Genomic DNA, 72,089 nt, shown 5'->3' on the forward strand with positions numbered 1-72,089 from the left:
CCTGGGGCTTTCTCCAGCCCACCGTAGGTCGGGAGGTCCCTCGGCATCCTTCTGGCTCTTCTCCCAGGCCCTGCTACGAAATGGCTCCCGGAGACACCGGGACGGAGTGTCGGGTTCCTTCTTCCGGGAAGATGACGTCAGTCGTCACCACGGCGGCCGCCTCGCGTCAACACGGCAGCAGTGTGACAGTACTGCGCATGCGCGGTTTAATCGCGCATGTGTAGTACTGTCACGCCAGCCACTGTGATGACGCGAGGCGGCCGGCGTGGTGACGACTGACGTCATCTTCCTGGAAGAAGGAGCCCGACACTCGGTCCCATTGTCGCCGGGAGCCATTTCGGAGCAGGGCCTGGGAGAAGAGCCGGAAGGATGCAGAGGGACCTCCCGACCTACAGTGGGCAGGGGAAAGCCTCAGGTAAGTTCAGAGATTTTTATTTTATTTACTAGTCAGAGTCCCTTTAAGACGGATGGAGTAAACGAGAGGAGAAATATATTTTCAAAAACATTTCTTAATTTTTGAGAAAATCGATTTTAAATTTACAGGAAACAAAAAAAAATATATTTAAATGGAGTAAATTGACAGATAATGTATTAACGTGTATATAAATGTATTTAATGTTTTATATGTTTAGAGTGTTTAGAAATAAATGTGGGGTTCCCCGCTCCTAAGCTCCTAAGAATGCGGAGCACCAGCCTCATGGGGCCTTGCACCATGAACTATACCAGCCCCCATGGTCTATGGTATGGACATGGCCTCTGGAGGAGAGGGGTGGGCAATACTAACCCACCAACAAGGGGCTCTTCCCTACCTCCAGTGCCCCAGAAGGGGGTGGGGGTCCAATGCCCGGGGGAGGGGGGGTTCCTGGTGGAGTCTGTGAGTCCCCTTTAGGAAGAAGACTATCGGATACCAGCCCCCTCCCAGGAGAAATGAGCATAGCAGTGCATAGTATGCATTGCCAATTTCCACAAAGAGTTAAAAAAAGATAACCAACAATGAGAGAAGTAAATTTAATGTTCTAAATTAAAGGGAACCTAAACTGAGAAGGGTATGGATTTTTTCTTTTAAAATAATACCAGTTGCCTGACTCTCCTGCTGATCCCGTGTCTCTAATACTTTTAGCCACAGCCCCTGATCAAGCATGCAGATCAGGTGCTCTGACTGAAATCAGACTGGATTAGCTGCATGCTTGTTTCAGGTGTGTGATTCAGCCACTACAGCTGCCAACGAGATCAGCAGGACTGACAAGCAACTGGTATTGTTTAAAAGGAAACATCCATACCCCTCTCAGTTTAGGTTCCCTTTAACCATGTATACTTACCTTTTAAAGTGTACCAGAGCTGACAAATAATGAAGATTTGATACTCACCCGCGGCTTCCTCCAGCAGCATAAGCTCATCTGAGTCCTCCGCCATCCTCCCGTGGTCTGCCGTTCAGCCCTGGTAACAGGTTCAGTTGTGGTCTTCTGCGCAGAAGACCACAACTGATGCAACTGAGCCTGTTAACAGGGCTGAATGGCAGACTGCGGGAGGACGGCGGGGGACTCAGACGAGCTTATGCTGCTGGAGGAAGCCGCGGGTGACTATCAAATCTTCATTATTCGTCAGCACTGGTTTCTTTAGAAGAAAAAATTCACATGCCAATATGATCAAGAAACTTTGATTGAAGATCTCCGCGCACATGCCACCACACACGACTGATCTCCGCTGCAGCTCTAGCTATACAAAGTATAGGGAGAGTGCAAAGCGTGTTTAACCAATAAGAAATGATTCAAAGAGAACCTGAAGGATAACAAAATTTCCCCTGTGGGGTACTTAAATCGGAAGGAAGACTCAGGATCCTAATGAGGCTCCCTCATCATTCTAGCACCTATCAGCGAAAACCACCAACAAGCTTGTTGGCTGTGCACACAGGCGCCTTACTGCCACAGTAAGCAGACCCAATTGGGCACTGCTATTTCCGATGGAGCACGAGCTGGGAGTGGCTACTGGGCCTGCACCGGATCACCATGAATAAATAATTACTATTAACTACCCTATAAATAACTACTTTTATAGGGCTGGATTGGAGGGTGAAGAGGACATAGGAAGCCTCATTAAGATCCACAGACTACCTTCTCTCTAAGTATAGGCACATTTACATTACATGCGGTGCGGTGCGGCTACATATTGCATCGCACCGCTGGTGTCCTGACACCAATACACGGCAATTGAACAGTTTCCATTGCGTGCATTGCATGCGGAGTGGTGCAGAGCGATTTGAGAATCTGCAGCATGCTGTAGATTCTCGCACAGTCGCAGTCCCCTCCATACACTTCCGCATTACGCGAATGGGAGCGGAAGTGATGTGATGCGGCGAGGTAGCCGCATTCGCATCACTTCAGCAATGGAAAAGGGCCCTTAGGATTACGTTAGCATTATGAGTAAGTACCACACTGAGGCACTTTTTTAAAATGTCAAATATTAGACAGTTAGATAGGGAGAAGGTGACACCGACATGTAGGTAATTTTGACGGAAATATTTCGATGGTATAGTTCATCTAGCTAACCTACATTATCAATTATCCCTACTCTTCAAGTAATTGGCTGTAATGTAAAATAAAAAAGCCTAATTAAGATTGGGGGACTATCATCTCTCAAAATAAAAACCTCATGGAAGCACTTTTTTAAATGTCTGATTTTTAATTATTACATTGTAGGGGAAACCGACGTGTAGGTTTTTCAACAGAAATAATCATCTAAATCTGCTACATTGTCATGTTAAATTCCATTATTAGATTATAAGCATTTACAGAATGTGAAAATCATAAAAATACACATTAATTCCATTGTAGGTTATATCGATTTGTAGGTTATCTCGATGGTCTACACCAGGGGTCTCAAACTCGCGGCCAGCCATTTGCGGCCCTCGATACAATATTTTGTGGCCCATGCCGGCAAAAGCTTCCTTATAGTTCGCTTCAGTGCTCCCAAGTAATCCGCCGCATCCCCGCCGCTAAACGAGGGCTGTAGAGCCCCCAAATCGCCCGGGGGGCAATCCGCTGGCATTTCCTGGAAGAGGCAGAGCTTTCAGCTTCAGCTCTGCCCCTCCTGACGTCAATCGCAGCGCATCGCCGCCTTTGCCCGTCCCTCTTACTCTTCCTTCACAGAGAGGGGCGGGCAGAGGTGGCGATGCACCGCGATGGGAGCACTGAAGCGAACTACAAGGTAAAATATGCAAAATAGTTCGCTTCAGTGTTAATTTGATTTTGAAATAAAAATCAATGCAAGATACGGGGGGGGGGGATGGGTGTGGGGGTGGGGTCGGGTGGTAGTGAGCTGCTGATTGACTTTTTTTGTGAAATCCCTTATGCGGCCCAGCCTCATACTGACTTTGCCTCCTGCGGCCCCCAGGTAAATTGAGTTTGAGACCCCAGGTTTACATTCTATCATATGTGTGGGTTAATTCATAATTGTACGTTACATTGTTGGTACACCGGACAGCACACAAAGTAATGTATCACATGACATAATATATGCAGTACTTTTTGCTGCGGTCCCTGACCATCCATTCAACTTTTATTGCCCCCTCATTACTTCCTGACTTCTCAACCCCCCCTACCCTGGCTGATCCTTTCATCACCTCAGCAGGATGCAGCCCGTCACCTCTCTGCCACTCTCCCCTCACCCCCAGCAGTTTGCTGTAATTTCTGTCACCTCTCTGCCATCCTCCCCTCCTGTGACTTCTCTGCCAACCTCACATCCCTTGCTGATCCACTCTACCACACTCCCTCTTTTCACCTTTATACCACCCTCCCATCCAATCCAATCCAAAAAAGCTTTATTGGCAGGACCAAATACATTTAGCATTGCCAAAGCAAAACAAAGCATTAACATGGGGGGGGGGGGGAATAAGAGAAGGGTATAGGGGGTTGTGGTATTTAGTCCTTATGGTGTGGGGGATGTAAGGGACAATATGGGGGGCTGGGATATACAGTCCATGGGGGGTGTTGGGGGTATACAGTCCATGTGGTATCATGTTCCTCTCAGTTGGTGGCAGGCTGTGAAATATCGGGCAGCTATTTGCATGGTTGTTTCCTCCTCCACCAGTAGGATGTGGAGTTTCCTCTCCTCATCTGTGGAGGTAAAATCCTGGATGTGGGCGGAGAGTCTCTGGAAGTGGGTGGTCCTCACAGGTGCGTATTTGCTGCAGTGTAGCAGGAATTGGGCCTCATCCTCCAAGACCTCCTGGTCACATTGTCTGCACAGTCTCTGCTCCTGGGGCTTCCATGTCTGTCTGTGCCACCCTGTCTCTACCTCCAGGCTGTGGGCACTCTGACGGTACAGACTCAGGGTCTGTCTGTCTTTGTGATGATGTAGCCTCTCCAGATATGGAGTCATTGTGTACTCCCTCTGTAGTGATTGGTAGACAGTGAGGTTCTGAGAGTTCTTTATGTCACTTCTCCATTCCTCTATGTATCATTCCTTGCAGCTTTCTATGGTCCCTTTTATTTGGGCTTTTGTCGGCCTGTGTTGGTGGTCTTGGCTGGACTGGCTGCTAATGCTTTGCTTGAGAATGCGTGGTATGGCCTCGCTCCCCTGGCTCAGTGAGGCTTTATGGTGGTAAGTGCTGGGGTTGCTGATCTGTATATGCGCCCAATATGAGAGTGCCCTCTGCTGGATAGTAAGCCATAGTGGGAACCTACCTAGCTCTGCCCGGCAAGCTGAGTTTGAAGTGCTGTGGTGGACTTGGAGGAGATACTTGCAGAACTCTAGATGGAAGATTTCTGTTGGGCTGGAGTCTCATTTTGATTGGTCTGGGTAGGTGACTGGGCCCCATACCTCACTGCTATAGAGCAGGATTGGGGTGATGATGCTGTTCAATATCTTTACCCACACTCTCACTGGTGGTTTTAGGTGGTAAAGCTTCCTTCTGATGGCATAAAATGTTCTGCAGGCTTTTTCTTTTAGGGCCTTTACTGCTGGTTTAAAGCTTCCTGATTGGTTGATCTCCAGCCCCAGGTAGGTGTAGCTGTTGGTGGACACCAGTGGGGAGCCATTTAATATAAATGAGGAGGTGGGGGTTTTATTTCCATTCTTCCTCTGGAACACCATCACTTTTGTCTTCTTTGGGTTGATGGGCAGTGCCCATGTGGTACAGAAACTCTCCAATACTGCCAGACTATCCTGTAGCCCTTTCTCTGTTGGGGAGAGCAGCACAAGGTAATCTGCATACAGCAAAAACTTCACTTCACGGTCATGCAGGAGGAGGCCTGGAGCTGGGGAGCATTCCAGGGCTACAGCCAGTTGGTTATTGCAGTGGTTCCCAACCTTTTCCGGCCCGGGGCGGGGGGGAGGGGGGGATGCGGCCCCCGGTTGTTTGCGCGACCTAGTGGACAGTGCCGTGTGCAGCAGGCTATGGGGGGGGGGGGGTCCTGGGGTGCGGCTGCATAGCTAGCATAGTTGCCCCTGTGTAGGGAGTTTAGTTGCCCCTGTGTAGCTAGTATAGTGCCCCAGTATAGTGCCCCAGTATAGCCAGTATAGTGCCCCAGTATAGCTAGTATAGTGCCCCAGTATAGCTAGTATAGTGCCCCAGTATAGCCAGTATAGTGCCCCAGTATAGCCAGAATAGTGCCCCAGTATAGCTAGTATAGTGCCCCAGAATAGTGCCCCAGTATAGCCAGTATAGTGCCCCAGTATAGTGCCCCAGTATAGCCAGTATAGTGCCCCAGTATAGCCAAAATAGTGCCCCAGTATAGTGCCCCAGTATAGCTAGTATAGTGCCCCAGAATAGTGCCCCAGTATAGCCAGTATAGTGCCCCAGTATAGTGCCCAGTATAGTCAGTATAGCCAGTATAGTGCCTCAGTATAGTGCCCCAGTATAGCCCCCCAGTATAGCTAGTATAGTGCCCCAGTATAGCCAGAATAGTGCCCCAGTATAGCCAGAATAGTGCCCCAGTATAGTCAGTATAGCCAGTATAGTGCCCCAGTATAGCCCCCCAGTATAGCTAGTATAGTGCCCCAGTATAGCCAGAATAGTGCCCCAGTATAGTGCCCCAGTATAGCCAGAATAGTGCCCCAGTATAGTGCCCCAGTATAGTCAGTATAGCCAGTATAGTGCCCCAGTATAGCCCCCCAGTATAGCTAGTATAGTGCCCCAGTATGGCCAGAATAGTGCCCCAGTATAGCTAGTATAGTGCCCCAGAATAGTGCCCCAGTATAGTGCCCCAGTATAGCCAGTATAGTGCCCCAGGATAGTCAGTATAGTGCCCCAGGATAGTTCCCCCCGCCCGTCCCCGCCGCTGTTATTACCTTAACAGCTGCCGCCCCTCTCCGGCGCGTGTATATTTCAAGCAGCGTATCTCCGGCTGCTCTGTGTGATGCGGAAGGAGGCAGGGCAGCGGCTTCCTGTAAAGGCGATATGTATCGCCGTTACTATGGAAACCGAGCCCTGCCTCCTGCGCATCACACACATAGCAGCCGGGAGATACGCTGCTAGAATAAAAACATGCGCTGGAGAGGAGAGAGCGGCCGCCGCTAAGGTAATAGCAGCGGCGGCCGCGGGGACGTGCGGGAGGGGTGATAAGAGCACGGCACATCAGGCAACGTTCCGCGGCACACTAGTGTGCCGCGGAACACTGGTTGAAAAACAGTGGGTTAATGTATATGTTAAAGAGTGTTGGGCTCAGATTGCAGCCCTGCCTGACTCCTAGACCCTGCTTGAAGAACGCACTTCTCTTCCCATCCACTTTCACACTGCATTGGTTCCCAGTATATGAACTGTTGATGACACCATAGGTTTTTCCTCCTATTCCACCCTCTAGGAGCTTTAGGAAAAGGCCTGGGTGCCACACCGAGTCAAACGCCTTCTTAAAAGCAAGCGTGTATTTTGCCACGTGAGCTGTGGACATGGGTCTTGATGAGGCTGTGCAGTGTGTAGATGTGGTCGGTTGTGCAGTGGTTGGGCATGAACCCGGCTTGGCTTTTGCTGAGTACGTCCTGCTGTATGAGGAAGGAGAGGATCCTTTTATTGATGATGCTGTTAAACAGTTTCCCCAGTGTGCTGCTGACACAGATTCCTCTGTAGTTTGCTGGATCATATCTGTCCACATTCTTGTAGATGGGTGTTATGAGGCCTTCGCTCTAGGCCTGAGGAAAGGAGCCTGCACTCAGGATGAGGTTGAATAGTCTTGCGAGTGCCTCATGTATGTATTGGGGGCTGTATTTGATCATCTCCGGCAGGATGCCATCTGTACCGCTGGCTTTCTTACATTTTATCAGTGTTCTTTCTCTTATTTCCTGCGCCGTAATTGGTGTATCCAGAGGGTTTTGAAAGTCCTTGATTGTCTCCTCCATGTCCTTCAGTTTTGCGGCTATTTGTTTCTGTTCTAGGGTTTGGGCATTTTCTGGGATGTCTTTGTAGAGGTCCCTGAAGTAGTGGAGCCAGATGTGGCCATTTTGGATATGAAGAGGGCTTTTTTTAGGCTTTGCGCTGATATGGTTCCAGGTCTCCCAGAATGAGTTGTCCTGAAGGGAGTCCTCCAGCTGTTGGAGTTTGTGGGAAATGTGGCTCTGTTTTTTCCGCCTGAGGGTGTCTTTGTATTGTCTCTGTAGGTGGTCATGGGCTTCCCTTAGGTCCCGGTTGTTGGGGTCTCTGTGCTTTTGGTTAGAGGCTGCCCTTAGCGAATTACGTAGAGCCTTGCATTCACTGTCAAACCATTTCTGGGACTGTTTATTTGTGGATCTCTTGAAGTTGGTCTGCTTGAGGCCTGCTAGTACTGCCATGGTATTTAGGATGTTACTGAAGTCCTTCACTGCATGGCTGACTCCTTGTTGGTTTGGTTCATATGGGTTGTTGTAAAAATTTGTCAGCAGTTCTTGGATTTTGGCAGTTTTGGTCATGTTGGTGTATTCTGTGGCAGACTGTTTGGGCCATTTGAAGGGTGGTGGCAGCTTGTAGAGTCCGGTCTGGTGAGGCTGCTGTGTGGTTGGTTTATCAGTGGATTTCAGGTACAGCAAGATTTGGCTGTGGTCTGACAGGTGTGTTTCAGGGGTGACTATGAGGGCATTGATGTTTATGGGGTCTGTGTCTGTGACGGCATAATCTACCACCCTGCTGCCTACGTGTGAGTTCATAGTAAATCTCCCAAGAGAGTCACCCCTGGTTCGCCCATTCATTATGTATAGGCCGAGGCTCTGGCACAAGTTCAACAGGGCTTTCACACTTTTTTTTACTGTCTTGTCATAGCTATTTCTTGCTGTCTGCATTGGTACCTGGTAGTACCTCTCTCCTCCAAGTATGTATGTGTTTCCCTCGGAGGTCAGACAGTCCTTCTCTGTGCCTGTTCTGGCATTAAGGTCTCCAAAGATGAGTACTCTGCCCTGAGACTGAAAGTGGCTGGCTTCTCTTTGTAGGATCTCATAGATATCAGGTTTGTAGTAAGGGGACTCTGTTGGGGGGATATATGCTGCACACAGGTACATGTCAGACTGAGAGGTGAGGATGGAGCTGTTTATTTTGATCCAGATGTGTCTGTCTCCTCGTTTGATTGCTTTAATGTGCTCTGTAAGCTCCTCCTTGTACCAGATTAGTATGCCTCCTGAACGACGACCCTGTTTAACGTTCTTGTTTTTCTGTAAAGATACAGAAAATTCCCTGTATCCCATCCCCTACTGACCCCTCTCTACCTACCTCCCCGCCTGTAACCTCTATACCACCCCCCCCCCTACTCTCCTGTCACCTCTATGCCATCCTCCCCTGCTGTCACCTTTATACCATCCTCCCCTCCCCTGCTGTTGACCCCTCTCTGCCACATTCCCCTCCTGTCACCTCTCTGCCACCCTCACCTCCTTTCACCTCTATTCCACCCTCTCATCCCCTGCTGACCCCTCTCTACCTACCTACCCTCCTGTCACCTCTATACCACCATCCCATTCTCTGCTGTCACATCTATACTATCCTCCCCTCCCCTGCTGTCACCTCTATACCACTGTCCTCTCCCCAGCTGTCACCTCCCTGTCACCCCCCCCCCCCCCCGGGCATGTTGTGCTACTAGACTTGCTCACAATCGATTCCTACCATAGTCTAATATCTTACCAAATTATTATTACACATATATACAGTGCTGCCATTTTTCGCAGCACTTTACGTAGTACGTAGTTATATCCTTCAGAAATAGGAGCACACAATCGAATCCCTAGTATTGTAGTCATATACAGTGGTAGCTGTCACACTCACTCCTTTCCCTTTTTTTGGGGGGGGGTGGGGGGTGTATCTAAATAATCAGCACTGGGTGTCCAACACCCTAGGTACCCCACTGTACTCCTGCTCTGTGGTGGTGCATTACAAAGCAGTAAGCTGTGCTACAAAGCGGCCCTTACACCATCACGCAACGCAGCACTATAAAAGGGACCTTAAAGGGAAAAAAATCCTACTTGACTTGCCAAAAAATCCCTAGATTAACACCGCCGAGAATTACCTAGTAATTACAGCCATGAATGCCCTTCAATACAAGTATCCAAGTCTCATTTGAACGCAGATATAGAATTTGCCATAGTACACAAAATTACCTCAGCGCAAAGAGCAATCACTTATCTCCCAGGCAGAGCCTGTCCGTGGTGATAGGTCCAGCAATACAGTACCTTATCCTGCAGCTCTATTTGGATGGTCAGTGCTCAAACCGCAGTTCTGTTGTGTCGCAAACTTTTTTTAAACTTCCTGTAATTCGGAGATCCCAGGGTAAAAACAACGGCAGATCTCCGCTTAGCGGTGAGACAGCCTGGCTCAGCTCTCCAAGTGCTTTGATCATGTGACTTCCCTTTTGGGAAGTGTAGGCTACGTTCTTTGATGTGCAATAAACAAAGAAGCTTCCGTGTAAAAGTGAACCCCCGTGTGGCCACTTCTTTCTAGCAGTCTGCGCTATTGTACTACTTTTTTTTTATCAGGAGGCTGCAGCCGCTCATTCCTAGCCTTGAGCACACAACCACGCTGGAACGCATAGCAGGCGAGACCGGAAGTTGGGAAGTCACCTGATCGGAGCACTTGGGGAGCAGAGCCGGGCTGTCTCACCACTAAGCAGAGGTCTGCTCAAATGCATCCATCTAATCTATGTGACCTTAACATTTTCTCCAGAAACAATAAGTATTGGATAATGTTATAACCGCTTATGTAGGCATTTTTTTTGCCAGCTGGAGATATTTTAAGGTTCATTTTTTTTCAATTGGGGTGTGAGAATCTGCTCAGCTGCCTGTGCAGACAGGCAGCGTTTTGACCACTGTTCACGTCTGCATTCTGCAGGTCTCTTTAAGAGAGACTTTCTGTCAGTTCTGCAGCTTGTGTTGCTGAGGAATTTGCATACATTAGTCATGCAAATCCGTTACCTGCCTTCTTTTGATGACTAGCACTATAAAAGCATTCTGCTCCCAGAATGCTTTGCTGGACATTTCCCTTCCATGGTCTGTTCCTGATGGACACTGCTGGAGTGTCAGCCATTGCTATCTAGTATAGTTAATTCCTGGGGGTTGCTTTAGGCTCCCCTTCTAGTCCAGTCAGGTTGTATTATCTGTTTTGCCTGTTCCGTCTGCCTTGTGTTTGGATCGTACAAGCCCTAGCGTTAGCGGCTGTGGATCCTTCTGATTGAGTCTGAAGTGTAGGTTGAAACAGCGGTTGTTTCTGCCTACCTCATCTGTTCTGTCTGCCGTGTGTTTGGATCGCACTCGCCCTAGCGCTAGTGCTGGGGATCCTTCTGTTCTGCTACTCTGTCTCCTGGGATCGCGCTAGCTACTTTTCGCTAGCGCTGGGGATCCTTCTGTTCTGTCTTCTGGGATCGCGCTAGCCACTTTTCGCTAGCGCTGGGGATCCTTCTGTTCTGCTACTCTGTACTTGGATCGCGCTAGCCACTTTTCGCTAGTGCTGTGGATCCTATCTCTCGCTTGTCCCTGTTTTCGTGTGTCTGTCTTGTCTGATTCGAAACGCTTGCTGTAGGCTCGGTGAGGTAACCGTTAAGCAAGCGCTCGCGTTCTCTGTTTCATGTTTGTCTGTCTTTGGTTAGTTAGGCGTGCTTGTCTCTGTTGTGCGTAACACGCGGAGACCGCGCACGAACGCGTGCACTGTTGCGAATGAGTGCGGTGTTCGCGTTCAGCTAGCATTTGTTATTTTCTTTATCTTTCTCTTTGTATGATTTGCTGTGCCTTTGCTACCCTTGTGCTCTGTCCTGCTCAGTCTTGTGTCGCTATTGCGTTTCCTACTTCGTTTCCGCCGTTGTGTGTTCGCTGTCGCTGGGTGGCGACTAATTTGGTGGGCACACATTGGTTCTGTCCTTTTGCTCTGTTCCCTGTGGGCTATCCAGCCCTGCCTGATTGTACCTTGTCCCGGATCTGTACAATTCCCATTTGGCATCTGTGGCTGTGCAGCGGCTGTGTTCACCTGCACTCCACAGCGCCATCTGCCGGTGGGAATTGCCCTCTGCGGGTGCATAGCACCTAGCCTGGGTGTCCGCAATAATACGCTTGTGGAGGAAATCCGCCGCGTCAGCGCACGTCTGGTGCGCTGACCACGGAGACGATTCCGCAATCGTTACATGGGGTTGCTGTAACGTTATCATTGAATCTAGCAATCAGGTGAGGCGTGGTATGGCTATTGAGGGGAAACGGAGGAGACCACGCATGTGAAAGGATAATTTTTGCCCTTAACGAAGTAGAAATAAAGCCGCAAGAGTTGGGTTTAAAAAAGCTGATGGCTTCTTAACCAGTTTTCAAAAGGCTTATTTGTTGGAATTTAAACATTCCATTAATTTATACTTTTTCACCAAACTTTCTCCTTCACATAAACAATAAGTAAAACCGGCAAAAGAAACATTCCTTTAGATTGTAAGCTCACAAGAGCATTGGTTACCTCTCTTTGGTGTCTTTAGTTAATGTTCATTTTCGTTAATCACTATGGATTTGTCACTTCGACTTGTATTGTCTATTATTTATGTATTACCCTTGTCCACAGTATCACGGTTGCCCTGAATTCTTATTCATAGAATACTCTGTTGTTGGATATGTGGGTATGTGGAACATGTTATACATGGCATGCTATTTATGACATATCCACTGTCCGGAATCATCATGCTGGCACAGTGATGGCTGCAAAATGATGGCTACTGTGGGTGCTCTTAAATGCTCTCAGCTGCTGCTGGCAAAGTGAAGGCTGTTATATGCTGTCTAGATTTTTATGTAGCCATCTTTTTGACTATCCACAGCACCACAGAAGTTGTTGGTGCTATTATAAATGAATAATTTTGTTATTGGTGCATAAAAAAAGTTGAGATAACTGTATATTTTGAGACCGGCTTCACACTGCAGTTTGGAGGCAGTGGTGCTGTGCGGCCCGCACACCGCCAAAAGCAGGCCTTCAGGGATTACCACGTACCGCGTTAGATAGCCAACTTCAGGCACAGCGCACTGCAACTTGGGGAGTGTGAACCCCCCTACACTCTTGTTTTCCTGGGACAGTAAATTTACTGCACCGCAAAACCCCAGTGTGAAAGGGCCTTTAACCACTTCCCAACTGAGGGGTTTTACCCCTTGACCACCAGAGCAATTTTCACCTTTCAGCGCTCCTTCCATTCATTCGTCTAGAACTTTATCATTACTTATCGCAATGAAATGAATTATATCTTGGTTTTTTCGCCACTAATTAGGCTTTCCCAAGAATTATTTTATTCTAAATGTGTTTTAATGAGAAAATAGGAAAAAATGTGGGAAAAAAATATTATTTTTCAGTTTTCGGCCTTTATAGTTTTTAAATAATGCATGCAACTGTAATTAAAACCCATTAAATGTATTTGCCTATTTGTCCCGGTTATAAAACCGTTTAATTTATGTCCCTATCACAATGTTTGGTGCCAATATTTTAATTGGAAATAAAAGTGCATTTTTTTCAGTTTTGCATCCATCCCTAATTACAAGCCCATAGTTTATAAAGTAACAGTGTTATACCCTCTTGACATAAATATTTAAAAAGTTCAGTCCCTAAGGTAACTATTTATGTATTTTTTTAATTGTAAATTTTTTTTATTTTTTTTTTAATTACAAAAAAAAAATTGGGGAGTGTGGGAGGTAAGGAGTTAATTTTTTGTGTAACACGAATTTATTTCTATGTAAAAAATGCTTTAGGGTGTAATTTACTATTTGGCCACAAGATGGCAACAGTAACTTTTTGTTTAATACAACCTGCAAGCATCCTTCCAGATCCTTGCAGGAAGTACTAGAAGGCTGAGAGTTTGTTTTTTTTTCACAATGATCGCGCTGCTCAGCGGAGCAGCAGTGGATCATTGCGGGGCTTAGATCAACGAACGGGAATGGATTTTCCCATTCATTGATCTTCGGGTGAGCGGCGGGCGGCGTGTTTACCGGCGGGAGTGCGCGCTAGAGCGAGCGGTTGCGCGGGCAGCGGCGGGAGCGCGGAAAGTACGGATTTCTCCGTCCCTGGGGGTTACAGGATGGAATAAGGGATGGAGAAATTCGTACGGGTGGGGGTAAAGTGGTTAAGGTCATTACTTATATATTTCTTGGTATGTTAGTTCTGTATATAGTTTTCATAGAAGAGTGAACAATGACAAGAAGAAAATTTAAGAGAAAAGGTTTTTCCCTCTAAAGCAAATTAGTGTATGCTTTTAAGGGTGATTCACCTTCTTCTGGTATGTAGGAAGTGCAGTCCTTGGTGGTTATACTTCCTTGCGGCTTTGACTTTTTCCTACATCTCCATATCTCTAGCCTGTCATTGGTGTTATTTATTTATTTAATTTTTACTTTTTTTTACACTAGCTCAGTGTTTCTCAAACCTGTCCTCGTGACCACCTAACAGTACATTATTTGCAGGCAACCTCACCTATGCACAGGTGGGATAATTAGTGTTTTAGCTACATGGAATTCACCTAGCTGAGACACTAATTACCCCAGCTGTGCATAGGTGAGGTTGCCTGCAAAACATGCACCGTTAGGGAGTCACGAAGACAGGTTTGAGAAACACTGCAATAGCTATTTATTGAGGTATTATAAACATACATATGTTATTCAAACAGATGCAGAAAAAAGTATCTTTGAATCCAGTTTAGTATGTCGGTATGAGAGAACTAAGGTAACAAAGAGAGGTATAACCAATGCATAGTATAAAATATACAGCAACCAAGTTTCATATATGTAAGTGCAGGAATAAATTTGCATTTTTTTTGACTAATCCATGTAATCTTAACATTTTCTCCAGATACAATAAGTATTGGATAATGTTATAACCGCTTATGTAGGCATTTTTTTGCCATCTGCTGATATTTTAAGGTTCATTTTTTTTTCAATTGGGGGTTGCTGTAAAGTAGTCATTGAATTTAGCAATCAGGTGAGGTGTGGCATGGCTATTGAGGGGAAATGGAGGAGGCCATTCACGTGAAAGGAGAATATTGCCCTTAAAGAAGTAGAAATAAAGCCAAAGAGTTTGGTTTAAAAAAGCTGATGGCTTTTTAGCCAGTTTTTAAAAGGCTTATTTGTTGGAATTAAAACATTCCATTAATTTATACTTTTTCACCAAACTTTCTCCTTCGCATAAACAATTAGTAAAACCTGCAAAAGAAACAGATTCCTTTATATCGTAAGCTCACAAGGGCATTGCTTAACTCTCTTTGGTGTCTTTAGTTAATGTTCATTTTCGTAAATCACTATGGATTTGTCACTTTGACTTGTATTGTCTATTATTTGTGTATTACCCTTGTCCACAGTATCACGGTTACCGTGAACTCTTATTCATAGAATACTTTGTTGTTGAGTACGTGGAACATGTTATAGATGGCATGCTATTTATGACACATCCACTGTCTGGAATCCTCATGCTGGCACAGTGGTGGCTGCAAAATGATGGCTACTGTCGGTGCTCTTAAATGCACTCAGCTGCTGCTGGCAAAGTGGTGGCTGTTATATGCGGTCTAGATTTTTATGTAGCTATCTTTTTGACTATGTACAGCACCACAGAAGTTGTTGGTACTATTATAAATGAATAATTTTGTTGTTGGTGCATAAAAAAAGTTGAGACAACTGTGTAATTTGAGGCTGGCTTTACACTGCAGTTGGGAGGCAGTGGTGCTGTGCGGCCCGCACACCTCCAAAAGCAGGCCTTCAGGGATTACTGCGTTAGATAGGCAACTTTGGGCACAGTGCACTGCAACGTGGGGAGTGTGAACTCCCCCATACACTCTTGTTGCCCTGGTACAGTAAATTTACTGCACCACAACACCCCAATGTGAAAGGGCCTTTAAGGTCATTATTTAAATATTTCTTGGTATGTTAGTTTTGTATATAGTTTTCATAGAACAGTGAACAATGACAAGAAGAAAATGTATAAGAAAAGGTTTTTCCCTCTAAAGCAAATTAGTGTATGCTTTTAAGGGTGATTCACCTTCTTCTGGTATGTAGGAAGTGCAGTCCTTGGTGGTTATACTTCCTTGCGGCTTTCACTTTTTCCTACATCGCCATATCTCTAGCCTGTCATTGGTGTTATTTATTTATTTCATTTTTTACTTTTTACTTACTTTTTTTCCACACTAGCTCAGTGTTTCTCAAACCTGTCCTCGTGACCACCTAACAGTACATGATTTGCAGGCAACCTCACCTATGCACAGGTGGGATAATTAGTGTCTCAGCTACATGGAATTCACCTAGCTGAGACACTAATTACCCCAGCTGTGCATAGGTGAGGTTGCCTGCAAAACATGCACCATTAGGGAGTCAGGAGGACAGGTTTGATAAAACACTGAAATAGCTATTTATTGAGGTATTATAAACATACATATGTTATTCAAACAGATGCAGAAAAAAGTATCTTTGAATCCAGTTTGGTATGTCGGTATGAGAGAGCTAAGGTAACAAAGAGAGGTATAACCAGTGCATAGTGTAAAATATACAGCAACCAAGTTTCATATATGTAAGTGCAGGAATACCTTTGCAATTTTTTGATCTAATCCATGTGATCTTAACATTTTCTCCAGATACATCATTGAATCTAGCAATCCGGTGAGGTGTGGCATGGCTATTGAGGGGAAATGGAGGAGGCCATGCATGTGAAAGGAGAATTTTGCCCTTAAAGAAGTAGAAATAAAGCCCCAAGAGTTAGGTTTAAAAAAGCTGATGGCTTTTTAGCCAGTTTTCAAAAGGCTTATTTGTTGGAATTTAAACATTCCATTAATTTATACTTTTTCACCAAACTTTCGCCTTCACATAAACAATTAGTAAAACCTGCAAAAGAAACATTTTCCTTTAGATCGTAAGCTCACAAGGGCATTGCTTAACTGTATTTGGTGTCTTTAGTTAATGTTCTTTTTGGTTAATCACTATGTATTTGTCACTTTGACTTGTATTGTCTATTATTTGTGTATTACTTTTGTCCACAGTATCACGGTTGCTGGGAACTTTTATTTATAGAATATTTTGTTGTTGGGTAAAGAGGATCTGTAACGTCAAAATGTCCCCTGGGGGGTACTCACCTCAAGTGGGGGAAGCCTCCGGATCCTAATGAGGCTTCCCACGCCATCCTCTGTCCCACGGGGGTCTCGCTGCAGCCCTCCGTGAAAGATGACGTCAATATTTACCTACCCGGCTCCTGCGCAGGCGCTCTGACGGCTGTCGGCTCCGAAGTAGGCGGAAATACCCGATCGCCGTCAGGTCTGCTCTACTGCGCAGGCGCAAGTTTCCGGCGCCTGCGCAGTAGAGCGCACCCGACTGAGATCGGGTATTTCCGTGTAGTTCTGAGCCGAAAGCAGCCACAGCGCCCCCGCTGGAGCCAGCAGAGGTAAATATTGAATTTACAGTCGGGTCTGCCGCCGGCTGTTCGGAGGGCTGCAGCGAGACCCCCGTGGGATAGAGGACGGTGTGGGAAGCCTCATTAGGATCCGGAGGCTTCCCCCACCCGAGGTGAGTACCCCCCAGGGGATGTTTTTGAGGTCACAGAGTCTCTTTAAGTCTCTTTGGTGTCTTTAGTTAATGTTCATTTTCGTTAATTAATATGGATTAGTCACTTTGACTTGTATTGTCTATTATTTGTGTATTACCCTTGTCCACAGTATCACGGTTGCCAAGAACTCTTATTCATAGAATACTCTGTTGTTGGGTACATGGAACATGTTATAGATGGCATGTTATTTATGACATATCCACTGTCCGGAATCCTCATGCTGGCACAGCGGTGGCTGCAAAATGATGGTTACTGTCGCTGCTCTTAAATGCTCTCAGCTGCTTTGGAGAGTAAAATGGAAATTTGTGATCTGGGGGTGGGCATATCTCTAGGTGTCTACTAGGACACATGATTCCATAATAGGTTGTAAGAACTTATCTCTATTTCACAATGATTGCTTAGGATGGCTCCTGTCTTCTAAAAAATCTGGCACGGTATTCAGTAAAGAAGTTGATTCTTCTGCTAAGATCTGGGACTGAATTAGATCAAAGAATTCCTGCTGGTTAGTGTGTGGACCATAAATATTGTAAATAATTATTTTTTCGCCTTGCAATTGGAGCTGCAGTGCAGACCATCTTCCATCTGAATCATGTTTGTGGCTTGTCACCTTGTGCTGTAATTTTTTGCTAACTTCAGTTATGACCCCTGCTTTTTTATCCACTGCTGGAGAACTGATCCCACCCAGAATTTGTTTAGGAATTTGAATTGGCCAGCTCTCAAGTGAGTTTCTTGGAGTAGACAGATATCAGGTTTGAATTTCCCCAAGTGATGGATTATTTGTGACCTCTTTTCTGGGGTTTGAAGGCCTTTGTTCCATGTCTATAGTTTCATACCTCTAATTGGCTAGGTTTCAGACTGGAATGAACTGCAACTCCTGTACAATGGCAAAATCATTTTCATGTGGTGAAGTGAGAGAGAGTAATCCCTAAAGCTAACAACTCACCCCTGCCTCCCCCTATTTCCCCTAGAAAATCCCCAAACATATTCAAAATCAAAGACTTTTTTCCTGCACGGGAACCATAACTAACTCAGAAGATCCCATTGTGGGACAACTGCTCCCCATTAACCATTTCACAACTTAATTAGTGCAGAGAAAAAAAATGTAACATCAGTGCATGCACATTTAAGCTTTGAAATTAGCGCGTAGAAAGATATACAAATTTTCCATTGAAGTTTATCCGTAAAGGTACTAGTATTCAGGCTGGAACTATTTGGAGCGTTCCTGAGGCTTTAATAACTTCCATAGCAGTGGCAGAACGTTCCAATTATGTACGTTTTTGCTGCTGGGAGAGTCAGCCTGTGTCTTGTGGTGCAGGGGATCCCTCTCTAGAATATGGGACATAATTTTGCAGGAAGGTTTTGGCTGCATCAGGGGGCCAGAACGTGTGGGCTTTGTTCTTGTGATCAGTTATCTTTAAAGTTGCAGGGTACACCAAGGCACATTTCATCTTTTTGCTGTATAAAGTATTGCACACAGAAGAGAAGGCTTTCCTCCTTTGAGAGACATCTGCTGAGAAATCATTAAACAGGTGCACAGTTTCGCCGCGTATTTCTAGGTCTTGCCCAGTGGCGGCTCCAGCTTCAGATTTTTGGGGGGGGTCAAAGGGGGCACAAGGGCTGGCAAGCCGGGCTTGGCAGGGGGAGGGAGGGGGGGGGTGTAACTTGTGCCAAAATTGGGCGTGGTCATGACGTCATGTGGGTGGGGCTAACTGTAATGTAGTTGTACCAGCTAACGTAGTTACCTAAAAAAAATGAAGTAAACGCACATAATGACAGATAGCCTTTCACCAGTAAATGCACATAAGAGTCAGCTTTTCACCAGTAAATGCACATAATGACAGACAGCGTTTCCCCAGTAAATGCACATAAGAGACAACTTTTCACCAGTTAATGCACGTAATGACAGACTGCATTTCCGCAGTAAATGCACATAAGAAACAACTTTTCACCAGTAAATGCACATAATGACAGACAGCATTTCCCCAGTAAATGCACATAAGAGACAGACAGCATTTCCCCAGTAAATGCACATAAGAGACAACTTTTAACCAGTAAATGCACATAATGACAGACAGCGTTTCCCCAGTAAATGCACATAAGAGACAACTTTTCACCAGTTAATGCACGTAATGACAGACTGCATTTCCCCAGTAAATGCACATAAGAGACAACTTTTCACCAGTTCATGCACATAATGACAGACAGCATTTCCCCAGTAAATGCACATAAGAGACAACTTTTCACCAGTAAATGCACATAATGACAGACAGCCAGTGTTCCCAGCATAGGTAGCCAGGTGTATAGCTGTCCCCAGTATATGTAGCCAGGCGTATAGCTCTCCCCAGTATATGTAGTCAGGCTGGTGGTGGTGGGCTGGGGGCTCCAGGGCACCTCAATCCTGACTGGTGGTGGGCTGGAGGCCTCAGGCCTGCGTGGCTGGTGGTGGTGGTCTAGGGGCACCGTTAGGGAGTCACGAAGACAGGTTTGAGAAACACTGCAATAGCTATTTATTGAGGTATTATAAACATACATATGTTATTCAAACAGATGCAGAAAAAAGTATCTTTGAATCCAGTTTGGTATGTCGGTATGAGAGAACTAAGGTAACAAAGAGAGGTATAACCAATGCATAGTATAAAATATACAGCAACCAAGTTTCATATATGTAAGTGCAGGAATAAATTTGCATTTTTTTTGACTAATCCATGTAATCTTAACATTTTCTCCAGATACAATAAGTATTGGATAATGTTATAACCACTTATGTAGGCATTTTTTTGCCATCTGCTGATATTTTAAGGTTCATTTTTTTCAATTGGGGGTTGCTGTAAAGTAGTCATTGAATTTAGCAATCATGTGAGGTGTGGCATGGCTATTGAGGGGAAATGGAGGAGGCCATTCACGTGAAAGGAGAATTATGCCCTTTAAGAAGTAGAAATAAAGCCGCAAGAGTTGGTTTTAAAAAAGCAGATGGCTTTTTAGGCAGTTTACAAAATGCTTGTTTGTTGGAATTTAAACATTCCATTAATTTATACTTTTTCACCAAACTATCTCCTTCACATAAACAATTAGTAAAACCTGCAAAAGAAACATTTTCAATTAGATCGTAAGCTCACAAGGGCATTGCTTAACTCTCTTTGGTGTCTTTAGTTAATGTTCATTTTTGATAATCACTATGGATTTGTCACTTTGACTTGTATTGCCTATTATTTGTGTATTACCCTTGTCCACAGTATCACGGTTGCCGTGAATTCTTATTCATAGAATACTCTGTTGTTGGGCACATGGAACATGTTATACATGGCATGCTATTTATGACATATCCACTGTCCAGAATCCTCATGCTGGCACAGTGATGGCTGCAAAATGATGGCTACTGTTGGTGCTCTTAAATGCTCTCAGCTGCTGCTGGCAAAGTGGTGGTTGTTATATGCGGTCTAGATTTTTATGTAGCTATCTTTTTGACTATGTACAGCACCACAGAAGTTGTTGGTGCTATTATAAATGAATAATTTTGTTGTTGGTGCATAAAAAAAGTTGAGATAACTGTGTAATTTGAGGGCAGCTTTACACTGCAGTTGGGAGGCAGTGGTGCTGTGCGGCCCGCACACCGCCAAAAGCAGGCCTTCAGGGATTACTGCATTAGATAGGCAACTTCGGGCACAGTGCACTGCAACGTGGGGAGTGTGAACTCCCCCATACACTCTTGTTGCCCTGGTACGGTAAATTTACTGCACCACAACACCCCAATGTGAAAGGGCCTTTAAGGTCATTATTTAAATATTTCTTGGTATGTTAGTTTTGTATATAGTTTTCATAGAAGAGTGAACAATGACAAGAAGAAAATTTATAAGAAAAGGTTTTTCCCTCTAAAGCAAATTAGTGTTTGCTTTTAAGGGTGATTCACCTTCTTCTGGTATGTAGGAAGTGCAGTCCTTGGTGGTTATACTTCCTTGCGGCTTTAACTTTTTCCTACATCTCCATATCTCTAGCCTGTCATTGGTGTTATTTATTTATTTCATTTTCACTTTTTTTGACACTAGCTCAGTGTTTCTCAAACCTGTCCTCTTGACCACCTAACAGTACATGATTTGCAGGCAACCTCACCTATGCACAGGTGGGATAATTAGTGTCTCAGCTACATGGAATTCACCTAGCTGAGACACTAATTACCCCAGCTGTTCATAGGTGAGGTTGCCTGCAAAACATGCACCATTAGGGAGTCAGGAGGACAGGTTTGAGAAACACTGCAATAGCTATTTATTGAGGTTTTATAAACATACATATGTTATTCAAACAGATGCAGAAAAAAGTATCTTTGAATCCAGTTTGGTCCAGTGTAATCTTAACATTTTCTCCAGAAACAATAAGTATTGGATGATGTTATAACGGGTTATGTAGGCATTTTTTTTACCAGCTGGAGATATTTTAAGGTTCATTTTTTTCAATTGGGGGTTGCTGTAAAGTAATCATTGAATTTAGCAATCAGGTGAGGTAAGGCATGGCTATTGAGGGGAAACGGAGGAGGCCATGCATGTGAAAGGATAATTTTGCCCTTAACGAAGTAGAAATAAAGCCCCATTCATTTATACTTTTTCACCAAACTTTCGCCTTCACATAAACAATTAGTAAAACCTGCAAAAGAAACATTTTCCTTTAGATTGTACGCTCACAAGGGCATTGCTTAACTGTATTTGGTGTCTTTAGTTAACCCTCTGGGGGATAATCCCGAGCTGAGCTCGGGGTAAGCCGCCACAGAGGTTTTCTCAGGCCCTGGTGGGCCGATTTGCATAATTTTTTTTTGGTTGCACGCAGCTAGCACTTTGCTAGCTGCGTGTATATACCGATCGCCGCCGCTCCACGCTGATTCGCCGCTACTCGCCGTGCCGTGCCGTTCCCCCCCCCAAGACCCCCTGCGCAGCCTGGCCAATCAGTGCCAGGCAGCGCTGAGGGGTGGATCAATACTCCCTCTGACGTCACGACGTCGTTGACGTCGATGACGTCATCCCGATCGTCGCCATGGCGACGGGGGAAGCCAAACAGGAAATCCCGTTCTGAATGGGATTTCCTGTTTGCTTTGTATGCCGGAGGCGATCGGAGGGGGTGGGGGGATGCCGCTGCACAGCGGCTATCATGTAGCGAGCCCTGGGCTCGCTACATGATTTAAAAAATAAAAAAAAATTTTAAATAGTGCTGCGCCACCTCCTGGGCGATATAATTGTATCCCCCAGGAGGTTAATGTTCTTTTTGGTTAATCACTATGGATTTGTCACTTTGACGTGTATTGTCTATTATTTGTGTATTACTTTGTCCACAGTATTACGGTTGCCGGGAACTCTTATTCATAGAATATTTTGTTGTTGGGTACATGGAACATCTTATAGGTGGCATGCTATTTATGACATATCCGCTGTCCGGAATCCTCATGCTGGCACAGTGGTGGCTGCAAAATGATGGCTACTGTTGGTGCTCTTAAATGCTCTCAGCTGCTGCTGGCAAAGTGGTGGCTGTTATATGTGGTCTAGATTTTTATGTAGCCATCTTTTTGACTATGCACAGCACAACAGAAGTTGTTGGTGCTATTATAAATGAATAATTTTGTTATTGGTGCATACAAAAGTTGAGATAACTGTGTAATTTGAGGCCGGCTTCACACTGCAGTTTGGCGGCAGCGGCACTGCACGGCCCGCACACCGCCAAAAGCAGGCCTTCAGGGATTACCATGTTAGATAGGCAATTTAGGGCACTGCACACTGCAACGTGGGGAGTGTGAACTCCACCATACACTCTCGTTAGCCTGGGACTGTAAATTTACTGCACCGCAACACCCCAGTGTGAAAGGGCCTTTAACCACTTCCCAACTGAGGGGTTTTACCCCTTCAGCATCCGAGCAATTTTCTCCTTTCAGCGCTCCTTACATTCATTCGCCTATAACTTTATCATTACTTATCGCAATGAAATGAACTATATCTTGTTTTTTTCGCCACCAATTAGGCTTTCTTTAGGTGGGACATTATGCCAAGAATAATTTTATTCTAAATGTGTTTTAATGGGAAAATAGGAAAACATATGGGAAAAAAAACATTATTTTTCAGTTTTCGGCCATTATAGTTTTTAAATAATGCATGATACTGTAATTAAAACCCATGAAATGTATTTGCCCTTTTGTCCCGGTTATAAAACCATTTAAATTATGTCCCTATCACAATGTTTGGCGCCAATATTTTATTTGGAAATAAAGGTGCATTTTTTTCAGTTTTGCGTCCATCCCTAATTACAAGCCCATAGTTTATAAAGTAACAGTGTTGTACCCTCCTGATATAAATATTTAAAAAGTTCAGTCCCTAAGGTAACTATTTATGTATTTTTTTTTAATTGTAAATTTTTTATTTTTTTTTTAATTACAAAAAAAAAAAAAATGGGGAGTGTGGGAGGTAATGAGTTAATTTTTTGTGTATAAGTAATGTATGTGTGTGTGAAAAATAGTTTAGGGTGTAGTTTACTATTTGGCCACAAGATGGCAACAGTTTAATGCGACCTCCAAGCTTCCTTCCGGAAGCTTGGAGGAAGTACAAAGAGGCTGGTATTTTTTTTTTTTTTTTTACAATGATCGAGCTGCTTAGCGAAAGCAGCAGATCATTGCGGGGGCAGAGATCAACGAACGGGAATGTATTTTCCCGTTCATTGATCTCCGGGCGAGCGGGCAGAGGCGTGCACGATCGCGGGAGTGCGAGCGGGAGAGCGGACATCGGCGGTAGCGGCGGTAGCGGCGGGGGGTGCGTATATCTACGCTCCGGGCGGGGAAGTGAAGTCCAAAGGAGCGTAGATATACTGTACGGCGGCGGGGAACCAGTTAAGGTCATTATTTATATATTTCTTGGTATGTTAGTTTTGTATATACCATATATTCCGGCGTATAAGATGACTGGGCGTATAAGATGACCCGCCATCTTTTCCAGTTAAAATATAGAGTTTGGGAGATACTGGCCGTATAAGAATGCGGACACACACACCAACGCACACCACATAATTTTTTTTTTTTAAATCATATACTGGTGCGATGAATGAACATATACTAGTGCTGTACTGTATGTGGTACCCAGTATATAACAGTATATAGGTGATTGACTGGTTGTATTGGTCATCTCTCCCTCTCCCTAAATGGATTGGTCAGCTCTCCTTGTCTACCTGCTTATTAGAGCGGTATAGAAGAATAGATTGCGCTGTGCCCATAAAACATACCTCTTTCACCCTTCTGGGCCACCCTTGTATCCTTTTTACCCCCTTCTCTGCCTCTCAGACCTCATGCCTGCACCGCTTCACTACAGTACTCAGCAGCTAGAGCTAAGAGGCAGCAACAGGATAGGGCGTATCACCCGACATCAATGACATCTGGCGTATAAGATGACCCCTGACTTTTCAGATGATTTTCAAGGGTCTTATACAACAGAATATACAGTAGTTTTTATAGAAGAGTGAACAATGACAAGAAGCAAATTTATGAGAAAAGGTTTTTCCCTCTAAAACAAATTAGTGTATGCTTGTAAGGGTGATTCACCTTCTTCTTGTATGTAGGAAGTACAGTCCTTGGTGGTTATACTTCCTTGCGGCTTTCCCTTTTTCCTACATCGCCATATCTGTAGCCTGTCATTGATGTTATTTATTTATTTAACTTTTACTTTTTTTACACTAGCACAGGTGGGATAATTAGTGTCTCAGCTACATGGAATTCACCCAGCTGTGCATAGGTGAGGTTGCCTGCAGATCATGCACTGTTGGGGAGTCACAAGGACAGGTTTGAGAAACACTGCACTAGCTATTTATTGAGGTATTATAAACATACATATGTTATTCAAACAGATGCAGAAAAAAGTATCTTTGAATCCAGTTTGGTATGTCGGTATGAGAGAACTAAGGTAACAAAGAGAGGTATAACCAGTGCATAGTGTAAAATATACAGCAACCAAGTTTCATATATGTAAGTGCAGGAATACCTTTGCAATTTTTTGATCTAATCCATGTGATCTTAACATTTTCTCCAGATACATCATTGAATCTAGCAATCCGGTGAGGTGTGGCATGGCTATTGAGGGGAAATGGAGGAGGCCATGCATGTGAAAGGAGAATTTTGCCCTTAAAGAAGTAGAAATAAAGCCCCAAGAGTTAGGTTTAAAAAAGCTGATGGCTTTTTAGCCAGTTTTCAAAAGGCTTATTTGTTGGAATTTAAACATTCCATTAATTTATACTTTTTCACCAAACTTTCGCCTTCACATAAACAATTAGTAAAACCTGCAAAAGAAACATTTTCCTTTAGATCGTAAGCTCACAAGGGCATTGCTTAACTGTATTTGGTGTCTTTAGTTAATGTTCTTTTTGGTTAATCACTATGTATTTGTCACTTTGACTTGTATTGTCTATTATTTGTGTATTACTTTTGTCCACAGTATCACGGTTGCTGGGAACTCTTATTTATAGAATATTTTGTTGTTGGGTAAAGAGGATCTGTAACGTCAAAATGTCCCCTGGGGGGTACTCACCTCAAGTGGGGGAAGCCTCCGGATCCTAATGAGGCTTCCCACGCCATCCTCTGTCCCACGGGGGTCTCGCTGCAGCCCTCCGTGAAAGATGACGTCAATATTTACCTACCCGGCTCCTGCGCAGGCGCTCTGACGGCTGTCGGCTCCGAAGTAGGCGGAAATACCCGATCGCCGTCAGGTCTGCTCTACTGCGCAGGCGCAAGTTTCCGGCGCCTGCGCAGTAGAGCGGACCCGACTGAGATCGGGTATTTCCGTGTAGTTCTGAGCCGAAAGCAGCCACAGCGCCCCCGCTGGAGCCAGCAGAGGTAAATATTGAATTTACAGTCGGGTCTGCCGCCGGCTGTTCGGAGGGCTGCAGCGAGACCCCCGTGGGATAGAGGACGGTGTGGGAAGCCTCATTAGGATCCGGAGGCTTCCTCCACCCGAGGTTAGTACCCCCCAGGGGATGTTTTTGAGGTCACAGAGTCTCTTTAAGTCTCTTTGGTGTCTTTAGTTAATGTTCATTTTCGTTAATTAATATGGATTAGTCACTTTGACTTGTATTGTCTATTATTTGTGTATTACCCTTGTCCACAGTATCACGGTTGCCAAGAACTCTTATTCATAGAATACTCTGTTGTTGGGTACATGGAACATGTTATAGATGGCATATTATTTATGACATATCCACTGTCCGGAATCCTCATGCTGGCACAGCGGTGGCTGCAAAATGATGGTTACTGTCGCTGCTCTTAAATGCTCTCAGCTGCTTTGGAGAGTAAAATGGAAATTTGTGATCTGGGGGTGGGCATATCTCTAGGTGTCTACTAGGACACATGATTCCATAATAGGTTGTAAGAACTTATCTCTATTTCACAATGATTGCTTAGGATGGCTCCTGTCTTCTAAAAAATCTGGCACGGTATTCAGTAAAGAAGTTGATTCTTCTGCTAAGATCTGGGACTGAATTAGATCAAAGAATTCCTGCTGGTTAGTGTGTGGACCATAAATATTGTAAATAATTATTTTTTCGCCTTGCAATTGGAGCTGCAGTGCAGACCATCTTCCATCTGAATCATGTTTGTGGCTTGTCACCTTGTGCTGTAATTTTTTGCTAACTTCAGTTATGACCCCTGCTTTTTTATCCACTGCTGGAGAACTGATCCCACCCAGAATTTGTTTAGGAATTTGAATTGGCCAGCTCTCAAGTGAGTTTCTTGGAGTAGACAGATATCAGGTTTGAATTTCCCCAAGTGATGGATTATTTGTGACCTCTTTTCTGGGGTTTGAAGGCCTTTGTTCCATGTCTATAGTTTCATACCTCTAATTGGCTAGGTTTCAGACTGGAATGAACTGCAACTCCTGTACAATGGCAAAATCATTTTCATGTGGTGAAGTGAGAGAGAGTAATCCCTAAAGCTAACAACTCACCCCTGCCTCCCCCTATTTCCCCTAGAAAATCCCCAAACATATTCAAAATCAAAGACTTTTTTCCTGCACGGGAACCATAACTAACTCAGAAGATCCCATTGTGGGACAACTGCTCCCCATTAACCATTTCACAACTTAATTAGTGCAGAGAAAAAAAATGTAACATCAGTGCATGCACATTTAAGCTTTGAAATTAGCGCGTAGAAAGATATACAAATTTTCCATTGAAGTTTATCCGTGCCCGGATAAAGGTACTAGTATTCAGGCTGGAACTATTTGGAGCGTTCCTGAGGCTTTAATAACTTCCATAGCAGTGGCAGAACGTTCCAATTATGTACGTTTTTGCTGCTGGGAGAGTCAGCCTGTGTCTTGTGGTGCAGGGGATCCCTCTCTAGAATATGGGACATAATTTTGCAGGAAGGTTTTGGCTGCATCAGGGGGCCAGAACGTGTGGGCTTTGTTCTTGTGATCAGTTATCTTTAAAGTTGCAGGGTACACCAAGGCACATTTCATCTTTTTGCTGTATAAAGTATTGCACACAGAAGAGAAGGCTTTCCTCCTTTGAGAGACATCTGCTGAGAAATCATTAAACAGGTGCACAGTTTCGCCGCGTATTTCTAGGTCTTGCCCAGTGGCGGCTCCAGCTTCAGATTTTTGGGGGGGCTCAAAGGGGGCACAAGGGCTGGCAAGCCGGGCTTGGCAGGGGGAGGGAGGGGGGGGTGTAACTTGTGCCAAAATTGGGCGTGGTCATGACGTCATGTGGGTGGGGCTAACTGTAATGTAGTTGTACCAGCTAACGTAGTTACCTAAACAAAATGAAGTAAACGCACATAATGACAGATAGCCTTTCACCAGTAAATGCACATAAGAGTCAGCTTTTCACCAGTAAATGCACATAATGACAGACAGCGTTTCCCCAGTAAATGCACATAAGAGACAACTTTTCACCAGTTAATGCACGTAATGACAGACTGCATTTCCGCAGTAAATGCACATAAGAGACAACTTTTCACCAGTAAATGCACATAATGACAGACAGCATTTCCCCAGTAAATGCACATAAGAGACAGACAGCATTTCCCCAGTAAATGCACATAAGAGACAACTTTTCACCAGTAAATGCACATAATGACAGACAGCGTTTCCCCAGTAAATGCACATAAGAGACAACTTTTCACCAGTTAATGCACGTAATGACAGACTGCATTTCCCCAGTAAATGCACATAAGAGACAACTTTTCACCAGTTCATGCACATAATGACAGACAGCATTTCCCCAGTAAATGCACATAAGAGACAACTTTTCACCAGTAAATGCACATAATGACAGACAGCCAGTGTTCCCAGCATAGGTAGCCAGGTGTATAGCTGTCCCCAGTATATGTAGCCAGGCGTATAGCTCTCCCCAGTATATGTAGTCAGGCTGGTGGTGGTGGGCTGGGGGCTCCAGGGCACCTCAATCCTGACTGGTGGTGGGCTGGAGGCCTCAGGCCTGCGTGGCTGGTGGTGGTGGTCTAGGGGCCCCAAAGCAGCTCAGGCCTGGCTGGTGGTGGTGGGCTGGGGGCCCCAGGGCAGCTCAGGCCTGGCTGGTGGTGGTCGGCTGGGGGCCCCAGGGCAGCTCAGGCCTGGCTAGTGGCGGTGGGCTGGGGGCCCCAGGGCAGCTCGGGCCTGGCTGGTGGTGGTGGGCTGGGGGCCCCAGGGCAGCTCAGGCCTGGCTGGTGGTGGTGGGCTGGGGGCCCTAGGGCAGCTAAGGCCTGGCTGGTGGTGGTACGTAGGCTGGGGGCCCCAGGGCAGCTAAGGCCTGGCTAGTGGCAGGCTGGGGACCCCAGGGCAGCTAAGGTCTGGCTGGTGGTGGTAGGTAGGCTTGGGGCCCCAGGGCAGCTAAGGCCTGGCTGGTGCGGTGGTAGGCTGGGGGCCCCAGGGCAGCTAAGGCCTGGCTGGTGGTGGCAGGTAGGCTGGGGGCCCCAGGGCAGATCAGGCCTGGCTGGTGGTGGGAGGCTGGGGGCCCCAGGGCAGCTAAGGCCTGGCTCCTGGCTGGTGGTGGGTGGGGGGGCCCCAGGCCTGGTGTGGGTGGTGGTGGTGCCGCCTGGCCGATGGCCGTGCTGGTGCTAGGCTCAGGAGGGCAGCTCAGGCCTGGGTGGCTGCCTGCAGTGCCTGGTCAAACTGGTGTAAAAAAAAATTGGCTGGCCTGGCTGCCGGAGTAGTGAACAGTCAGCAGGACAGGATACCCACCTTGAGCTGCAGACTGTAGCCTCTAGTCGCCGTCGGACGGACCTGGCTGTGTGCGCTGCTGCTGACCACCGTCACCAAGGGTGGGGCGTCACCGTGCCTGCCTGGGCTGGCTGGGAGGGTCACACACTGCCAGACTGGCTGCCTGGGTCGGGTCGCGCTGACCGGGCGCGATGACGAGTCACGTGCTGGGCTGGCTATGCGGGGCAGGTGCAGCGGCGAAATTACTAGCTGCGCAAGCGGGTGAGGAGGAGCGCACACTGCACGTCACGTGACATACGCGTAGCGCGTACTAGCAGCAGCACCCGGGACTGGGCGGGGCGACGATGACTGATCGCTGGTGGTGGGTGGTGTGGTGAGGTGAGTGACAGTCAGTCAGCGCCAGCCCAAGCCCTCCTTGGCTCCTCCCATTCAGACTCCCAGCCAGGCTCGTCATCACTGTCGGGTCGGACTCGGCGGGGGGGCTTTTAGGCGGGCTAATGAGTCGCCAGCTGGGGCTGAAGCCTGGGTAAGCCCCAGCGTGGCGCCACCACTGGCCCTTTTGCTCTATACGCAGTTAGTAAGGCCAGTTTGTCTGCATAGTCAAGAAAGCACGCCATAATCATGCAAGGTGGTGGATTTTTATCTTTGGATTTGGGGGGACACACCCGGTGAGCGCACTCCACTTTTATTGGTTCAGGCAGTCCCAAGAGAGCCAGGATCTCTTTGGCACACAGTTCTTGTAGATGCTCGGGCAGTACCTCTTCTGGTATTCCCACCAGTCTGTTTCTGTGCGGCCGATTTTCTAGGTCTTCAATCCGAGCATACGCAGCAGAATTTTCATGCTGCAAGTTATTGATGAGCTGGTTTGCTTTTTGCAAATCGTCCTCACAGTTACTTAGTCTCTGCTCAGCATCTGTCAGTCTCGTTTTCTTCTCAGAGAGATCTTTTTTTTTTACTGCTTTGAGGGTACTAGTTATGGCCTTCTCAATTGTGGCTTGGATGTCTGGCACCAGGGCTCTCCCCACTTCTGCCGCTAGCTTTTTATAATTGATTTTAAGCTCCGTGTCCTTACCCCTTAATGAGGAGATGTCATACAAATGTTCCATTGAAGTTTATCCGTGCTCGGATAAAGGTACTAGTATTCAGGCTGGAACTATTTGGAGCGTTCCTGAGGCTTTAATAACTTCCATAGCACTGGCGGAACGTTCCAATTATGTACATTTTTGCTGCTGGGAGAGTCAGCCTGTGTCTTGTGGTGCAGGGGATCCCTCTCTAGAACATGGAACATAATTTTGCAGGAAGGTTTTGGCTGCATCAGGGGACAAGAACGTGTGGGCTTTGTTCTCGTGATCAGTTATCTTTAAAGTTGCAGGGTACACCAAGGCAAATTACATCATTTTGCTGTATAAAGTATTGCACACAGAAGAGAAGGCTTTCCTCCTTTGAGAGACATGTGCTGAGAAATCATTAAACAGGTGCACAGTTTCGCCGCGTATTTCTAGGTCTTGCCCTTTTGCTCCATACGCAGTTAGTAAGGCCACTTTGTCTGCATAGTCAAGAAAACACGCCATAATCATGCGAGGTGGTGGATTTTTATCTTTGGATTTGGGGGGACACACCCGGTGAGCGCACTCCACTTTTATTGGTTCAGGCAGTCCCAAGAGAGCCAGGATCTCTTTGGCACACAGTTCTTGTAGATGCTCGGGCAGTACCTCTACTGGTATACCCACCAGTCTGTTTCTGTGCGACCGATTTTCTTGGTCTTCAATCCGAGCATACGCAGCAGAATTTTCATGCTGCAAGTTATTGATGAGCTGGTTTGCGTTTTGCAAATCGTCCTCACAGTTACTTAGTCTCTGCTCAGCATCTGTCAGTCTCTTTTTCTGCTCAGAGAGATCTTTTTTTTTTTTTTAACTGCTTTGAGGGTACTAGATATATATATATATATATATATATATATATATATATATATATACATTAGTAAGTGGCTACGTTGATACGTTAGGAACCATTACTTGCCACGTGCCATTGGCATATTTCTTGCTTACAGCCTGTGTCAATGTCATAAGTCATTTAGCTGACCTCAGTGTTATTGTATTTGCTCAGTATGTGTTGCAGGGCATTTTGCAGAAACTCCTATTGGGTTAACCTCTTTGGTGCTCAGTGAGTCATAGAAAATGTAAGTTCAATTTGGTGACAAAGAGTGAGGGGCCTTTTATAAATCACAAAGCCTTGATTTCTTTCAGCATATGCGTTGTTTAACCTGGTGTCAAGTGCACCAGATGTCAGATTTCTCCCAGTCAGCTCTCCAATGCAATTATTCAGCATCTCCTCTTTTCATTAGGAGTAGAAGTTCAAACTAAGACATGAATAAAAGGACATTAATAAAAGGGAAATTGCAATCGCACTATCTTTGTTCTTCAGTTATACAGTAGTTCCCGAAATGTAAGGCAAATCTTACTAACTGTAGAACTAATGGCATAGAAAGTCATCTCAAATGCATTTATTTTATATACGTATATTATTTTTTAGTTAATATTTGTATATCATCTTGACTTCATTAAACATCAGGGAAAATTAGATTCATCAGGTTTCAAACATCATGCTTGTTTCATGCAAAATATATACATTTGATGGAGGCAGAAGCTTTACGGCGGATGTGACCAACTGAAAGAACATTTAAAGTGTACCCCAGGCAGCACGGGGGAGAGGGGGGGCAGATGGAACACAGAGGCGTGTTCCCAGCTCCATGACATGCCTCTGTGTCCCTCTCGCTCTGCTCTCTGCCCCTCCTTGCGTAGCACAGTCATCCCTAGAAAATGCCAACAAGCACCTTGTCAGCAGCTAACAGGGGGAAGGGGTGTCCCCAGCAGGAGAGGCACTCGTGTAAAACTCCCCCTCTGGCATTAGGAATGCCCCTTCCCCAGCTGTCATTGGCCCTACACTGCTTCTCCTCTGCCCATTCCCTGCCTCCCTGCACTCTGCTCTGTGATGAGAGTCGCAGAGCAGAGCTTGCAGTGTCTTGACCTGGGGTCATGGCCATTTTTTATCTCAGTGATAGCAGGGAGAAGGAGCATCAAGGAGCAGTGGCATGCTGCTCCTTGATTATTATTAAAAACATTATTTTACCACCTAGGGTTATCTTCAAATCATACATCAATTTGTAATTTATTTGTCAGTCTGGATAGACGGAGGCACAGGGGCCAGAAGGAGGCACAAAGCGGGACAAAAGAAGGCACAGGAGGACAGGGGAAGGCACAGAGGGATGCATGGGAGGGGCAGGGGGGGCAGAGGTTGCACGGGAGGACTGAAGGTGGCTCAAGGAGACAGGAGGCACAAAGGGAAGACAAAAGGAGGCACAGGGGAAAAAGGGGCACACAGGTGGCATGGTGGACTGAAGGAGGCACAAGGGGATAGAAGGAGGCACAAAGGGTGAAAGACGGAAGGACAAACACCCGAGGGGCATGGCTTCACTCAGGAGGTGGGCAGTTTTCAAGGGTCCATCTGAAAATGGCGCAGGGAGAAAAATGACGCACCGTTCTGCCGATAAATGTATCATAAAACGATATTTACCATTTTAATGTAAATACATTAAAACGGTAAATAGCGTTTTATGATACATTTATTGCAGAGCGGTGCGCCATGAAAAAATATAGGGGGATGCTAGTATAGGCAGCGGGGTCGGGGCAGAGAGAGGCAGCTGGGGCCGGGGCAGAGAGAGGCAGCTGGGGTCGGGGCAGAGAGAGGCAGCGGGGGTCAAGGCAGAGAGAGGCAGCGGGGGTAGGGGCAGAGAGAGGCAGCTGCGGTCGGGGCAGAGAGAGGCAGCGGGGGTCGGGGCAGAGAGAGGCAGCGGGGGTCGGGGCAGAGAGAGGCAGCTGGGGTCGGGGCAGAGAGAGGCAGCGGGGGTCGTGGTAGAGAGAGGCAGCTGCGGTCGGGGCAGAGAGAGGCAGCTGCGGTCGGGGCAGAGAGAGGCAGCGGGGGTCGGGGCAGAGAGAGGCAGCTGCGGTCGGGGCAGAGAGAGGCAGCGGGGGTCGGGGAAGAGAGAGGCAGCGGGGGTCGGGGCAGAAAGAGGCAGCTGGGGTCGGGGCAGAGAGAGGCAGCGGGGGTCGGGGTAGAGAGAGGCAGCTGCGGTCGGGGCAGAGAGAGGCAGCGGGGGTCGAGGCAGAGAGAGGCAGCGGGGGTAGGGGCAGAGAGAGGCAGCTGCGGTCGGGGCAGAGAGAGGCAGCAGGGGTCGGGGCAGTGAGAGGCAGCGGGGGTCGGGGCAGAGAGAGGCAGTGGGGGTCGGGATAGAGAGAGGCAGCTGGGGTCTGCTGGGGTCGGGGCAGTGAGAGGCAGCGGGGGTCGGGGCAGAGAGAGGCAGCTGGGGTCGGGGCAGAGAGAGGCAGCGGGCAGTGGTGCTCAAATACCCCTTTTAAAAATTCGAATTTGGTCGAATTCGAATAGTAAATTATTCGAGGTCAGTCGAATATTCGAGTCGAATATTTTTTACTATTCGATTCGACCTCGGACTTCGAGCTCACTATTCGAGTCGGTATTCGAGCTCACTATTCGAGCTGACTATTCGAATTGGCCCAAAATAGCTTCCAACACTTGTTTTGAGGGTGAATGATGCAAGAAACATCTTTTTTTCCAAGTAACAACAGCAAGTGATTATGTGGGGATGTTCCTTTAAAAAAAAATGTGGAAAGAGAAGTTGTGTCCTTAATTTGGTTCAGTAGTGTAGTGTTACTGTATATACTTGTTCTTCTTCTTCTTTATCTTTCTTAATCTTCTTCTAGATCTTCTTCTTCTTCTTCTTCTTCTTCTTCATCATCTTCTTCTTCTTCTTCATCTTCATCTTCTTCATCTTCTTCTTCATCTTCTTCTTCTTCTTCTTCATCTTCTTCTTCTTCTTCATCTTCTTCATCTTCTTCATCTTCATCTTCTTCATCTTCATCTTCTTCATCTTCATCTTCTTCTTCATCTTCTTCATCTTCTTCATCTTCTTCATCTTCTTCTTCTTCTTCTTCATCTTCTTCTTCTTCTTCTTCATCTTCTTCATCTTCTTCTTCTTCTTCTTCATCTTCTTCATCATCTTCTTCTTCTTCTTCATCTTCATCTTCTTCATCTTCTTCTTCATCTTCTTCATCTTCTTCTTCATCTTCTTCTTCTTCATCTTCTTCTTCTTCATCTTCTTCTTCTTCTTCTTCATCTTCTTCATCATCTTCTTCTTCTTCTTCATCTTCATCTTCTTCATCTTCTTCTTCATCTTCTTCTTCTTCATCTTCTTCTTCTTCATCTTCATCTTCTTCATCTTCATCTTCTTCTTCTTCATCTTCTTCTTCATCTTCTTCTTCATCTTCTCCTTCTCCTTCTTTTTCAATATCGTCTTCTTCTTCTTCTTCACGTATTTCTCTTTTCAAATTTTTTTTTAAAGAAATGCAGCTATTTTTGAGCGTAACAAATAGCTGGTGGGCGCACGCATGTTGGAAGCGCCATTGTATGTGCTCCCTGGCAGTGGAAACACAAAGACAGCAGGAGGTAAATTCAGCAGCAGGAGGAGGAGGATGAGTGTGTGGCAGCAGGCAGTCAATGAGGCAGGCAGCTCGCCGTGACATAATAGCCCTGGTACCTAGCGGTGATACCAGGGCTGTAAATAAACACAACAGGAGGTCCCAGACAGCGGTCGTGCAGCCCACATTGTGTCCAATACACAACTGGGACAACACAGTTTTCAACCCGGGCACCTCAGAAAAATTAAACCTTTTTTTTTTTTTATTGGTTTTTTTTGGTTTTGGTTTTACAACCAATATAGCTATTGTTTTGACGTAATAGCTGGTGGCAGAGTGGCAGCAGAAGGTAATTCTGTGTACCCTGGCAGTGGGAAACACAGACAGACAGCAGCAGCAGGAGGAATGGAGGAGCAGTGTGAGCAGCTATTGTTGTGACGTAATAGCTGGTGGCAGAGTGGCAGCAGACGGTAATTCTGTGTACCCTGGCAGTGGGAAACACAGACAGACAGCAGCAGCAGGAGGAATGGAGGAGCAGTGTGAGTGTGGCAGCAGGTAGGCAGCGTGACATAATAGCCCTGGTACCTAGCGGTGATACCAGGGCTGTAAATAAACACAACAGGAGGTCCCAGACAGCGGTCGTGCAGCCCACATTGTGTCCAATACACAACTGGGACAACACAGTTTTCAACCCGGGCACCTCAGAAAAATTAAACCTTTTTTTTTTTTTATTGGTTTTTTTTGGTTTTGGTTTTACAACCAATATAGCTATTGTTTTGACGTAATAGCTGGTGGCAGAGTGGCAGCAGAAGGTAATTCTGTGTACCCTGGCAGTGGGAAACACAGACAGACAGCAGCAGCAGGAGGAATGGAGGAGCAGTGTGAGCAGCTATTGTTGTGACGTAATAGCTGGTGGCAGAGTGGCAGCAGACGGTAATTCTGTGTACCCTGGCAGTGGGAAACACAGACAGACAGCAGCAGCAGGAGGAATGGAGGAGCAGTGTGAGTGTGGCAGCAGGTAGGCAGCGTGACATAATAGCCCTGGTACCTAGCGGTGATACCAGGGCTGTAAATAAACACAACAGGAGGTCCCAGACAGCGGTCGTGCAGCCCACATTGTGTCCAATACACAACTGGGACAACACAGTTTTCAACCCGGGCACCTCAGAAAAATTAAACCTTTTTTTTTTTTTATTGGTTTTTTTTGGTTTTGGTTTTACAACCAATATAGCTATTGTTTTGACGTAATAGCTGGTGGCAGAGTGGCAGCAGAAGGTAATTCTGTGTACCCTGGCAGTGGGAAACACAGACAGACAGCAGCAGCAGGAGGAATGGAGGAGCAGTGTGAGCAGCTATTGTTGTGACGTAATAGCTGGTGGCAGAGTGGCAGCAGACGGTAATTCTGTGTACCCTGGCAGTGGGAAACACAGACAGACAGCAGAAGGGCAGTACACAGCAGCAGCCCACTGTAGGTGTGAAATGTGTGGCTGCAGGCGACGTAATAGTCAAAGTGAACCAGGCTGGCTTAGTGAGCAGGAGCCAGGAGGTGGTAAAGGGTGGTAAGGCACATTAACGATGGTACTAAGTTCCGGCAGCCAGTTCATGTCCCCCTCTCGCCGACAACAGGGGCCAGGAACTCGCCTTCCACCCACGCCTGGTTCATCTTGAGAAACGTCAGTCTGTCCACAGACTTGTGAGACAGACGTGAGCGTTTCTCGGTGACCACGCCACCAGCTGCACTGAAGCAGCGCTCGGACAGCACGCTGGAAGGGGGGCAGGACAGCACTTCCAGGGCGTACTGCGCCAGCTCGCTCCAGATCTCCATGCGCTTGACCCAATACTCCATGGGATCAACAGGGGCATCGCTGTCAAGCCCGCTGTAGGACCCCATGTAGTCAGCCACCATGCGGGTCAGGCGCTGGCTGTGACCGGAGGAGGATGCTGCTGCATGCATCTCCTCTCTAGTCACTGCTGCCGGAGCCTCTACAGTCCTGTAGAGCTCGTGGCTGAGAGACAGCAGGTCTGTGGGGCGCTTGCTGCTGCTGGATGCAGGCACCTGCTGCTGCCTCTGTGCTGGCTGCTGGACAGTGGGGGTGGAAGGCTGGGGGAAGGCTTCCTCCAAGCGCTCAACAAGGGCCTGCTGCAAGCTCCTTATTTGTTGCGCTGGGTCTCCTCCTGCAGGCGGCAGGAACTGGCTCAACTTCCCCTTGAGGCGTGGGTCCAACATCATGCTGATCCAGATGTCCTCCCTCTGCTTCATCTGGATCACCCTGGGGTCCCTGCGCAGGCACGTCAGCATGTGCGCTGCCATTGGGAAGAGGCGGGCCACGTCTGCTGGCACATCGACGTCAGTGCTGTCCTCCTCATCCTCCTCCTCTGCTGCCTCATCCTCTCTCCACCCCCGCACCAACTCAGCTGCACTGCGCTGATCCCCCTCATCAGCAGCCAGGTCAGGGACCTCCACCAAGTCCTCCTCCTCCTCCCCCTCAGAGGTGGACTGTGCAGCTGCTTGCCGCTCCTGCTGGTCCAAGGCTGCCGCTCCCTGTGCCAGCAAAGCATCGAGTGCCCTGTTCAGCAGAGAAACCAGGGGCACCCACTCGCAGACCATAGCATGGTCCCTGCTCACCATGTTTGTGGCCTGCAGGAAGGGAGCCAGCACTAAGCACACCTGCTGCATGTGCCTCCAGTCATCATCGGGGACGATGGACGGGATGTTGCTGGTCTTGTCCCTTCTCTGAGCTGCGGAAACAGTGGCCAGGGCAAGGTAGTGGTTGACAGCGTGCTTCTGTTCAACCAGACGCTCCAACATCGCCAGGGTGGAGTTCCAGCGAGTCGGAACGTCAATGATCAGCCGATGGCGTGGCAGATCCAGCTCCTTTTGCACGTCTTCCAGGCTCGCACAGGCTGCAGCCGAGCGCCGGAAGTGACGCACAACGTTCCTTGCCGTTTCCAGCAGCTCGTCCATCCCCTGGTAGGTGCGCAGGAACTTCTGCACCACCAGGTTCAGCACGTGGGCAAGACAGGGGATGTGGGTCAGGTTTCCCCTGTCTATGGCAGCAACCAGATTGGCCCCATTGTCGGACACCACCTCTCCGACTCTGAGGCCTCTGGGGGTCAGCCAAATCCGCTCCTGCTCCTGGAGTTTGGCCAACACGTGGGCTGCCGTCAGCTTGGTCTTGCCAAGGCTGACCAAGTGCAGCAGCGCTTGGCAGTGGCGGGCCTTCACACTGCTGCTGAGGCGGGGGGTTTGGCCAGGTGTGGCGGAGGATGGCAGAGGATCGGAGGAACCCGCTGCAGTTCCCCTGACCCTGCGGGGTGGCACCACCCACTGTGTTGCTGCTGCTGCTGTGCCCGCTGCTGCTCTCCCATCCTCACCCCCTTCCACCAAGCTGACCCAGTGGACAGTGAAGGACAGGTAGCGGCCTGTCCCGAAGCGGCTGCTCCAGGAGTCCATGGTGACGTGGACCCTTTCACCAACCGCGTGCTCCAGCCCTCGCTCCACATTGGCCATCACAAAGCGGTGCAGTGCAGGAATGGCCTTGCGGGCGAAGAAGTGTCTGCTGGGGAGCTGCCAGTCTGGGGCTGCACAAGCAAGCAGCGCCCGCATGTCGCTCCCCTCCTGCACGAGCGTGTACGGCAGGAGTTGGGAGCACATGGCCCGTGCCAGCAAGCCGTTCAGCTGCCGCACGCGACGGCTGCTGGGAGGCAGAGCCCTAACCACCCCCTGGAAGGACTCGCTCAAAAGGCTCTGGCGTGCCTTTTTGCTGGCACGGGAATCAGCAGACGGAGCAGAGGAGGCCACTGAGGACTGGCTGCCAGAACAGGCCTCAGTGTCGGCGGCAGGAGTTGCAGAGGGGGGAGGAGCAGGGCGTTTCCGCACTCCTGCTGGTGCTGCTGGAGGAGCAGGAGGGCGGGTGGCTGCTGTTGCTGCTGCTGCTGCTGAAGGCTGTGCAGTGATGGGATTGGTGCCACTGCCAGCACCAGATGCCTTCAGCCTCTGGAACTCCTCATGCTGGTGGAAGTGTTTCGCAGAAAGGTGGTTGATCAGCGAGCTGGTGCTGAACTTCAAGGGGTCTGCACCTCTGCTCAACTTCCGCTGACAGTGGTTGCAAGTGGCGTACTTGCTGTACACTGTGGGCATGGTGAAAAACCGCCAGATTGGTGACAAAAACATCCCCCTACGGCATGGAAGCGCTGCTGCCTGTTTCCCTGTGGTGGTTGGGGGGGGGGGGGGGGTCTTGGGTGCGGCTGGTGGTGGTACTGGCTGATGCTGCTGCTGCTGCTGCTGAGCCTGAGACACCAGCAGGCTGTGGGACGCTGCCAATGCTTGCAATGATGCGCCTCCTTGCAAGGCCCACAACCGCATCCTCCTCCTCCTCCTCAGAGCTGCTGAGGACGACATCCTCTGGATGTGTTGGCACCCAGTCTCTGTCTGTCACCGGGTCATCATCATCATGCCCCTCCTGAAACATGTCCTGCTCTGATGATGACCCCCCAAACTCCTCTGCTGATGCATGGATGGGACGCTTGACTGTCGCCACAGTCTTGCTGTCCAATCCCTCCTCCCCCAAAGTGCCCATCAGCATCTCCTCCTCCAAATCGCCAACAACAGCATTCAATTGACTCATCATGCCTGGGGTCAAAAGAGTGCTGAATGAGAGGTCGGCGACTGACGGTGAACTGGCCTCCTCCCCAGACCCTGCTGGGCGGCTGCTGCGAACAGGGGTGGTGGTGGTGGTGGTGGTGAGGGTGGAGGCCTCGGATGCAGAGCTGATGGCGGGCTGCTCATCCTCCGTCATGAGTTGCACCACAGTGTCTGCATCCTTTTCCTCAATGGGACGTTTCCGACCCGGCTGGAGGAAAATGGGAGCAGGTGCTACACGCTGCTGCTGCTGTGTCTCTGCAGCGTGAGTTGCAGATGCTCCTCCTGGGCGGCGCCCAAGGCGTCCACGGCCAGTGGCTATGGGAGGAATGTTAGCCACTGACGCTGCTGCTGCTGCTGCGGAACTGTGCATGGTGGCGCGCCCGCGGCCGCGGCTTGCCACAATGCTGCTCCCTCTCTTCCTGATTCCCTTGCTGCCCTTCCCCTTGCCCAAACCGCGCTGGCTGCCACTTCCAGACATCTTCAATGTTTTGGGCGTATAGACAAAAGTTTTGTAAAAGGGCGGGTGAAAAGTGGGGTACTTTAATGGAGTGGGTTGGTTGGTGAGGTGACTGAGTGAGTGTCCCCTAGTACAGTAAGTAAGTATTAACAGTCAGGAAGTACAACTAGCAGTTACAATAATCAGTAGTAGTAATCACAAGTAAATTTAGTGTGTGTACACTCAGACAGTGAGTGCACGCACGCAGGAGCTAGTAGCCTATGGACACAGTGACTGAGTGTCCTAGACTCCTAGTACGGTAAGAGTAAGTAAGTAGTAACAGTAAGTAGAACTAACTAATAACAATAATCAATCAGCGATCAGAAGGAAATGGAGTGTGGGTGGTGTGTGTGTACACTCAGACAGTGAGTGCACGCACGCAGGAGCTAGTAGCCTATGGACACAGTGACTGAGTGTCCTAGACTCCTAGTACAGTAAGAGTAAGTAAGTAGTAACAGTAAGTAGAACTAACTAATAACAATAATCAATCAGCGATCAGAAGGAAATGGAGTGTGGGTGGTGTGTGTACACTCAGACAGTGAGTGCACGCACGCAGGAGCTAGTAGCCTATGGACACAGTGACTGGGTGTCCTAGACTCCTAGTACAGTAAGAGTAAGTAAGTAGTAACAGTAAGTAGTAGAACTAACTAATAACAATAATCAATCAGCGATCAGAAGGAAATGGAGTGTGGGTGGTGTGTGTACACTCAGACAGTGAGTGCACGCACGCAGGAGCTAGTAGCCTATGGACACAGTGACTGAGTGTCCTAGACTCCTAGTACAGTAAGTAGTAACAGTAAGTAGTAGAACTAACTAATAACAATAATCAATCAGCGATCAGAAGGAAATGGAGTGTGGGTGGTGTGTGTACACTCAGACAGTGAGTGCACGCACGCAGGAGCTAGTAGCCTATGGACACAGTGACTGAGTGTCCTAGACTCCTAGTACGGTAAGAGTAAGTAAGTAGTAACAGTAAGTAGAACTAACTAATAACAATAATCAATCAGCGATCAGAAGGAAATGGAGTGTGGGTGGTGTGTGTACACTCAGACAGTGAGTGCACGCACGCAGGAGCTAGTAGCCTATGGACACAGTGACTGGGTGTCCTAGACTCCTAGTACAGTAAGAGTAAGTAAGTAGTAACAGTAAGTAGTAGAACTAACTAATAACAATAATCAATCAGCGATCAGAAGGAAATGGAGTGTGGGTGGTGTGTGTACACTCAGACAGTGAGTGCACGCACGCAGGAGCTAGTAGCCTATGGACACAGTGACTGAGTGTCCTAGACTCCTAGTACAGTAAGTAGTAACAGTAAGTAGTAGAACTAACTAATAACAATAATCAATCAGCGATCAGAAGGAAATGGAGTGTGGGTGGTGTGTGTACACTCAGACAGTGAGTGCACGCACGCAGGAGCTAGTAGCCTATGGACACAGTGACTGAGTGTCCTAGACTCCTAGTACAGTAAGAGTAAGTAAGTAGTAACAGTAAGTAGAACTAACTAATAACAATAATCAATCAGCGATCAGAAGGAAATGGAGTGTGGGTGGTGTGTGTACACTCAGACAGTGAGTGCACGCACGCAGGAGCTAGTAGCCTATGGACACAGTGACTGGGTGTCCTAGACTCCTAGTACAGTAAGAGTAAGTAAGTAGTAACAGTAAGTAGTAGAACTAACTAATAACAATAATCAATCAGCGATCAGAAGGAAATGGAGTGTGGGTGGTGTGTGTACACTCAGACAGTGAGTGCACGCACGCAGGAGCTAGTAGCCTATGGACACAGTGACTGAGTGTCCTAGACTCCTAGTACAGTAAGTAGTAACAGTAAGTAGTAGAACTAACTAATAACAATAATCAATCAGCGATCAGAAGGAAATGGAGTGTGGGTGGTGTGTGTACACTCAGACAGTGAGTGCACGCACGCAGGAGCTAGTAGCCTATGGACACAGTGACTGAGTGTCCTAGACTCCTAGTACAGTAAGAGTAAGTAAGTAGTAACAGTAAGTAGAACTAACTAATAACAATAATCAATCAGCGATCAGAAGGAAATGGAGTGTGGGTGTGTGTACACTCAGACAGTGAGTGCACGCACGCAGGAGCTAGTAGCCTATGAACACAGTGACTGAGTGTCCTAGACTCCTAGTACAGTAAGAGTAAGTAGTAACAGTAAGTAGAACTAACTAATTACAATAATCAATCAGCGATCAGAAGGAAATAGAGTGTGTGTTGTGTGTGTACACTCAGACAGTGAGTGCGCACACGCAGGAGCTAGTAGCCTATATGAACAGTGACAGTGAGTGTCCCTACGGGTACAGTAAGAGTAAGTAGTAAGTAAGTACAACTAACAATAATCAATCAGTAATCAGAAGGAAATAGAGTGTGTGTACACACAGACAGTGAGTGAGTGCACACACGCAGGAGCTAGCTAGTAGCCTATAAACAGTGACAGTCAGTGAGTGTCCTACTCCTAGTACAGTATAACTACAATACTATTAGTAAAGGACAGCAGAAATACTGGTATAGATGATGAGAGAAATAAACAGAGGACAGCTGCCCACAGAGGCAAGGCCCCCCTGAGGCCTAAACCTGTAAGCTTGCAGCAGCTGCCTGTCTCTAATGTAACACACAAGCTACTAACTAAAATACAATGTCTATCTAAATAACAACAATACAGGTGTATATGGCAGGTGTAGGTGAGCAAAAACGCTAGGTAAATGAACACAATAGAGCACTTGCTAAGCCAAAGCACAAAGGAGCAGATCTCTCTCTGTACAAGTCTCAGGCAAGCATGGAAAACCCGAACATGGCGGCCGCTATTTATAGGGTAGGGGCTGGCCAGGGTCCCCCTCTGTGATTGGCTGCCGTCAGAGGGCCTGGGAGCCCTCTGATTGGCTCTAAGCACATCAATCTGGGCTATGACGCTATTCGAGCTCGGTACCGAGCTCGAATAGCGCCGGTTTGCTCGAATAGCTCGAATAGTGAATGGGCTATTCGAGTGTTCTCGAATAGCCCATTCGAATAGCTACAGCTATTCGGAGCTCGAATACCGAGCTCGAATAGCTGAAAAAGAGCTCGAATATTCGAGCTACTCGAATATTCGAGCTCTGCTGAGCACCACTAGCAGCGGGACACTGGAGGGCAAAGGCATCATGGGAGGATGTGTGCAGAGACATACATTACCTTGTCCTGGGCAGCCGATCGCTCCTTCCCTCCTTCCATTTGTTTGCTTTAGTGCTGCAGCCGGCCAATCACCATATGGCTTCAGTCTCCGCATGGTGATTGGCCGGCTGCAGGACTACAGCAAACAAATGGAAGAAGTGCAGAAGCAGAGGGAAGGAGCGATTGGCTGCCCAGGACAAGGTAATGTATGTCTCTGCACACATCCTTCCCTGATGCCTTTTCCCTCCAGTGTCCCGCCGCCTCTCTCTGCCCCAACCCCAGCTGCCTCTCTCTGCCCCGACCCCAGCTGCCTCTCTCTGCCCCGACCGCAGCTGCCTCTCTCTGCCCCGACCCCCGCTGCATCTCTCTGCCCTGACCCCCCTGCCTCTCTCTGCCCCGACCCCAGCTGCCTCTCTCTGCCCCGACCCCAGCTGCCTCTCTCTGCCCCGACTCCCGCTGCCTCTCTCTGCCCCGACCCCCGCTGCCTCTCTCTGCCCCGACACCCGCTGCCTCTCTCTGCCCCGACCCCAGCTGCCTCTCTCTGCCCCGACTGCAGCTGCCTCTCTCTGCCCCGACCCCTGCTGCCTCTCTCTGCCCCGACCCCAGCTGCCTCTCTCTGCCCCGACCCCAGCTGCCTCTCTCTGCCCCGACCCCAGCTGCCTCTCTCTGCCCCGATCGCAGCTGCCTCTCTCTGCCCCGACCGCAGCTGCCTCTCTCTGCCCCGACCCCCGCTGCGTCTCTCTGCCCTGACCCCCCTGCCTCTCTCTGCCCCGACCCCAGCTGCCTCTCTCTGCCCCGACCGCAGCTGCCTCTCTCTGCCCCGACTCCCGCTGCCTCTCTCTGCCCCGACCCCCGCTGCCTCTCTCTGCCCCGACACCCGCTGCCTCTCTCTGCCCCGACCCCAGCTGCCTCTCTCTGCCCCGACTGCAGCTGCCTCTCTCTGCCCCGACCCCTGCTGCCTCTCTCTGCCCCGACCCCAGCTGCCTCTCTCTGCCCCGACCCCAGCTGCCTCTCTCTGCCCCGACCCCAGCTGCCTCTCTCTGCCCCGACCGCAGCTGCCTCTCTCTGCCCCGACCGCAGCTGCCTCTCTGCCCCGACCCCCGCTGCCTCTCTCTGCCCCGACCCCCCTGCCTCTCTCTGCCCCGACCCCAGCTGCCTCTCTCTGCCCCGACCGCAGCTGCCTCTCTCTGCCCCGACCCCAGCTGCCTCTCTCTGCCCCGACCCCCGCTGCCTCTCTCTGCCCCGACCCCCGCTGCCTCTCTCTGCCCCGACCCCAGCTGCCTCTCTCTGCCCCGACCGCAGCTGCCTCTCTCTACCCCGACCCCAGCTGCCTCTCTCTGCCCCGACCCCAGCTGCCTCTCTCTGCCCCGACCCCAGCTGCCTCTCTCTGCCCCGACCGCAGCTGCCTCTCTCTGCCCCGACCCCCGCTGTTTCTCTCTGCCCCGACCCCCTATGCCTCTCTCTGCCCCGACCCCCGCTGCCTCTCTCTGCCCCAACCGCAGCTGTCTTTCTCTGCCCCGACCCCCGCTGCCTCTCTCTGCCCCGACCCCCGCTGCCTCTCTCTGCCCCGACCCCCGCTACCTCTCTCTGCCCCGACCCCAGCTGCCTCTCTCTGCCCTGACCCCCGCTGCCTCTCTCTGCCCCGACCCCCGCTGCCTCTCTCTGCCCCGACCCCCGCTGCCTCTCTCTGCCCCGACACCCGCTACCTCTCTCCTCCCTCTGCATTTGTGAACACTTATAACGCTATTTAGCGTTATAAGTGTAAGGCACACTGCCTGCGCCATTTTTTAACACTTATAACGCTAAATAGCGTTATATAATGTAAGTGTATGCGCCGCCCTTTTCACTCCCCTGGCGCTGTGCGCCATTTTAAATTGTCACGGTTTTCAAAGCTATGGGCCCCGGTGTGTTCCCCCAAGCACTCTATACATAACAATTGATACGACGCATCAAAACCTGCCAAGGATTTTCAAAGTGTCAGAGGTGCAAGAAAGGGATGGGGAACAGCTTGTTAATGATCACTACTATTTAAAGCATCTATATAAGTGATTATTACCAGCACAGGACCAATAAAGAGCTGATCATAAAGCATAACAATGAAGGAAAAAAACTGAAAAATATAATTTTAATTTATTTGCAAAGTTTGAAGGCAGGCTTTGCCGCCCCTTTTGTAGAATGCCCCACCACAATAATGCATTGTGTCCCTGTGTTTTACCAGCCTTCATGGGGAAAAGGAGTTCATGGGAATTTGTAAGGGTGGCATGGTTAATAATTTTCCCCAAGTTCTGCATTTAACTCACTGTGCATGCTCAAGGATATACGCATGTACAGGGCTGTCAAAAGTGACCTCATCAGCCATTGCACTGCTCAGTTTTCACACGTTTATTTAAATACATAGGCATGCTGTTGTCTGATCTCTGCAATAGGCAGCGATGTAGAGAGTAAAGTGCATACACTTACAATGTTACTTATTCAGATCATTGGAGCTGGATGTGGCTGTAGTAGTAGCCAATCACAGCTCTAAATGTGCAATAACTTGCATGTTTGACTGCATACTGCCGCGTGTGTCATATTTAGGCAATCATGGCAGTAGAAAGGTGTGGGATTTTAAGGTGCAAGCCCTCTTTTTTACACAAACAATTCCTTTTTGGTTACATTTTTAAGGATCTTTCTGACTTCAATTTATCTCAGCATTTGCGCTACCAATAAAAAAGCAAAGTTTTAGTTAGGCAGCCAGTGAATATTAAAGCATCCTTATTAAATTCTTATCGGGTGGCCAATGTCTATAATCGTGCACTACTCACTAAGAGGAGAGACTTTGGTACCTTTAACATCAGTACAATCAATACAAAAAACCTCTGTCTCTGCTTGTGCTTAAAAAAAAAAAAAAAATATTTTATTTATGCCGTACAAAAATCATCAGCAAATGTAATACATCAACCTTCCCCTTTAAAAACATAAAATCACACTGGTCATGAACAAGGAGCACATATAAATAAGTTTTTCCCACTGTCACTGCGATGGTAATGACCAATTACAGTCGCCCAGCTCACGCCTATGCTAACCAAACTGGTCCACCAATCGCAATCTGACATCTGTGGGCCCACCACCGACGCACACCCGAGGCCTCCACTCTCACATACCAGGATGCATGGCCATGATGATGATTGCTGCAGTGCACAATGTTCCTAATCCGGATCACACAATACATCTATGGCTTGTAATTCTTTCATGCAAAAATCGCACTGATCCCCACAGTAATTCCTTGCTTGTGTGTGACAACCTGTCCTTTCACAGCATATCTGATTTGGATTCAAGGCGTGTATTTAGCCCTTGGGGGTCTGTACACGCCCCTTGATGGTTTATAAGCCAGTTGCAGCCTGTGAGCGCTGTCATTTTTGTTTGTCTGTCTTGAAGAAATGTGTATACCATTGTATGATAAGTCGCACCAGGTAAGTTATGCTTTTAATGTTAGGTTAGTGGTTAGGACTTCCCCGAGGGGGCACGTCAACGCCGGGGGGAAGTCTAGTAGGAAATGATTTGTGCACACATTATTTGCTGAAGCTAACGCCCTCCATTGCTGTACCTGTTTGAATGCATGTTGTGTAATATGGTCCATTGGAGCTCTGCACTTCTTTGCAGCTAAATCAACTCAGGTGCAGCCTTCTGTATTTGGAAGCGTTGCCTGCACCCTTTTCACAGCATATGTCAAGCCAGGGGAGTCCCAATGCAAAGTAGTTGCAGCCCTCCTTACAACTTTTTCTGCAGATAAATGTGCTTGAAATTATTCCTCACATCAAGAAATGAGCATATACATCACCACGGCATCCGTGAGTTGGTCCGGTCATCCCCTCATCATCAGCAGTGCCTCGGCTATGACTGACTCTTCGCAAGGGAGCTCCGCACAGGGCTTGCAGACTCACCCAACGCCATGCGTCACCTCACCTTCCGTCCACCGCTATGCCGTTCCGGGGGATTCCGTGGGTAATGCTTGGTGTTCCGGAGTGAGCGCTCACTAGTTCAGACCAGGCCCGCCGACGCGTTTTGCCCCGCCCACGGGCTTTTTCAAAGCGAAATGGGTTAGGGCTTCACGTATTCCTCTTCCTTTTATCTGTATCTCGTCACAGTTCCTCCATCATCACCCAGGGGGAGGGAGGGGAGGAACCACATCTCCTCCATCGGATAGCCTTTAATCACCACTTTATTGCTATATAGATTGCCACACACACAGCGCGTTCTTCCAATTCATACCAATCTTCTCACACATCAATATTCTCCACTTCTTTTTCAATAATACTTCATAATCAAGGAAGTATGCCATATTGATATCAGAGTTCAAGCCATATGGGATCTTTGTCCCCAGACGATAGATCCAGGTTGTCTCGATTTTATACGGATCTTTCTCAATATCACCACCTCTATTTGGAATTTTTTGTTTAATAATCCCTTTAAAGCGTAAGCCTGATGGATCCTTATTGTGGTATTGTTTCTGCTTTCTCAATATTTTTTACATGTTCCCCAATTCTTGTGCCCAATCTCCTCTTCGTTTTCCCTATATACAACAGGTAGCAGGAGCATGTGATACAATATACAATTCTTTCAGAGTTACAATTGATGTTGTCCCTAATTTCAATGATTTTATTTCCCTTCGCATTGAAAAAGTTTTTGTCCTTTCCACCAAGCCACATACATTACAATTTACGCAACTATACATCCCAAATTTTGTGGGGTATCTACCCAACCAGATTTCATTGTGTGTACTGTTAAATGCAGACCTTACTAACATATTTTTAAAGTTAGGTGCCCTTCTGGCCGGCATGTATGGCCTTTCCCCTATAATGTTAGCGATCCTTTTCTCCAACATTAACACATTCCAATGTTTCTGCAATATGTTCTGTAAACCATACCAGTGTGAACCATATGCAGTGGCAAACCTGATAGGGTCTCTCCCCTCATACTTTTCCAGTTTTTTCTTAGGAGAGCGGCCTGTACGGATCTCATCCTTCCTTTTTTCCTTCACTTTCTGGAACTCCTGCTCCACTAACTCCTCAGGGTAACCCCTTTGTAACAACCTACATTTCAGTTCCTGGCCCTGCCTCTCAAAATCCCCTTCCAACGTGCAATTTCTTCTATGCCGATGAAATTGGCCCCTAGGTACTGCTCGCTTTTGGGATATTAAATTGTGGCTGGAATAATGTAACAGGGTATTCCCTGCTGACGGTTTTCGATAAGTCATTGTCACAAATCTCTCATCTTCTTTACGAATCCTTAGATCCAGGAAGGTCAATTCAGACTTGCTTGTCTCAAAGGTAAATCTCAAATTCCTATCATTGTTTCCCAATTCTCCAATAAACTGACATAATTGGTCTTTAGTTCCCCGCCAGACCAGGAGCACGTCGTCGATGAACCTCAGCCATAGGCGCACATGCCGCTGGAAGAAGCCCATGAGGTAAACATCCTGCCGCTCCCAAAGCCCCAGATGTAGGCAGGCGTAAGCGGGGGCACAGGATGCCCCCATCGACGTGCCCCTGGTCTGGTGGTAGAACTGACCATCAAACATAAAACAATTGTACTCCAAGACCATCTCCAAAGCCTCAATCACAAATTCGTTGTGGAGTGGGGAGTCAGGGTAGTGCTCATGTAAAAAGAATGCGAAAGCAGCCAGCCCCACCTCATGGGGTATAGACATATACAGCCCCTCCACATCCACACTCACAATCAAATCCTCCCCACAAACTGGGAAATCCTCCAGGACACTCAAAACATCGCCCGTGTCCCTTACAAATGAGGGCAATAACTCAACCAATGGTTTTAACTTGCCATCAAGGTATTTACCTAGTTTTTCCACAGGGCCCCCAATCCCGGACACAGTTGGGCGGCCTGGAGGCTGCTCCCTATTTTTGTGGATCTTAGGAATAGTGTAGAAGATTGGGGCCTTAAAAGTCACAACACTGCAAAAATCTGCTTCACTCCTCGTGAGCACACCCAACTCCTTCCCCCTATCCACCAACTGATTCACCCTTGTTTTAATAGCCAAAAATTGGTTCTCTCTTAGTCTCAAATAGGTGTCCTCATCTGCCCAAAGTCTTAGACATTCCTTCTTGTAATTATCGGTGGTAAGGATTACAACATTGCCCCCCTTATCGCTTCCCCGAATTACGTCATTCCGATCTTTAAGAAATTGGACGGCCTGTCTTTCCCCAGGGATGAGATTGTCATTTTTCAATCCTTTTTTCGGATTCCAATCAAGTTTATATAATTCTTTCTGAACGAGGTCACGGAAGGCTTTTAACTTATAGTTTAACTGAGGCATGTACCTAGATTTTTTACGTACCTTTAACGGGTTTGGGTTCAGATTAGAGATGGCCGGCGAACTTCCGTGGTTCGCAATCGCGGAGAACCGCAAACTTTCCCGGAAGTTCAGTTCGCCCCCATAGTGCACCGTTAGGGTCAACTTTGACCCTCTACATCACAGTCAGCAGGCACATTGTAGCTAATCAGGCTACACTCCCTCCTGGAGCCACTCCCCGCCTTATAAAAGGCAGGTAGCGCCAGCCATCTTACTCACTCGTGTGCCTGCAATAGTGAGAGAAGGGAAAGCTGCAGCAGACTCTCTCATAGGGAAAGATTAGTTAGGCTCTTGTAGGCTTCTTAGCTTGCTCCTTGCTGATTCTTATTGCTAAAATAGCACCCCACAACAGCTCTTTTGAGAGCTAATCTTGTTCTTGTGATCTATTTTTTGTGTGTGTGTGTGTGTGTGTGTGTGTGTGTGTGTCCCACTGACATTTGTGTTGCATAGACAGCCTTGATAATCCATACCGTGTGTGTGCCACTGTCAGGCCCAGCACATTCAGTGACTACCTGTGTGTGTGACAGGTGCACATTGTAATACCCATTACTGCATATACCTACCTGTTGTGTTGAGTGCACCCACCTCATCACTGCATATACCTACCTGTTGTGTTCAGTGCACCCACCTCATCACTGCATATACCTACCTGTTGTGTTGAGTGCATCCACCTCATCACTGCATATACCTACCTGTTGTTTTCAGTGCACCCACCTCATCACTGCATATACCTACCTGTTATGTTCAGTGCACGCACCTCATCACTGCATACACCTATCTGTTGTGTTGAGTGCATCCACCTCATCACTGCATATACCTACCTGTTGTGTTCAGTGCACCCACCGCATCACTGCATATACCTACCTGTTGTGTTGAGTGCACCCACCGCATCACTGCATATACCTACCTGTTGTGTTGAGTGCACCCACCTCATCACTGCATATACCTACCTGTTGTGTTGAGTGCACCCACCTCATCACTGCATATACCTACGTGTTGTGTTGAGTGCACCCACCTCATCACTGCATATACCTACCTGTTGTGTTGAGTGCATCCACCTCATCACTGCATATACCTACCTGTTGTGTTGAGTGCACCCACCTCATCACTGCATACACCTACCTGTTGTGTTGAGTGCACCCACCTCATCACTGCATACACCTACGTGTTGTGTTGAGTGCACCCACCTCATCACTGCATATACCTACGTGTTGTGTTGAGTGCATCCACCTCATCACTGCATATACCTACCTGTTGTTCAGTGCGCCCACCTCATCCCTGCATATACCTACCTGTTGTGTTCAGTGCACCCACCTCATCACTGCATATACCTACCTGTTGTGTTGAGTATATCCACCTCATCACGGCATATACTTACCTGTTGTGTTGAGTGCACCCACCTCATCACTGCATATACCTACCTGTTGTGTTGAGTCCACCCACCTTATCACTGCATATACCTACGTGTTGTGTTGAGTGCACCCACCTCATCACTGCATATACCTACCTGTTGTGTTGAGTGCATCCACCTCATCACTGCATATACCTACCTGTTGTTCAGTGCGCCCACCTCATCCCTGCATATACCTACCTGTTGTGTTCAGTGCACCCACCTCATCACTGCATATACCTACCTGTTGTGTTGAGTATATCCACCTCATCACTGCATATACCTACCTGTTGTGTTGAGTGCATCCATCTCATCACTGCATATACCTACCTGTTGTGTTGAGTGCACCCACCTCATCACTGCATATACCTACCTGTTGTGTTCAGTGCACCCACCTCATCACTGCATATACCTACCTGTTGTGTTGAGTACATCCACTTCATCACTGCATATACCTACCTGTTGTGTTGAGTGCATCCACCTCATCACTGCATATACCTGCCTGTTGTGTTGAGTGCATCCACCTCATCACTGCATATACCTACCTGTTGTGTTGAGTACATCCACTTCATCAGTGCATATACCTACCTGTTGTGTTGAGTGCACCCACCTCATCACTGCATATACCTACCTGTTGTGTTGAGTGCATCCATCTCATCACTGCATATACCTACCTGTTGTGTTCAGTGCACCCACCTCATCACTGCATATACCTAACTGTTGTTTTCAGTGCACCCACCTCATCACTGCGTACACCTACCTGTTGTGTTCAGTGCACCCACCTACCTACATGAGTGCACGTGTGATATACCACTCCGTGCATACCTGTTAACTGCACCTGTGTGACTGCACATTGTATTAGTCAGGTCAGTGCATACCTTTCACTTTATCCCCCCCCCCGATATGGACAAAACACATAAAACAGGTAGAGGAAAAGGTAGAGGCAGACCCAGAGGAAGTCCACCCGGCAGGTCTGTGTGAGGTCGTGTTGATGTGATTTTGTGCGGCCTGAGCCCAAAGTACAGTGCTCAGAAGAAGGCATGTGCCATCAACTCCCAAGATTGTCAAGACGTGGTTGACTATTTAACACAGAACACCTCATCTTCCTACCTGTTGTGTTACAGTTCCTACCATGTTTGTGCCACTGCCAGGCCCAGCACATTCAGTGACTACCTGTGTGTGTGACAGGTGCACATTGTAATACCCATTACTGCATATACATACCTGTTGTGTTGAGTGCACCCACCTCATCACTACATATACCTACCTTTTGTGTTGAGTGCACCCACCTCATCACTGCATATACCTACCTGTTGTGTTGAGTGCACCCACCTCATCACTGCATATACCTACGTGTTGTGTTGAGTGCACCCACCTCATCACTGCATATACCTACCTGTTGTGTTGAGTGCATCCACCTCATCACTGCATATACCTACCTGTTGTGTTGAGTGCACCCACCTCATCACTGCATACACCTACCTGTTGTGTTGAGTGCACCCACCTCATCACTGCATACACCTACGTGTTGTGTTGAGTGCACCCACCTCATCACTGCATATACCTACGTGTTGTGTTGAGTGCATCCACCTCATCACTGCATATACCTACCTGTTGTTCAGTGCGCCCACCTCATCCCTGCATATACCTACCTGTTGTGTTCAGTGCACCCACCTCATCACTGCATATACCTACCTGTTGTGTTGAGTATATCCACCTCATCACTGCATATACCTACCTGTTGTGTTGAGTGCACCCACCTCATCACTGCATATACCTACCTGTTGTGTTGAGTCCACCCACCTTATCACTGCATATACCTATGTGTTGTGTTGAGTGCACCCACCTCATCACTGCATATACCTACCTGTTGTGTTGAGTGCATCCACCTCATCACTGCATATACCTACCTGTTGTTCAGTGCGCCCACCTCATCCCTGCATATACCTACCTGTTGTGTTCAGTGCACCCACCTCATCACTGCATATACCTACCTGTTGTGTTGAGTATATCCACCTCATCACTGCATATACCTACCTGTTGTGTTGAGTGCATCCATCTCATCACTGCATATACCTACCTGTTGTGTTGAGTGCACCCACCTCATCACTGCATATACCTACCTGTTGTGTTCAGTGCACCCACCTCATCACTGCATATACCTACCTGTTGTGTTGAGTACATCCACTTCATCACTGCATATACCTACCTGTTGTGTTGAGTGCATCCACCTCATCACTGCATATACCTGCCTGTTGTGTTGAGTGCTTCCACCTCATCCCTGCATATACCTACCTGTTGTGTTCAGTGCACCCACCTCATCACTGCATATACCTACCTGTTGTGTTGAGTATATCCACCTCATCACTGCATATACCTACCTGTTGTGTTGAGTGCATCCATCTCATCACTGCATATACCTACCTGTTGTGTTGAGTGCACCCACCTCATCACTGCATATACCTACCTGTTGTGTTCAGTGCACCCACCTCATCACTGCATATACCTACCTGTTGTGTTGAGTACATCCACTTCATCACTGCATATACCTACCTGTTGTGTTGAGTGCATCCACCTCATCACTGCATATACCTGCCTGTTGTGTTGAGTGCATCCACCTCATCACTGCATATACCTACCTGTTGTGTTGAGTACATCCACTTCATCAGTGCATATACCTACCTGTTGTGTTGAGTGCACCCACCTCATCACTGCATATACCTACCTGTTGTGTTGAGTGCATCCATCTCATCACTGCATATACCTACCTGTTGTGTTCAGTGCACCCACCTCATCACTGCATATACCTAACTGTTGTGTTCAGTGCACCCACCTCATCACTGCGTACACCTACCTGTTGTGTTCAGTGCACCCACCTACCTACATGAGTGCACGTGTGATATACCACTCCGTGCATACCTGTTAACTGCACCTGTGTGACTGCACATTGTATTAGTCAAGTCAGTGCATACCTTTCACTTTATCCCCCCCCCCCCCCCCGATATGGACAAAACACATAAAACAGGTAGAGGAAAAGGTAGAGGCAGACCCAGAGGAAGTCCACCCGGCAGGTCTGTGTGAGGTCGTGTTGATGTGATTTTGTGCGGCCTGAGCCCAAAGTACAGTGCTCAGAAGAAGGCATGTGCCATCAACTCCCAAGATTGTCAAGACGTGGTTGACTATTTAACACAGAACACCTCATCTTCCTACCTGTTGTGTTACAGTTCCTACCATGTTTGTGCCACTGCCAGGCCCAGCACATTCAGTGACTACCTGTGTGTGTGACAGGTGCACATTGTAATACCCATTACTGCATATACATACCTGTTGTGTTGAGTGCACCCACCTCATCACTACATATACCTACCTTTTGTGTTGAGTGCATCCATCTCATCACTGCATATACCTACCTGTTGTGTTCAGTGCACCCACCTCATCACTGCAAATACCTACCTGTTGTGTTCAGTGCACCCACCTCATCATTGCATATACCTACCTGTTGTTTTCAGTGCACCCACCTCATCACTGCATATACCTACCTGTTGTGTTCAGTGCACCCACCTCATCACTGCATATACCTACCTGTTGTGTTCAGTGCATCTGCCTCATCACTGCATATACCTACCTGTTGTGATGAGTGCGTCCACCTCATCACTGCATATACCTACCTGTTGTGTTGAGTGCATCCACCTCATCACTGCATATACCTACCTGTTGTGTTCAGTGCACCCACCTACCTACGTAAGTGCACGCAGTGTGATATACCACTCTGTGCATACCTGTTAACTTTACCTGCGTGACTGCACATTGTATTAGTCAAGTCAGTGCATACCTTTAACTTTATCCCCCCCCCCCCCCCCATATGGACAAAACAGATAAAACAGGTAGAGGAAAAGGTAGAGGCAGACCCGGAGGAAGGCCACCCGGCAGGTCTGTGTGAGGTCGTGTTGATGTGATTTTGTGCGGCCCGGGCCCAAAGTACAGTGCTCAGAAGAAGGCACGTGCCATCAACTCCCAAGATTGTCAAGACGTGGTTGACTATTTAACACAGAACACCTCATCTTCCACAGCCACCAGCGCTACTACAAGCACCACGTCTGCTACATTTGCCACTTTGCAGGACTTATTTGGTGGTGAAATCACTGATTCACAGCCACTACTGCTACCACAAGATGAAGGCGCTAAGCAAGTTACACCACCTCATATGTGTGAGTTAGGCGACACTATGGACGTAATGTGTGAGGAGGAGGATGATGAAGTACCTGCTGTTGGTGCAGTTTTGGAGTTGTCTGAGGCAAGCAAAGCTGGGCAGGATGAATTTGATGATGACAATTATAGGGATGCCACGTATGTTCCCAATAGAGGAGAGGAACAGGGGGACAGTTCAGAGGGGGAGTCAGAGAGGAGTAGGAGGAGATAAGTTCCTGAAAGAAGCAGGGGGAGCTTGTCGTCAGATACAGCTGTGGCAGTGTCCGGTGCCATGTATCGCCACCTATGTACAGCCAGCCAGACAACATGCCCTTCAACGTCAGCTGTTGATGCCACCATAGTGCCATCACTCCAGGGGGGCTCAGCGGTTTGGACATTTTTTTGTGTCTGCCTCAGATCGGAGCAATGCCATCTGTTGTCTCTGCCTCCAAAAATTGAGCCGTGGAAAGGCCAACACTCATGTAGGGACAAGTGCCTTACGAAGGCACATGGAGAAAAGGCACAAACTGCAATGGGAAGAGCACCTGAGCAAAAGCAGCACACAAAAGAAAAGCCACCCTCCTTCTCCTCTTTCTCCATCAGGTGCAGCATCTTCAGCCGCTTTCTCCCTTGCTCCTTCACAGCCACCCTCCTCCACTCCGCCTCTTCCCTTGAGCGGTTCCTGCTCCTCTGCCCACATCAGCCAGGTGTCTGTGTAGGAAATCTTTGAGCCGAAGAAGCCAATTTCTGCCAGTCACCCCCTTGCCCAGCGTCTGACAGCTGGCGTGGTGGAACTGTTAGCTCGCCAACTGTTACCATACAAGCTGGTGGACTCTGAAGCCTTCCGTAAATTTGTGGCCATTGGGACACCGCAGTGGAAGATGCCAGGCCAGGATTATTTCTCTAAAAAGGCGATACTCAAACTACCGTGAAGTTGAGAGGCAAGTGGTGTCATCTCTGGCACACAGCGTTGGGTCAAGGGTCCATCTGACCATGGATGCCTGGTCTGCCAAGCACGGTCAGGGCAGATACATTACGTACACAGCCCATTGGGCCAAACTGGCGATCGCTGACAAGCAGGGAGAACGTGGCTGTGCAACTTGTGACACCTCCACGGCTTGCAGGCAGGCCTCCTGCCATTTCCTCTCCGCCTACTACATCCTTTTTGCTGTCGTCATCCACCTCCTCCTCCTTGGCTGGTGCTGCGATCTCCTCTCTAGCTACACAGCCCCATCTCCCCAGGGCCTATGCTGCATGCCAGGTATGATGCCATCTTAGAAATGTCTTGCCTCAAAGCGGAGAGTCACACTGGAGCAGCTCTCCTGGCTGCTCTTAACAAACAGGTGGATCAGTGGCTGACCCTGCACCAGCTGGAGATTTAGCAACGTGGTGTGTGACAACGGCAGCAATCTCCTTTCCGCTTTGAATTTGGGAAAGCTGACACATGTACCCTGCATTGCACATGTGCTGAATCTAGTCATTCAAAGATTTGCGTCCTGAAGAGGCCAGGAAGTTGTGTGGGCATTTCAGGCGGTCTTACACGGCCATGGCGTGCTTTGCGGACATTCAACGGAGATACAACTTGCCAGTGAGACGCTTGATATGTGATAGCCCGACTTGCTGGAATTCGACCCTGGTCATGTTCTCTCGCCTGCTAGAAGAAAGAGAAAGCCGTCACCCAGTACCTGTACAATTACAGTAAAAGGACACAATGTGGGGAGATGGGGATGTTGTGGCCCAACAACTGGACACTAATGTGAAATGCATGCAGGCTCATGCGGCCGTTTGAGGAGGTGACCAACCTGGTGAGTCGCAGTGAAGGCACCATCGACTTCATCCCGTACGCTTACTTCCTGGAGCGTGCCGTGCGTAGAGTGGTGGATCAAGCTGTGGAGGAGCGTGAACAGGAACAGTTACGACAGGAACAGTTGTGGGAGCATTTTCATCAGAACTAGATGTTTCCTCAACACCTGCGGCAGCACAGAGGGGGAGGAGGAGGAAGAGTCGTGTGGGGAAGAGGAGTCAGACTCGGATGATGAGGAAGGTGTTTCTTTGGAGGAGGAGGAGGAGGCGGCAGCAGAAGAACAACCGCAGCAGGCTGCGCAGGGTGCTTGTGCTGCTCAACGTTCCCGTGGTATTGTTCGTAGCTGGGGGGAGGAGGAGGACTTACCTGACGTCACTGAGGAAGAGCAAGAGGAGATGGATAGTACATCTGGATCCAACTTTGTGCAGATGGCGTCTTTCATGCTGTCCAGCCTGTTGAGGGACCCCCGTATAAAAAAACTCAAGAGGAATGACCTGTACTGGGTGGCAACGCTAATAGACCCTCGGTATAGGCACAAAGTGGCGGACATGTTACCAACTCACCTGAGGGCAGAGAAGATGCAGCACATGCAGAATAAGCTGGCAAGTATGCTTTACAGTGTGTTTAAGGGTGATGTGACAGCACAACGGAATAAAGGTACCCCTGCAAGTAATCCTTCTCCCATGTCCACGCAGGCAAGGACAGGGCGCTCAAGCGATCTCATGGTGATGTCGGACATGCGAATATTCTTTAGTCCAACGCCATCCAACTTCTGTCTTGCCCTGCCTCAAGCGTCCTGTCAGAAAGGACCTTGAGCACAGGTGGAGGCATTGACACTGAGAAGAGAAGTCGCCTAAGTCACAAAAGTGTTCAGTACCTGACCTTTATCAAAATGAATGAGGCATGGATACTGGAGGGCTACTGCCCGCCCCAAGTCTAAGTCAGTCTCCACACACAGCATCTCTGCCTGCACGCCTTGTGACTGCCTGCCCCAAGACTAAGTCGCTCCCCACACAGCATCTCTGCCCACAGGCCACTTGACTGCCTTCTCCGCCACCACCAACAGGGTCCAGGACACCAGGCGGATTCCTGAATTTTTAAGGCCCTGCTAGCAGTGGTCGCTATAATAATTTTTCTGGTGCGTGTACATGCCTGCCTAATTTTTATGGCTGCACTGCAGCTGCAAGCCTGCAACAACAAAACAAAAGGCCTGTACATGTGCCAATTCCCCTTCGTGATCATTACCTTGCCGCGGTGAAGGGGCTTGCGTATCACAATTAAGCAAAGACCGCCGGCTATATGAGTGTCTCAGAGGGGCACACCCATGATAATAAGGTTGTTGCTTCATTGTGGACAGACCAAATTTGATCAGCTGGACATTCACTGTTCTGTCATTCAGCTACCTCAGCCCGGCGACCATATGGGCTGGAAAGCCGTCATCACCTGCACTCTCGTCGTGGTGCGCACCAGTCCAGCACGGCCATCACTACACAAACGGCTGTTTGCAGTCACTGCATACCTTTCACTGCATCTGTGACTGCACATTGTATTATACCTGGCAGTCAGTGCATACCATTCACTTGAATGGATGGCAGACTTGCCCTCCAGAACAGATTCTCGTGAAAGGCAAGTGGTGTCATCATTGTCCTCCATAACAGATTCTCGTTAAAGGATTTAAATTTGATTCATCTCATATACAGCAGGGCCTTGAAAGTCCTCATGTATTGTTATTTTTGGTCACTACCTCGGGACGTGCATTGCCATGCCTGCTGCCTTCCTTGGATGTGTGGTGGTAGCCGTTTCTCAGGCTCCAACTCCGGACCGGAATCAAACCCTGATTCTCCGGCCATTACCCGTGGTCACAATGGCAGACTTGCCCTCCAGAACAGATTCTCGTGAAAGGCAAGTGGTGTCATCATTGTCCTCCATAACAGATTCTCGTTAAAGGATTTATAGTTGATTCATCTCATATACATAAAACAAAATAGGTTACAAGCGCTACATACAAAAGTCATAACATTCCACTAATCAGTGCGTGAGCCCGCCAAATCAAATGGCCACGCATATAGTCCGTCAGGAGCTGCAATTGCTAGCCAGTTAAATGGCCACACATAAAGTTCATCTAAAGCTGAAAGTTTCCAGGGTTCACTCCCCCCTTCAGGTCCCCACAAAGGCTTTCAACAACATAGTGTGTCTAGGCACTTCTCTGTCCAGCATGGTTGCATAGCAACAAAACGCGTTGGGCGGCGCTACGGAGCGACGTGCTGAGCGTGTGACGTCACCGGACGCGGAACATTGGAACACGCTGATCTTATGAGCTATGATACATCCAGCCAAGGCTTATTAAGCTTATAGCTGGGGGACTAGTATACATTTTTGCATAGGTCCATCTATACAGGATCGTGTTAGACCCAGCCTAAGGCTTGATAAGCTTCTCGTTGTGTTTTTTATCATATACAATTGTAAATTAGTGCTAGATGCACATATTTTATTGTTATATATGACTTTTTATAAATAAACAGAGGATATTTTTACGCTATGTGAGCGTTTTGCTTCTCTTTTTGGTGCTAAATACTGATACCAGGTCGCCTTGGAGCTGATGACATCTAGCCCATACACGACAGACGGATATCGGATCGAGAGGCTGTGAGGTGGCCAATACCTCAGACGCTGTGACGGGCCCGTATTAGGCCGCCATATCCGGTGAGTGGGGACCTGAAGGGGGGAGTGAACCCAGGAAACTTTCAGCTTTAGATGAACTTTATGTGTGAACATTTAACTGGCTAGCAATTGCAGCTCCTGACGGACTATATGCGTGGCCATTTGATTTGGCGGGCTCACGCACTGATTAGTGGAATTTTATGACTTTTGTATGTAGCGCTTGTAACCTGTTTTGTTTTATGTTTGATTAGCTTGCACACAGCTGGGTAGCGCTCTACTTGTGAATTAATCACTTAAGAATTACTGACAATAATTGTTGGAATCATATAAACAACTGGTTGAGCGCTTATCTATTTGTTTTAATATTCATCTCATATACAGCAGGGCCCCGAAAGTCCTCCTGTATTGTTATTTTTGGTCACTACCTCGGGACGTGGATTGCCATGCCTGCTGCCTTCCTTGGATGTGTGGTGGTAGCCGTTCCTGCTCCTTTGCCCACAGCGTGCCTGCTGCCATTCTTGGATGTGTGGTGTTGGTAGCCAATTCTTAGGCTCCCACTCCAGACCGGAATCGAACCATGATTCCCCGGCCATTACCCGTGGTCACCATGGTACTCAGAAAGTACCAAAGAAAGTTTATCTCGCAGTTGAATGAATGGCAGACTTGCCCTCCATAACACATTCTTGGCAAATGGTTTCGATTTGGTTCGTCTTGCGCTGGGTCAAGGGTCCATCTGACCACAGATGCCTGGTCTGCAAAGCACGGTCAGGGCAAGTACATTACTTATACAGCATGGGTTTCAGGCTCCCACTCCGGACCGGAATCGAACCCTTATTTCCAGGCCATTACCCGTGGTCACAATGGCAGACTTGCCCTCCATAAAAGATTCTCGTTGCAGGTACTGAACAGCAAGCAGAAAATGTAATTTAATAAAAATAGATGTAAGCTTTAACAATCGTAGAGAAAGAACCATCGAAAGTTGATAAGGCAGTCAGACATTACCTGATATCACTGAGTGAGGAAGAGCAATCTCGCCATGGTGCGCAGTAGTCCAGCACGGCCGTCACTACACAAACAGCTGTTTGCGGTGCGTTACACAGTGAGTTTGGTCTGTCAGGTACACTACCTGATTGATGTATACACATGCAAGATGTTTTAAAGCACTTAGGCCTGCAATTTAGCATTCAATGTGATTTCTGCCCTTAAAACGCTGCTTTGCGTCAAATCCAGATTTTTCCCTAGGAATTTTGGCATGTATCCCACTCTCCCATGCCCCCCTCCAGGTGTTAGACCCCTTGAAACATCTTTTCCATTACTTTTCTGGCCAGCATAAGTGTTTCTAGTTTTCAAAGTTCACCTCCCCATTGAAGTCTATTGCGGTTCGCGAAAGTTTAAGCGAACCAAACATTTTGCAGACGTTCACAAACCCAGTTCACGAACCGATAATCGGAGGTTCAGGCCGTCTCTAATTCAGATATTCCGGATTGTTTTCATCATTCTCCTGTCCCACCATCCTGCCTTCATCAAACAACATTTCAAGATCCCTTAGGGAAGCTCTTTCCATTGCTGTCATCTGCCCCACTGTAACTGTGGATTCCAATTTATTCTCCCCCATGTCACCTCTTCCCTCTTGATTCTCAAACATCAATTTTAATGCCACCCTTCTCAGGAAGAACGTGAGATCTTTGAACACTCTAAAGTCATCCCCCCCCCCCCCCCGAGAAGGGGGCAAAAGAGAGGCCTCTCTGCAACAAACTGTAAGTCATCGTCAAATGCTATGTCAGTCAGGTTAATTACATTGTTCCTTGTTTTGTCACTCATTTCTGTCTCCTGACTGGCTGTACCCTCTTCTCTACTTTTTCTGGTTGTCCTTCTGTACTTTTGTTACATTCTTCTTTGTCAGCTCTATCTCCTTTTCCTCCTCTTCTTCTTCTTCCCCGTCTCCTCTTACATCTTCCTGTTCTAAAAAAGTCACCCCACCTTTTCCACTTCCATCTTCTTCCTTACCTTCCGATTCCCCAGATCTCCCCCTATTCCACTGTCTATTTCTCGATCTACTTCTCGGTCTCCCCCTCTGACAGTCAAAGAACTCACCATCATTCCATGTCTTCAGTGGCGTAGCTAGAAACCTCTGGGCCCCGATGCGGAATCTGGATGTGCCCCCCCCCCCCCGCTCGCAACACCCGAAGCACACACATATCCAAATCCCCATAGCTGTGCATGGCATGGCTATATCAATTCCGCTTTCCAGCAGCATGGCTGCCACGTTCAATTTGCAAACATACGCAGCACCCAGAGGAAATAGGGCAATTAGTAGCAAGGTGCCAGTCTGAAGGAAAATAATCGTTATGTGCGCAGCATTCACCCGATAATAATTATTATGTGAGCAGCATTCACCAGAAAATGATTGTTATGTGCGCAGCATTCACCAGATAATAATTGTTATGTGCGCAGCATTCACCAGAAAACCGTTATGTGCGCAGCATTCACCAGAAAATAATCGTTATGTGTGCAGCATTCACCAGAAAATAATCGCAATGTGGGGCATTCACCAGAAAATAATCTCAATGTGGGAGCATTCACCAGAAAATAAACGCAATGTGGGAGCTTTCACCAGAAAATAAACACAATGTGGGAGCTTTCACCAGAAAATAAACGCAATGTGGGGGCATTCACCAGAAAATAAACGCAATGTGAGGGCATTCACCAGAATATAAACGCAATGTGAGGGCATTCACCAGAAAATAAACACAATGTGGGAGCTTTCACCAGAAAATAAACGCAATGTGGGGGAATTCACCAGAAAATAAACGCATGGTGGGGGAATTCACCAGAAAATCAACGCAATGTGGGGGGCATTCACCAGAAAATAAACGCAATGTGAGGGCATTCACCAGAATATAAACGCAATGTGAGGGCATTCACCAGAAAATAAACACAATGGGGGAGCTTTCACCAGAAAATAAACGCAATGTGGGGGAATTCACCAGAAAATAAACGCTTTGTGGGGGCATTCACCAGAAAATAAACGCAATGTGAGGGCATTCACCAGAATATAAACGCAATTTGGGAGCATTCACCAGAAAATAAACGCAATGTGGGGGCATTCACCAGAAAATAATCGCAATGTGGGAGCATTCACCAGAAAATAATCGTTATGTGGGGGCAGTCACCACAAAATAATCATTATGTGGGGCAGTCACCAGAAAATAATAGTTATTATGGGGCAGTCACCAGAAAATAATCGTTATGTGGGAGCAGTCAACAGAAAATAATCGCTATGTGGGGGCAGTCACCAGAAAATAATCGTTATGTGGGGGCAGTCACCAGAAAATAATCATTATGTGGGGCAGTCACCAGAAAATAATAGTTATGTGGGGGCAGTCACCAGAAAATAATCGTTATGTGGGGGCAGTCACCAGAAAATAATAGTTACGTGGGGCAGTCACCAGAAAATAATCGTTATGTGGGGAGCAGTCACCAGAAAATAATCGTTAGGTGGGGAGCAGTCACCAGAAAATAAATGCTATGTGGGGAGCAGTCACCAGAAAATAAACGCTATGTGGGGAGCAGTCACCAGAAAAAAAACGCTATGTGGGGAGCAGTCACCAGAAAAAAAACGCTATGTGGGGAGCAGTCACCAGAAAAAAAACGCTATGTGGGGAGCAGTCACCAGAAAAAAAACACTATGTGGGGAGCAGTCATCAGAAAAAAAAACGCTATGTGGGGAGCAGTCACCAGAAAAAAAACCTGTACAAGTAAAAAAAAAATGTACTCACCTGGCTAGCCTCTGACGTGAGCTCCCCGGCATGCAGCCAGCCTCCCCCATGCAGCTCCTCAGCGACGATCCTCTCCTGCAGCCAGTTTCTCCCGCACTGACAGGCAGAGTGCAGGGCTACAGGAAGATGGCGCCCGAAGCCCTGTACTGGAGACACAAATAGTCTCTAGTGCAGGGCTTCGGCAGCCATCTTGCCGTAGCCCTGCTCTGCCTCCGGGAGCCAGTCCCCGCAGTGAGCTGCGGGGATTTCAACACCTGGGGGGTCCAGTCCCCCAGTCCCCTCCCCCGCCTCTTTAAGAGGTGGGTCCGGTCGCCACGGCGACCCCTGCGACCGCGGGCCCTACGCCCATGCATGTCTTTACATCATCTTGAAATTTCTGTAGTTATTCCTTTTTGATTTTAATCTGACTCCATTCAATTGTTTATTTAACTTCTCAAATTTGGGATGTTTTTGGAAAGCATTACATTATTCTTTACTTACCTCAATTCCTTCACTAAACTCCTCCAACTGTAACTCCTCCTCCTCAATTATCATGTTCCTTAATTACCTTAATCCCTCTCTTGATACATTCCTCCTTCCATACATTGATACATCTCTGAGTCTGAAGATGTTCTGCTGGAACTATGCGCTCTCTTAGGCCCCAAGGAACCACTTGCTCTTTCACATAAAATTTAAGTATGGAAATATCCCATTTTCTTCTCAAAGATTTTAGCAATAACTTCTTTTGCTCTCTAAATAAGGGATCAATATTCTCCTCCACATCCTTTACTACAATAATTTCCTTTGTTGTTCCCTCAAAGGCACCACTTATATCTGCCTCAATTTCTGTTGATATAACATAAGCCATCTTCCTCTATCCCCTCCCTTCCCAATGCAATCGAACTGTGACGATTACCAGACTTTATTTCTTAAAAACACAAAACAGGTTATATCCAAATTTCATCTGCTGCATAAGTACGCCACACAGTGCCTAACCAGGCTTACGGGTCCTACCCAAAAACTGTAACCAACAACCTTATTAAATTCTTATCAGGTGGCCAACGTCTATAATCATGCACTACTCACTAAGAGGAGAGACTTTGGTACCTTTAACATCAGTACAACCAATACAAAAAAACTCCATCTCTGCTTGTGCTTCAAAAAATGTTTATTTATTTATTTATGGCGTACAAAAATCATCAGCAAATGTAATTCATCAACCTTCCCCTTTAAAACCATAAAATTACACTGGTCATGAACAAGGAGCACATATAAATAAGTTTTTCCCACTGTCACTGCGATGGTAATGACCAATTGCAGTCGCCCAGCTCACGCCTATGCTAACCAAACTGGTTGTATATAGGGAAAATGAAGAGGAGATTGGGAACAAGAATTGGGGCACCTAACCTTAAAAATATGTTAGTAAGGTCTGAATTTAACAGTACACTGTGAGAAAACGCGGAAAAGCTGCCGCATGTACTGACAGCAAGGCGGCTGATTCCGCGTCCAACGCGGCGGTCTGCACGCGGAAGCGTGCATCTAGTGACATGGCAGAATGCGGAAAAGCCGCCGCATGTACTGACAGCAAGGCGGCTGGTTCCGCGTCCAGCGCGGCGGTTTGCACGCAGCAGCATGCAGCTGGTGTGGCTGAGCCTGTTAGTTCACACAGGTTTAGGAATACGCGCGCGCGCGCTGAAAGGCAGAACTTTTATGATGGTCAAGGGGGGATCAGCTGACCAGGCCGGTCAGCTGACCTCAGAGCTGGTAACCAGTGGTTGATCACTTTAGGGTGGCGCCAGAGAGCACTGCTCTATATATGGTTACTGCTGGCCACTCTCAAATGGTCTGCCGTAGCGATCACTACATGGAAGCACTCAGACCTTAGTCAGATCCAACAGTGTGTTTGAACCAGGAGGACCTGGGAATTCACACTGAGCCAGATTACTTGTGTTATTATTCTGTTATACTTCAGACTAGTTCCAGGGTGTAGAGACCACAGACCTCACACCCAAGACTAGGGAACGTGTGTTATTATTCTGTTATACTTCAGACTAGTTCCAGGGTGTAGAGACCACGGACCTCACACCCAAGACTAGGGAACTTGTGTTATCATTCTGTTATACTTCAGACTAGTTCCAGGGTGTAGAGACCACGGACCTCACACCCAAGACTAGGGAACTTGTGTTATCATTCTGTTATACTTCAGACTAGTTCCAGAATGTAGAGACCACGGACCTCACACCCAAGACTAGGGAACTCGTGTTATCATTCTGTTATACTTCAGACTAGTTTCAGGGTGTAGAGACCACGGACCTCACACCCAAGACTAGGGAACTTGTGTTATCATTCTGTTATACATCAGACTAGTTCCAGGGTGTAGAGACCACGGACCTCACACCCAAGACTAGGCATTGTTTGATATTTGTTATGACTTGTTGCTTTCCTGACTATCCCTCTGCTTTCTGATTCGGTACCACACATATCTGATATCACGTTGCCAAACCCTGCCTGTCTTGGACACCGAATCAGCCTTCTGTCTTTATACTTTATCTGTCCGTGTGTTGCCGACCTGGCTTGCCCGCCCTCGAGAGCTATCTCTCGCCACTTAAGAGATAGTCTCCAAGATCAGTCAGTGACATCCACCTTTTGGTGTCACTCACTCTCTGGTCCTTCCTACCTTCAGCTTGACTCCACCCCTTGGAGAGTCTCAGGCTGCTGGAAGGTTTCTGTACTCTCCATAGAGTTACACCAAACACTCACCATATATATCTAGAGGTGTCCAGAGGTTAGCACTATATCTGTATTATTGGTGATTCTGCAGATCATCCATAATCAGGTATAGATCTGTATTCTTGGTGATTCTTGGTGATACTGCAGATCACCAATAATCAGATTCTCTCTGCATGCTGACACCGATCGTTACATACACACAATGAAACCTGGTTGGGTAGGTACCCCACAAAATTTGGGATGTATAGTTGCAGAAATTGTAATGTCTGTGGCTTGGTGGAAAGGACAAAAACTTTCCCAATGCGAAGGGAAATAAAACCATTGAAATTATGGACAACATCAATTGTAACTCTGAAAGAATTGTATATTGTATCACATGCTCCTGCTACCTGTTGTATATAGGGAAAACGAAAACGAAGAGGAGATTGGGCACAAGAATTGGGGAACATATAAAAAATATTGAGAAAGCAGAAACAATACCACAATAAGCATCCATCAGGCTTACGCTTTAAAGGGATTATTAAACAAAAAATTCCAAATAGAGGTGGTGATATTGAGAAAAATCCGTATAAAATCGAGACAACCTGGATCTATCGTCTGGGGACAAAGATCCCATATGGAACTCTGATATCAATATGGCATACTTCCTTGATTAAGAAGTATTATTGAAAAAGAAGTGGAGAATATTGATGTGTGAGAAGATTGGTATGAATTGGAAGAACGCGCTGTGTGTGTGGCAATCTATATAGCAATAAAGTGGTGATTGAAGTCTATCCGATGGAGGAGATGTGGTTCCTCCCCCTCCCTCCCCCAGGGTGATGACGAGGAACTGTGAAGAGATACAGATAAAAGGAAGAGGAATACGTGAAGCCCTAACCTGTATCGCTTTGAAAAAGCCTGTGGGCGGGGCAAAACGCGTCGGCGGGCCTGGTCTGAACTAGTGAGCGCTCACTCCAGAACGCCAAGCATTACCCACGGAATCCCCCGGAACGGCATAGTGGTGGATGGAAGGCGAGGTGACGCATGGCGTTGGGTGTGTCTGCAAGCCCTGTGCGGAGCTCCCTGGCGAAGAGTCAGTCATAGCCATGGCACTGCTGATGATGAGGGGATGAACGAACCAACTCACGGATGCCGTGGTGATGTATATGCTCATTTCTTGATGTGAGGAATAATTTCAAGCACATTTATCTGCAGAAAAAGTTGTAAGGAGGGCTGCAACTACTTTGCATTGGGACTCCCCTGGCTTGACATATGCTGTGAAAGGACAGGTTGTCACTCTTAAGCAAGTAATTACTGTGGGGATCAGTGCGATTTTTGCATGAAAGAAATACAAGCCATAGATTTATTGTGTGATCCGGATTAGGAACATTGTGCATTGTTGAAATCATCATCATGGCCATGCATCCTGGTATGTGAGAGTGGAGGCTTCAGGTGTGCGTTGGTGGTGGGCCCACAGATGTCAGATTGCGATTGGTGGACCAGTTTGGTTAGCATAGGCGTGAGCTGGGCGACTGTAATTGGTCATTACCATCGCAGTGACAGTGGGAAAAACTTATTTATATGTGCTCCTTGTTCATGACCAGTGTGATTTTTTGTTTTTAAAGGAGAAGGTTGATGTATTACATTTGCTGATGATTTTTGTACGCCACAAATAAAATTAAGAATATTAAAGCATATTCAAAAATTGTGCACAGATTAACTGAATTTTGAAAGGTTTCTACCTGTCTTGCATGGAAGGTTTAAAGGATACCAGAGCTAAAACATACAGTAAAAACAGGGCGAGCAGGCATGTATATGAAGTAGTCCTTATGCCCACCACTCCCCTGTTCTCCTCCGCCTCCCTCCTTTCTTTCACAAATGCTCTCCACACCTACTTCTAGGTCGGCCGTGTTGGACATTAGTGCACAGGCGAGGGCCCGGCAGCACACATCTTTGATCTTGCCCCCACAGCCTGGACAGCTCTGTGCATTGCGTCACGACTACGCAGAGCTCTCCGGGCCTTGGATGCAGGAGTTTTACTAGCCAATTGTTTTTTTAGTTGTTTTACAACTTTTGCCCATGGGGTTAAACTTAGCCTATCCACTTCACTTCTTAAAGTGAACCTAAACCAAAATTTAAAAAAGAGGTTCACTTACCTGGGGCTTCTACCAGCCCCGTGTGCAGTACCCTCTCGGCAATGGCGATGTGAGCAAGGATATGCATGGCGCACTGGCCATCGACTGCCCAGTTCCTCCAAAAAATGAAACTTAGCCGCGGTGGGGGACTGGAGCATCGTTCAGGGACACGCGGGCACAGGGCAGCTGCAGGGGGCTGGTAGAAGCCCCAGGTAAAACTCTCATTTTTGGGGGGTTTAGATTTCCTTTAATACCTTGCTCACACCACTGATACATAACATTAAAAATACATTTTCCTGATGCAGAACCCAACAGTGTGTATATAAGAATATCCACTAACCATCCTAACTAATAAAACACAAGTGTCCCTGCGTCCTGTCCGTGTGTCAGTGCTTTTGCATGTCAAGCACTGACAGCCGTTAGGACAGAGAGGGACGGGCAGCTGAGCGGGCGGGCGGGCGAGAGAGCATGCAACCAGCGGGTGTACACATGCGGCAGGCGCGACCGGTGGGTGCGCGCGCGCGTGATCAGCGGGTGCGCGTGGTAATGACAGACCTAGAGCCCGTTTTCAAATGGGCTTAGGTCACTAGTACATAAATAAAATAATTGTGTAATGATCCGCTCAGCTGTCTGCACAGGCAGACAGCTGTTTGACCATTCCTTAAGTCTGTGAGCTGCAGGTCTCTGGAAAAGAGACCTGTCTTCACTTTGCAAGTTTCAGACCTGCTCTGCTGCTGAGGAATTTGCATATACATATACATATACATTGCATATTGCATCAGTGGCTGGATGGTGTAATGGTTAAGGGCTCTGCCGCTGACACAGGAGACCTGGGTTCAAATCTCGGCTCTGCCTGTTCAGTAAGCCAGCACCTATTTCAGTAAGGAGTTTCTTGGGCAAGTCTCCTTAACACTGCTACTGCCTACTGAGTGCACTCTAGTGGCTGCCTCGCAAGCGCTTTGAGTCCGACAGGAGAAAGGCGCTATACAAATACTGCCATTATTATTATTATTATTATACTTGTCATGCAAATTGCCTAGTTGCCTCCTTTGAAGGCTTGCAGTATAAATACCATGTTTTCCCAGAGTCCTTTGCTGGTCATGATGGTTTGTTCCTGCTAACACCTGGAGTGTCAGCCTTTGCTATTTTTTGCTAAGATTATCTTAGAGTAATTCCTTGGGACTGTACTAGGCATCCCTTCTAGTGCAGTCAGGTTGTATTATCTGTTTTGTCTGTGCGATTGCACGGTCGCCAGCGGTTGGCGATTGTGAATCGTTCTGTCTTGCGATTGTCTTGTCGCCAGCGGCGGTCGACAGGAAATCGTTCTGTCTGTTTGGATTGCACTCGCCCTAGCGGTAGTGGCGGTGGTTCCTTCGGTATTCTGCCTTGGGGGTGCTAACCAGAGCAGCGGTTGCTACTGGTAGCCCCATCTGTTTGTCTTTCTAAAACGCATCCGCTCTAGCGGTAGCAGCGGTGGTTCCTTCTGTGCTCTGTCTGGGAGTGTAGGCCAGAGCTGCGGTTGCTGCTGGCTGCTCCTTCTCTCTGTCTTGTCTGGTACGAACGCTTGCTGTAGGCTCGGTGAGGTAACCGTTTAGCAAGCGCTCGCGTTCTCTATTTCGTGTTTGTGTTGTGTTGGTTAGTCAGGGTGGCACGCTTATCACTGGGCGCGTAATGTGCGGTGATCGTGCTTAAACGCGTTCGCTGATGCGAATGAGTGCGGTGTTCGCGTTTAGCTAGAGTTTGTTATTTTCCTTGAAGTTCTGATCATTGTTATTGTTATGTCTTTCCTGCTACACTTGTGCTCTGTCTGATCTAGTCTTGTGTCTCTATTGGCAATCGCCACTCTTGCGATTGCGTTCCCACTTCGTTTCTGTTGTTGTGTGTTCACCGTCGCTGGGTGGCGACTGGATTGGTGGACACACATACATTCTATCTCTGTGCTTATTCAGTCTTGTTTCCCTGTTGGCAATCGTCATCTCTTGCGATTGCGTTCTCGCTTGGTTTCTGCTGTTGTGTGTTCGCCATCGCTGGGTGGCGACTAGATTGGTGGACATACATACATTCCTTCTCTGTGCTTACTCAGTCTTGTTTCGCTATTAGCAATCGTCATCTCTTGCGATTGCATTCTCACTTGGTTTCCGCTGTTGTGTGTTCGCCGTCGCTGGGTGGCGACTAGATTGGTGGACATACATACATTCCTTCTCTGTGCTTATTCAATCTTGTGTCGCTGTTAGCAATCGCCATTTCTTGCGATTGCTTTCCCACTTGGTCTTCACTGTTGTGTGTTCATCGTCGCTGGGTGGCGACTAGATTGGTGGAGACACATACAGTGGGTTGCAAAAGTATTCGGCCCCCTTGAAGTTTTCCACATTTTGTCATATTACTGCCACAAACATGAATCAATTTTATTGGAATTCCACATGAAAGACCAACACAAAGTGGTGTACACATGAGAAGTGGAACGAAAATCATACATGATTCCAAACATTTTTTACAAATAAATAACTGCAAAGTGGTGTGTGCATAATTATGCGGCACTGTTCAAGCGATCATTCAGAAATGGAAGGAGTATGGCACAACTGTAAACCTACCAAGACAAGGCCATCCACCTAAACTCACAGGCCAAACAAGGAGAGCGCTGATCAGAAATGCAGTCAATGGTGACTCTGGACGAGCTGCTCAGGACAGGTGACTCTGGACGAGATCTACAGCTCAGGTGGGAGACTCTGTCCATAGGACAACTATTAGTCATGCACTGTACAAAGTTGGCCTTTATGGAAGAGTGGCAAGAAGAAAGGCACTGTTAACAGAAAGCATAAGAAGTCCCGTTTGCAGTTTGCCACAAGCCATGTGGGGGACACAGCAACCATGTGGAAGAAGGTTCTCTGGTCAGATGAGACCAAAATGGAACTTTCTGGCCAAAATGCAAAACGCTATGTGTGGCAGAAAACTAACACTGCACATCACTCTGAACACACCATCCCCACTGTCAAATATGGTGGTGGCAGCATCATGCTCGGGGGGTGCATCTCTTCAGCAGGGACAGGGAAGCTGGTCAGAGTTGATGGGAAGATGGATGGAGCCAAATACAGGGCAAACTTGGAAGAAAACCTCTTGGAGACTGCAAAAGACTTAAGACTGGGGCGGAGGTTCACCTTCCAGCAGGACAATGACCCTAAACAAAAATCCAGGGCAACAATGGAATGGTTTAAAACAAAACATATCCATGTCTTAGAATGGCCCAATCAAAGTCCAGATCTAAATCCAATCAAGAATCTGTAGCAAGATCTGAAAACTGCTGTTCACAAACGCTGTCCATCTAATCTGACTGAGCTGGAGCTGTTTTGCAAAGAAGAATGGGCAAGGATATCAGTCTCTAGATGTGCAAAGCTGGTAGAGACATATCCTAAAAGACTGGCAGCTGTAATTGCAGCAAAAGGTGGTTGTACAAAGTATTGACTCAGGGGGCCGAATAATTACGCACACCCCACTTTGCAGTTATTTATTTGTAAAAAATGTTTGGAATGATGTATGATTTTCGATCCACTTCTCACATGTGCACCACTTTGTATTGGTCTTTCACGTGGAATTCCAATAAAATTGATGCATGTTTGTGGCAGTAATGTGACAAAATGTGGAAAACTTCAAGGGGGCCGAATACTTTTGCAACCCAGTGTACATCCTGTCTCTGTGCTCTCTCTCTTTAAGGGCTATCTTGTCCTGCATTGCTTCCCCTCGTACAATGCCTATCTGGCATCTGTGGCAGTACAGAGGGGTTGTTCCTCTGTTCTCCACAGCTCCATCTGCCAGCAGGAATTCCCATCTACAGGTGCGTAGCACCATTGCTGGGTTCTCTCAGATTACACGCTTGTGGAGGATTTCCGCGGTGTCAGCACGCATCCTGTGCGCTGACCACGGAAAAAATTACACAATCGTTACAAATTGTTACACATTTCCTAAATATACAAAATGTGAAAAGTATTTCCCATTATAGTGAAATGAATCATTCAAAATGTATTCAAAACATTGCCACAATTACAGTATACCCATTTAATGGGAACATTACATTTATTTATTTAAAAAAAATGCCACTATCTGAATTTTATAAAGCTAAAGTGCATTAGCTTTCCATATTTATAATCTATCCAAGGAGTGCAAAATAAAAGTAAAGTGCTAGATGAAATAAGGC

Source organism: Hyperolius riggenbachi, chromosome 5 (assembly GCF_040937935.1).
Source record: "Hyperolius riggenbachi isolate aHypRig1 chromosome 5, aHypRig1.pri, whole genome shotgun sequence".
Taxonomy (NCBI): Eukaryota; Metazoa; Chordata; class Amphibia; order Anura; family Hyperoliidae; genus Hyperolius; species Hyperolius riggenbachi.